This window comes from Saccostrea cucullata, unplaced genomic scaffold, assembly GCF_032062105.1.
Source record: "Saccostrea cucullata isolate Sc308-1 unplaced genomic scaffold, CSIRO_AGI_Scuc_v1 ctg903, whole genome shotgun sequence".
Lineage (NCBI taxonomy): Eukaryota > Metazoa > Mollusca > Bivalvia > Ostreida > Ostreidae > Saccostrea > Saccostrea cuccullata.
In genome coordinates this window covers 7,206-79,294 of record NW_026920891.1, presented here as the reverse complement: position 1 = coordinate 79,294, position 72,089 = coordinate 7,206, and the positions used below count along the sequence as shown (strand labels likewise).

Genomic DNA, 72,089 nt, shown 5'->3' with positions numbered 1-72,089 from the left:
CGTACATTTGCCGTAATCATATACATGATAAATTTCAATTAAAATGTCTTTCTAAAAAAAACCTTCACAATAGTGTTCCAAATATTGTGTACATTTTTACCAGAAAATAAATATTATAGATTGTTCAATCTATATTGTTCTAATATTTTTACATGCTTTCTCAGAAAATCTTCCAAGAAAGCAGGTAAAAAATATTGTTCTGTTGTAAAATTTATGGACCTACTTGGTTTGTCTCTTTTCAGTTATTGATTATTGGAAATCATGATGTGAACATTTTCATTTATTTCTTTCGATTAAATTCTCTTTAATAGCAATTTTTACACTTTTATCGTCGAAAAGTTTTATTTATTTAATTTCTTTGATTCTATGTTTTCATGGTAGTTAGAGCCTGTAAAGAATTAAATTTGCAAAACTGAAAACTACTTCATGATTATTCGGAATGATAAGTTGTTTCTAAAAAGAAGTCTTTTTGGAAAATATCTATAATATTTTATCATGCTCGAGAAAGGACAATGGTATGATTTCTTCTTCATTAAGTGGTGTAACATAGCTTAACATTCCGATTTAAATGAATTTCTTCCACTGAAACATATTTATATTTTTAAATAATAAATTTTATTTTACAGATTTTAAATGACCTTTTTCGTAAGTTAACGTGTGCGTGCTTAAAATGTTAAATTAGAATATGAAACTATCAGGAATTTTGTTGTTTTCCTCTGTCCTTAGGTGTACACGGTGTGACTTTATATCAAATATAAGTCCCGGGGCGTTTATTTGGGTTTCAATCTAGATCAATGTATCGTCCTATCAGATTAAGCTTATTAGAGCAGATCTCTTTGAAAAATTGTAAAAATGGCTTATGCATCATTTTTAATTACTGAAAATGATTATAAATTTTATTCTATTATGCATAAATTTGTGTTAAGACAGACTTTTGGGTTATGGATGGTATGCATGTACAATCTCAAAGACAAACAATTGAACTGGTACATGTTTTTTCATCTGTTAGGCCTAGCTAAGGAGATTCAGAGCACAATCTTTTCGGATCGGTTTTGGTTCAGAATGATTTTTATTTTGTTTGATTTAGCCTAAAACTCTAAATTTTCGCTTTATAGATGAAAATAGTAATCTTTGTTTTATGAATTCCGTGAAAGAATAAAAATCATAAGAAATATAAAAGTGTGGAGGGAAAAGGTGATGTGGATTAACTTAAGCACTAAATAAAATTGAAAAAAATCGATATTAAAATCACGAAAACAAACGCTTCCTTTCTTTTTTGTGGACGCCATTAATGTTCATACGTGGCATGTAAATGAATGACCAAACCGAATTCCAGATCACTTCTCTCTCTCTCTCTTATGCGACACATAAGTATGAGAAATCATTAAACTTTTACCCCATGCCCCATAGTTATTATACCCGCACTTTCTAAAGAAAGTTCGGGTATATTGTTGTTACTCATGTCCGTCCGTCCGTCCGTCCGTCTGTCACACTTTTCTTCCCTGAACTCCTCCAACATTTTACACAGTAGCTTAATCATCTTTTAAGAGATGGTTGGTGGTGTCATGTAGATGTGCAGTAAGGTTTCGGAATTTTGATTTTGCCCCGGGGGGGGGGGGTCAAATGGGGGTCGAAAAATGACGTTTTTTGTGCAAAAAGTCCCGTCTTCCCTGAACTCCTTCTACATTTTACTCAGCAGCCAAATCACCTTTTGGGGGATGATTGGTGGTGTCATGTAGATGTGCAGTAAGGTTTCGGAATTTTGATTTTGCCCCGGGGGGTCAAATGGGGGTCGAAAAATGACGTTTTTTATGCAAAAAGCCCCATCTTCCCTGAACTCCTATTACATTTTACTTAGCAGCCTGATCATCTTTTGTGGGATGATTAGTGGTGTCAGGTAGATGTGCAGTAAGGTTTCGAAATTTTGATTTTGCCCCGGGGGGTCAAATGGGGGTCGAAAAATGATGTTTTTTATGCTAAAAGACCTGTCTTCTCTGAACCCCTCTTTCATTTTACTCAGCAGCCTAATCACCTTTTGGGAGATGGTTGGTGGTGTCATGTACATGTGCAGTAAGGTTTCGGAATTTTGATTTTGCCCCAGGGGGTCAAATGGGGGTCGAAAAATAACGTTTTTTATGCAAAAAGCCCCGTCTTCCCTGAAGTCCTCGTATATTTTACTCAGCAGCCTAATCACCTTTTGGGAGATGGTTGGTGGTGTCATGTACATGTGCAGTAAGGTTTCGGAATTTTGATTTTGCCCCAGGGGGTCAAATGTGGGTCCATATATGATGTTATGCTAAAAGCCCCGTCTTCTCTGAACTCCTCTTTCATTTTACTCAGCAGCTTAATCACCTTTTGGGAGATGGTTGTTGGTGTCATGTACATGTGCACTAAGGTTTCGGAGTTTAGATTTTGCCCAAGGGGATCAAATACGGGTCGAAAAAAAACGTTTTTCATACAAAGAGCCCTGTTTTCCCTGAACTCCTCTTACTTTTTACTCAGCAACCTTATCATCTTTTGGGAGATGGTTGGTGGGGTCATGTAGATGTGCAGTAAGGTTTCGGAATTTAGATTTTGCCCCGGGGGGTCAAATGTGGGTCGAAAAATGACGTTTTTTGTGCAAAAAGCCCTGTATTCCTTGAAGTCTTCCTTTATGTTACTCAGAAGCCTAATCATCTTTAGGAGATTTAAATATTTTGAAAATTATGTAAAACATCAACGTCAAGGGGTAAAAAAAACATCGCATGCTGGGAAACACCTTGAATTCTTATGAGTAATTTATGTACATGTCAAATGTGAGAGTCATAACTCATCTCAATCAAAAGTTATAAGCAAATGCAACATTTTTGAAAAGTAGGTTAGGCTTGATCGCTTCAAGGTCAAGGTCACAGTGTAAAAGTCATGATTTATTTGGAAAGGTCTTATCACAGGTAATAATATACATGCATTATGATATGAATGCCCTAACTTTTCTCTTTCAAAATGATGAATTTATAACAATTTAATTTTTTTGCAAGTTGGTCAAACTTCTAGGTCACATGTAAAAAAAAAAACATGCCATTCTCACAGGTAAATACTAATACATAAGTTTAATATGAATGTCTCTTCTCATTCAGTAGATATGACCGTGATGACCAAGGTTAAATTTATTGAGACAGATGGACTGAGTCTGACATACAAATGTACATATTTCTATATGAATTGGGTAAAATTGGCCCAGTGGTTCTAGAGAAGTTAAAAATGTAAAAAAAGTTTTCAGACAAACAGATGGACAACACGTCACGACAGACATTATATGCTAAGGAAACCAAAAAAGCTCAAATGAGTGTTTTGAAAGGGTTACAATATGGTTGGAGTATTTGAAAAGCTGTTTTTTTCATGCAGAGATATGCATGACCAACATACAGTATTTATGTTTTATATTTTCTTTAGTAGTTTGTTTGTTTGTTGTGAATACATCTTCCCTCATATGGAGACACCACCAAAAAATAATGAAGATAAGATGTGTTTGTGAAACACTGATGTCCCAGTATGGAAGCCTATGGCGAAGGTTGAAGTTTCTCAAATATATGTCAAACTCAAAGGTCAAGGTCAAAGGGTTCAAACTGTTAGTATCAGAAGAAAGTTTTGTCACAAGGAATGCACATGTGAAATAAAGCAATCCCTAGTAATTCCTGTTCAAAAGTTAATTGCCAAGGTTAATTTTTTTGTTTAAGTGGTTCAAACTCTAGGGTCAAGGTCAAACATATTTATACCTGTTGACAGTTCACAATAAATACATATGTCATGATAAGTATGAAAGCCCTAGCACCTACTGATCAAAATTTAGGCAGAGTTTAAAGTTTTGTATTTTTCTTGTAAAAATTTGTATCCTATGTCAAGCGATCAGAGGTAAAAATTAATGGTACCCAAATAAAAGGTCTTATTAAATTGTCACAAGAAATAAACCTATAAAATTTGGAAGCTATTTGTATAGCCCATCCCACTTAAAACTTATGGGCAAGCTAGCTAGGATTTAATTTCTGCAGACTTATAGACAGACATAATATAAACACAAGAAACAAAATATGTATAATAATAAGTCAAATGGAAAAAAGTATATACTATTTAACTGGAATCACAAAATAGATTGTTATTTCAGGGACAGGAAGTGGGTAGGGAGATTGGAATCCCCCCATCCCCCCCCATCTGGCATTTGCTTTGTTATTTAAACAAGACTATATACTGTAGCTAGTAAAAAATGACTCTTGACATCCTCTCCCTATAAACTTTGACCTCACTATCATTGTTTTTTTATTTGTTTGTTTTCATTTTTTTTCTCCTGCTTGTCAGGAAATTCTGGGCTGGAATTTTTTGACTGAGATGTGAACCCCCCTCCCTACTCCCGAAAAAAATTCTGGATCCGCACCAGTATTGGCAGTAACTGAATGTCACATCGACAACGGGAGATAACTTCACAATATGAAATTCGTCTAGTGTGGCATGCGATGATCTTTGACCCTTTTTAAACTTTAACCTAATCGTTTGGGTGTATTTTACCCCCCCCCCCCCCACTATACTTAAACTTCTACTTACCGACTCCCTGTGTCTCGTCAACTTCATGAAATATAAATCCAATTATAACACAAAATGAATTAATCCAATGCACACCAGACTGCAGCCATGTGCCATTTTGGCGAACCTCCGTCGATTCCGTCACCTTATCAGATGAAGTGGGAATCGGCCGAGGTGTGCCAAATGGTGTTTAATCTATAAATATGATAATGGGTGACGCAACGTGATGTGATGTAGAAATTTACATGTTCACATGTATAGAACAAGAACAAATTTTAAATTAATTCATAACAAACTATATTAAATTTAAACAAACCTTTTCCATCTAGCCTATTCCAAAAAGTATGTGCTGTGTAATTGTGGTGTCGAGGGGGGGGGGGTGTTAGTAAATTTAAGAAGGTCCTATTATGAGCAAAACATATATATCAAAATCTAATTTCAGGCGCGGATCCAGAAGTTTTTTCCAGGGGGGGGGGGGGTTCCACCTCAGTCAAAAAAAAAAATCCTATCCCAGAAATTGACAATCAAAAAAAAAAAAAACTTAAAGTAAAACTCACCCAAACGTCAAAAACCTTTATCATGGGGTGGGGTGGGGGTAGTGGTGACTTCTATTGCCGCAAATGTTTAACTTTTCATACCTATTTTACACATATTTGTGTTTACCCTGGGGGGGATCTGCATTTTCCAAGGGGGGTCCATTGTAACTTTTTACTTGTTTTAATATATACATTTTTTAACCTAGGCTTGTAAATTCCAGGGGGGGGCATGAATTTACATCATTAATAAAATTCAGACTGGTATATAATGAATTAAGCATGTATAAAATAAATATAAGAGGTTCTGAGTTATAGGTCACAGGGTCTGAGAATTTCATACTCAATTTGATGAATACATGTAAATTATAGAATTATTTTGACTATTTCCTTGGAAAGCCGCCCAATATGTAGGAGCGTGTATTTAGAGGCAAACACCTTAGTGCGGGTATTACTGTCTCATGACAGCATCTAGTTATTTAAATGTGTTCTTTTGATGAAATCTCTTTTGACAATATCGCCTTATCATTGTTCTCCGTAATTATATACTCTTTACCAAATTTAAAATTTTTTAAAAAGTTTATTAATTCCCTATGTTTTGTTAGGATAAGCGATGAAAATTTTGCATCTTTTCCTCTTACAACACATCTTTGATAGAAAATCTTAGCGACTGATTCTTTTGATGAGTCTTTGTAAACCGAAATCCCGAGTCGCAGTGCTGGCGAGAAAGAGATCTGTCACTCAAATATACAATCAATCAACAATAAAGCAGAAAAAATGGGCAAGTGCCAAGTTACATCCATTTGGTATTAATCATTTTTTATTAATTATTACACATTCGAAACTAAAAACAATTTCCTCTTCAGAGTTTTGCGCTTCCAACCAAATTTTTTTGACAGAATTGCACCATTTTATGAATGAAAAATAGTTGGAATTTCACAGAAATTTTATCTTCCTATAAATAAATCATTCCAAGGAGTTGACGTTTCTGAAATGAATTATGGAGACTATCAAGCTCAAAACTTCAAATTGGAGGCGGAGCAACATCAAAGATATGATCAGACGCAAATCGATATTAAAAGATATTTAACAGACAGGTGATTTTTTTCTTCTGAAAATACCAATAAACATACAAAGTTTTATACCTGGGCATGGTTGCGAGTTGCAGGCCTCTGTTTGCACTGGATGACCTGGGCAGGGGAGGCCACCATGAGATGGCGGTGGATTGTTACATTGTCGGAGTTTGATATGTATTCCTCCACCACATGACATGTCACATGGACGGAAATGACCCCATTGACCCCACATTCCATCAACTGTATTATGAAAAGTAATGTAAAAAAAATTACGCCGAGTGAATGTTCTAATTTCTAAAAATATATTAAATGGCATGCATGAAAAGCATAAATAAGTAGTTAGAGCATATACCGGTATTTAAAGTTCTGAACCGGGAAACTGAACTTTGTTTAGCTCCGTCTATAATACTCAATGTGTTAATATACCTGGACATTCTGTCAGACTGCAAGGTCTGCTGTCAGTTGATATCCCATGACAACCATGACCCCCGTACTGAGGAGCTGGATCGGAACAGGTGCGCGTTCTGTTCTGAACACCTTTTCCACAACTAGTGCTACACTGACCAAACGCTGGCCACGCTGACCAATTTCCATCAACTGGGGAAAAAGTCAATAAAATATTTTTATTCACGATGAAAGTCATATGTTTGGTTCTTTTGTGAAATGTAAACCGTCAAATCTTACAAGTTGATAATATTTTTAGCGTTCCTTATTTACTTATGTAAATTTAAATACACCAGATATTTTTACACCAATTCTTACAACAAACCAGTTGTAGCTTCAATAATTACATTTTTGGTACCTTATTCGCCAGTCTGATAAAGTCTGATAAGATAATCCTCATAACGATTGGCAGATCTTTATTTCTCATGGGGTTGGACAGTATCAAGGACACGTATGTCCCGATTCCAACTCCACAAATGTAAACAAAAATTTGTATTTTTTCAGGTAAGATTGATAATTTTTTTGAGTAACATCAGTCGGAGTTCCTCGGATGGCTCGTACCACGCACATTCGGAGTTCCTCAGATGGCTCGTACCACGCACATTCGGAGTTCCTCAAATGGCTCGTACCACGCACATGACCTCGGACGTCAAAGGTGTTCTACCATCTTGCTGATTTAGTAACGTGATCTTTTTTTAATTTCTTTCAAATGTCATACATTTGAAATCGGCGTTATTTTGTGGCACACTCAACAGTTTTTGCTTTCAAAACCTACTTAAATGAAGTTGTAATCAAAACCTATTTACGATTTTAAAAAATTGCACAAATTAAGAAACATTTTCGAAGAACGTTATGCAGAGCGAAATATGAAATGAGTGATAAAGGCAGTTTCCGGCGGAGAAATGTAAGGATCTTATGCATATTCCTCCACTAATCACATCCGAGGTTTTAATGGAGCGTAGCGGAGTCAGCCGAGGATTGTCGATTTGACTAAAATAAGACATGAGTTATTTGATTTACAAGCAGAGCTAAAGATTATGAATTTAAATAAACAATAATGAAATTATTAAATTAATCAATGCACAGACCATCTGGACATACATGTATCACTCATGGCTCAAAAAGATAATTAAACATTTCAAAATAGATAAATCTGACAGATTGAAGCAATTATGACAACTCATTAAATTAATCAAATATGTAGATTTTTTTTTTGAAAATATCTTAAGTAATTATATATCAAAAGGTCCTATGATACATTTTCGTCTGTGGCAGTGTTGTTTTTGAGATCGTTGACTGTTCAAAAGACTAGTTTAACTCAGAGAATAGAATAAGCGCATTTAGGCTATGAGAGTTAGATCTCGGTGTTTTGCGCAAAATAAAATTCAAAAATTCATAAAATTTATTTTTTATGGATATTAAACAATTTCTTAAAAGCAGGTTTTGGTATATTAAATAATGCTGAGCGACACTAGCTTTTGAGACGGGTTTAACAGTTTTGTCACATTTCTATTGTGATTCAAATGCATACTAGTTTTTAAGGACATTGTTTACATTAAGTCGCAACTTGGCCATTGGTCTTATTTGCACGGAATGTGTATTCTAATATAAAGGACAATCCCTAAACATAATAGTCATTAATTAATTGTGCGCCATAAAAACAACACAATCTCACAGGCGCGGATCCAGATTTTTTTTCCAAGGCGGGGGGGGGGGGGGGGTTCAACCCAGTCCCCCAAAAATCGAACTTAGAAATTTCTTGACAAGCAAAATAAATAAACTCGCCAAAACCTCAAAAAAATCTAGGGGGGGGGGGGGGGGGCTGTAAATGACTTTTAATGCTTCAAACTTTTGACTTTTCATACCAATTTCACACAAATTTGTGTTTACCGGGAAGGGGGGGGGGTGCATATTCCGAGGGGGTCCAAGGTAACTTTTTACTTGCTTTACTATATAAATTTAATAACTTGCAAATTCCAGAGGGGGAACGCCCCCCCCCTTCTAAATATGCGCATGATCTCTCTCTCTCTCTTCTCCATTCAAATTCCGTAGTCTGGAAAAAAAATCATATTTGCTAATGTTTACATTCCACATCCATGCGATTTAAATGTCTCAACCTATTTGCAGATAAGTGGCCCTGTATATATTTCCGGAGTTTAAGGCTTTTACATATTCTTTTCAATTATATTGTCTATAATTATAGAAATATGTATGACAAAAATTAATAGAAAAAATATCAAAAGCAGATGCTAAATAATCATATTACATTAATCTAGCGATATATTGTACTGTCAAACTTAAAATGGGTAGTCGATAAGGTTTCAAATGACGTTACCTGGACAATGAAATGTATTACATCCTCTCGGTTCTACAGAATCACCGATGCAAGGAATTCCACCGTGTGCTTGGGCGGGAGAATTACATTTCCTGAATCGTAGTTTCCAACCGCCACCACAGGATTTGTCACAAGAACTGTACTCTCCCCAGGCACTCCAGGATCCATTTACTAGAAACATGAGAAGAAAAAAAATATGGATTAGTCCAGTTTTAATAAGAGTTTATTTTATTGGAAGATAGTTTTTGAGGTCGAGAACTATCAGTTTTCAAAGTTGATAAATGGAACCCTTGGGCCCTTCTCGTTGAAAATCATAAATGTGTGGACAATAAATTAATTTAACCGAATCTAATCTCTGCCTTTTTATAAGTCCCCTTCTGGTGATATAGGTTTCCTATGCGTCTGTCCACATGTCTGTCTGCGAGTCTGTCCTACTTGGTTTTCCGCCCTTTTTTTAATGTTGCAGATATTGAGCTGAATTTCGGTATGTGATTGTATCTTGATGAGTTACAGATCAAGTTTAAATATCGTTTCTTCATTGATTTTTGACGGAAATATCGCATTTTAATTGTTCATAATGTTTTAAGATCGGAAGATCGGGTGCGTGCTGCGCTCAATTCCAAAGGTCAACATGGTAAAAAAGACGATTCAAAATTCGTTGAATTTTCGTCTCTGTGTGGATTATTTTTCCTCAAAATGTGAACATAAGCAGTGTTAAGGGGAACGCGGTATGGGAAATGCTTAAGCAAACTTTCAGAATGCTTGTTATATATATTTCATATCATTTTAAAGAATGTCTAACCTTTATTGGTTTGTTAAACGTTATATTCGAGTACTTTCTTTTCATATAAAGATGCTTTAACTTGCTAATTGCCGATGAAGAGTGACAAAATCAGACATATACCCGGCATTCTCGGTATGATACTTATCCCCCGCTGAAAGTAGGGCTATTAATGACGATGTGTCTGTCCGTCTAGTTCTGTCTCTCTGTAAGGCTTTCAGTTCCACGCAATATCTCTAAAAGCATTTGAGCTAAAATTTTACACAATAACTCCTATGACCCCTCCCGTCCTTTATAAAGTACCCAATCTCCCAAGGACAGCGCATTCTCTTTTTGTACCTTCAGCAGGGGACAAAGATTTTCTGAATTACCTTGTTCTTAATCAAAGATTATAGAAGTGTATAAAATATGTAAATAAAAAATCAGAGCTGTTTATATTAAACATATTTGTAATAATAAACTTGAACTGGTATTTTTGCACCTATTATGACACAGATACACCTGATAGCAATTGCTGAGATTCCAATTCCTTTTACTCTTCGAATTAGCCTTACTCTACCCGGACAAAGCTGCATGCCACAAGTACGAGAATTTGACAAAACAGCATTTGAACAGCATCCTTCACAGCGTCTTTGTCTTCTTTGAATGCCATGACCACCACAACTGAGACTGCAACATGTCCATTCACTCCAAGGCGAAAGGGTTTGGCCGTCGGGTTTAACCCCAGCTGCTTAAAATTATACAGAGGTCGGTTATATATATAAATTATCTAATTTTCTACACGTTTTTGTCTTTGATATGAGGGCGATAATACAAACTTTTAAGCTAAAGAACATGACATTTTTATCATTATAATTGGGAATCATATTGACACAAACATAAACTACTAGTAATTGTTGCTTTAGCGTGGTTTCTGAGTCAACAAACTAAAATGCCTGATCTGTTATAAATACATCTGCTTCCCTTTTCAGGATTCCTGGATCGGACACAGAATTCCCAAGTTTTAATTCAATTTCCATTGTAATAATTATTATGCATTTTTTGTTAAACTTTTAGACACCATTTATCAATTTTATGTGCAATGTTAAATTCTTTATTTTTTTTAATTCTTCAGAAACGAAAGATTACTTCAAAGTTTTACAGTAAATTTATCATCCTAAAATACACTTTTCACAAAAATAGTCACTTTGATTTATGTCATAAAATGATAATGTTTTGTTTTGTTTTAAGTACGAGAAATAATGTGAATATAAAAACAAATATTTTACACACACCCCCCACCCCTTTCGAAAAATGGAGGGCATATTGCTTTGCTACTGATCGGTCCACTTAGTTTATGTTAATTTTTTTGACAATCCCTGCACATACAGAAATTAAAATATTTAGTTTACAGCTATGTCAGATGGATATATAGGTCAAGTTCTGTTTTGTGTACGATCGCGTCATTTTTTGACAAAGTTATGTCCCTTGGACTTTTGTCCGGACCTGAATAATGAGTTCAGCAATTATTTTTTATTATGAAGGACCTTATTTTGTTATATCAATATTTAAAGAACCAACTGCTTACACAAGGAAGTTAAATTTATCCAAACGTATATAGGCTTTAAACACATAGCAATTCAAGTAGAAGAATTTGTTTAGTTACAGTGTATAACCAGGTCAATTTGCTATATATAATAGTATACATTTATTGCATGATAGTGAGTGAAATATGAAGACTTATTCAGCCAAGGAAAATCATATTCCCCGAGTGCTTCGCCCTAGGGGAATATGATATTTCTTGGCTGAAAAATTCTTCATGTATCGCGAACATTCATGTAATGAATTGTTTATTATACCGAAACAAGCAAAACCTTTGAAATAAACATAAATTTTCAAATTCGGCACCTCTCTCAAATTCATTTTCATTCATTATGTAAAGTATCATCAGTTTTGTGACGTACACCAGGCTATTGTGACGTTTACTTCTCTCGGGAGTTTTCGTTAAACGAACAGGAACTATATTGCGGGAAAATACACTAGGTGTTCCGAAGAGGTGGAATATGATGAAAAGCCTGCCAACGTCTTTTTTTTTTTTTTACGACCGGGAAATATGAAGTGTTACGGCCCGCTCACGTGATAATTTAGAACCAATTAGATAACGCGTTGTGTTGAATATTTATAATGAGGTATAATAATACAGTTTATTATACCCCTGTGAGTTTTGTTATATATAAGAATGAAAAATAAACCTGATTTTGTTTTTCAAACAGCCCTACCGTTGAAAAGATTTTGTATTGTTTGCCCATGGTGAGAAAGTCATAAAACTAATCACCAGCAACATTCCGTTCCCCCGCCTTTCATCTCGGAATTCTGGTTTTAACCGAATTGTGACGTCGTCTTCAGTGTTATAAAACATCTACATTGTATTTACAGATTATTCGGCCAATAGCAAATTTATCGTCCCCCAAACATACCAAAGCAGCAACTATTTCCTATTTATGTGCCTCTGTCTTGGAGGACGTTAAACCTCCTTATGTCCTCATAGCTAGTAAGAAGATAAATATGATATCAATAAAAGATACTTACGACAATAACAAAAAATAGTTTCATCGTAATCTCTTTGACAAGAACATCCCACATTACAACATGGCGGTGGACAGGTTATAATCCCTGTTATCCCTGTTATCACTGAACAACAAATATGACATTTAATATAAAAAAAAATGTACGTTTATATCTGAATAAGTTGCTTATAGTGTTTTCTGAGATTGTTAATGACAAAAATATGCTTTGCATTAATACGAGGGTTGATCCGAAAAATCATGGAATTTCTTCATATTTTATTTATTTATAAGTGAAATTAGTTGAAATTACAAATGAGAATATAGACACTTGCTGAATACTTAACATAAAAACGCATTTCGAATATTCATGATAGTAACTCTACGCACAGGAGTCTGAATTTTTTATGCTCCCCCAAAAAAAAGAGAAAAATCCAGAAAAAAAATATTCCTACTCTCAGCTACAAAAAACACATTTTTAGTTGAGGGTAAGAAATTTTTTCCGTATTTTTGGAAACGGATGTTTGGAAATGTGGGGGAAACTTTAAAATATCGCAAGTCAAAAGGCACAACTGCATACTCACTTGTTAAAAATAATAATAATCCAAAACGAAAACGTATCATATCAAATGCAAGTAAAACAAATTTAAATGAGCAGTACAAGGCTAGAATTTTCTAGATAACAGTGTAATTGTCGTACGTTGATAAGAACTTGCGTTCGGCGTTTACCGTTTTTAACAATCCTGTACTATATAATTCCCTTAATAGATGAAGTTGCTTTACACCACTTGATTATTTAAAAAAAAACAAAACATGAATTTGTCTTAGCGTCAGTGCTACATTTTACATGTATTTAAGTCGATATTTATAGGTTTGATCATGAAACATTCAACTACATTCTGCCCTTGCTAAAAGTGACACTGAACTTGATGGCCTCATACCAGTGCACTACTATAAAATATGGAATTGCAACAATATATTCGATAAGTGGTGTAAATTAGATGTGGATTCTTCTAGGATTTTACCAAAATCAACAGCTTTAAAACTTTTCAATTTTATACACAACCATACAAGACGATAAATTAAAGTCCATGATTCTTGGTATCATTGACAGCTGCTTTTTTTATGTAAATGGAACTCGTAAATAAACTTACCTTTTTATTGGTCATTTGCAGATTCTTTTTATAAGAACACTCTGATTGCACACACAAGTACTCTGAAGTTGACATCAAACAGATTTGTGTTTCTGATTAAAAATATCTGATATGTGGTTTTTGGAGACCAGGTCTTCCAACGATCTCTTGGAATTCTCATGGGTACAATTGCGCCCCTATATTAGCAGACCTACTTTTGTATTCATTTAAAGCAGCCTTTGTCCAAAATATTTTATATGAAAAGAAGAAAACACTTGCTGAGGCCTTGAACTCGGCATTTCGATATATCGACGACGCATTGTCAATTAACAATGGCTATTTTCATTCTTATTTCTGTTCGATATATCCCGGTAAGCTAGAAATAAAAGATTCCACAGAGTCTGATACAGCTGTTACATTTTTGGATATTTATAAACTTGAATAAGACGATATTTTAAATATATAACGTAAATATATTAAATTTAAAATTCTTTATAATAAATTCATGGTTGATTGATTGATTGTATATTCGTCCCACTCCAGAATCTTTCACTCATATTGTGGAGACGTCACTGTATGCCGGTGAAGGGCTTCAAATTTTGACCTTTACTCGGCACTCAGGGTTATTGAGCAGTGAGGGATCTTTATCGTGCCAACGCCTGCCGCTGACCTCGGTTTTTAAGGTCTCATCCGAAAGACCCGCAACTTTCACTTCAAGGTTCCGAGCGCATGGCGAAGAAACAGTTGCTACCCAGTTTATCGACTTAGGTCAGTCGCGACCCAGATACGAACTCGATCACGACCTCCCCATCATAGAGCTAGCGCCCTACCGACTGAACTACCGTGAACGGTAATCCATGTTTGAATGATCATTGATGTTCGTGTTAGCTGTTCCTATCCTGTAACATGGATACTTTTCAAGTTATGAAGTTTGATTTCTATATACGTACAATCATATGCCTTCGTATGGTTTCATATGCTGAGGAAATCTAGGAAAGTAATCTAATAATATTTTTAGATCTGTTTTCATTCAAAAGTTTATTAAAATTGAAACTATTGTGTTGAATTCATGTTTGTTGCAACATTATCATTAAAGACGGGGAAATGATTTCGTCAAATCTGGCTGTGGTTTTCCATACTAATTGTTAATCCATTATTTATACACCGAATTCAGGACGGATTTTTCCCGATCATGACAAGAAGCACACGGCGGGTGTGGCCGGTTGGCAGGGGATGCTCACTCCTTCATAGCACATGATCCCACCTCTGATGTTTTGGAGGTGTACAGCGGTACATGTACATGAAAGTATCAAACTATAGTCGGTCTTCAATGATTGTTATTTCAAAATCGATTTTCAGAAGAAAAGTCGATCAGATTAAACATGACATCCGACCAGATTCATACACATTGGAAAGCGTGTATGATTAACAGATTAACAGTGTACAGTATATCGACTGGTCAGACAATAGACCTTAATTAGGTGTTCACCAGGCCCCGGTTAACTAACAGGAAACTTTACATACACAACGTACACTGACAGATTTTGATGATCAATTATTTTTACAAAACTTAAATTTATAGGAAGCATAATTATAACAAATTAAAAATTATGATTCATTGTAAAAGGACAATTATCGACTGCGTAATGGTGGCTTAATGGTAGCTTAATGAAGTTAGAACGTTAAGCGCCTATAAGTTTGGGTTAATGGTAGATTAATTGTGACTTAATGGTGGTCTAAAAGTTACCATTAAGGACCTGTAAGCCACCATTAAGCCAACATTAAGCTACATTTAAGCACCCATTAAGGACTTTGAGATGGCTTAATGGTAACTTAATGGTGGTGTAAATGTTACTTAAAGGTTCTTAATGGTGACTTAAAGACGACCATTAAACCATCATAAGGACCTATAAGCCACCATTAAACCAGGCTTAAAGGCTGTGTTTCATCTTGTGATATTGAAAACTGTTCGTTTTCCCCACATCTTTATTTAAAAAGTAATTAAGTTCGAATTTGTGATGAAGTAATTTCAAGTAATCTCTGTACAAAAGTAGTTCAATTTAAAATTATAAGAGAGGCTCAATATAAGATCCAGTTTTTAAGTACGAAATAAACAATTCAAATGTAGAACTGCAAGCCATTGAAAATATAGTGTTTTTGCCTGCTGATCATGTTGTTTTTTTATCTCAACATCGGGTTCTTCTTCAGAAGATATAGCTTCTATATTTCATCAACAGCCTTGGTATAATATGAAAGTTCTTCGTACGTGTTTGGTTTCTCAATGGTCTCTAGGTCTGTATAACCCGATCCTTCCCTAGTACGGTATAAAACAAATGAAATTTGAAGCGATGGATTAAACAAATATTTTAAAAATGTTTGTTTACATTACCCAGTCAAAAAACATTCAAGGATATTACGTACGTACCCTTCACCCGTTGCTGATTTTGCTGGAAGAAAAATCATGAAGTCAATAAATTAGTAAAACGGTGTTGTTGTTACATATGCCTTTTGAAAAAGTAGAATTAAACATTCATTGCTGAAGAAATTCTAAGATAACAAAGTTATTTTGAAAAGTTATTTATATGACAGCCATGATGAAAAGACAAACTATTTTGCTTAAAAAATAAATTTGACATTTAGAGATCATGGCTCTTGAAATAGTTTATCGGACCCTCACTTCCAAGTGCATCTAAGTTCTTCATCTTTGTCTTAGGCGCGTTTGACTATAATACAGAAAAATATCAAACATCATGAATAATAAATAAACTGTGTGAAAAATACGAAAAAAATGTTCTAATAATTGTTAAAAATAAGAGATACATCAGACTCACCTTTATATTTCCACCTAAAAAATATTTTTTATCTTCTTCTTATTTGAATTATACAGTTAAACAAATATATAAATTTATATTCCCTGATTTGTTTCTTAAAAATTACTTAAAAATTATGTTTCATTTGACATTGTTTTACAAACTATACTGCGCAAGATGTGCTTTTCGATTTACCTACCTAATGAAATAAAACGATTTGACCGAGTTTAGCTTGTGCAAACTTTTTATTTAATTCTGAAGATAACCTATGTAAATTTCACTAACAATACAAAAGTGGGTTAAATGATAAATGTTACCGTTCATTCAGGAGTCTTTATAGCCAAATATGCTTTATTACCAACGACTTATATGCTCACCATGTTTCCTCTTCCATATGACTAAATTTGCAATACTTCCAGAAAGGACAACGAATACAGAGATCACAATACTTATAATGATACTAGTGTCGCAATTCTCACTCTCTGCTCTCTTTAAAATGATTCCTGTAAATAAAAATCTTGGAATTTTGTTAAATAAAGAAATGACGCCTATTTCATAAAGTTTGAAATAATTGTAGTACAACACGATATATATAAAATGCATGGAATTAAACATTATCATGGCAAACGTTTTTAAGTGTTAAAAACATGTTTTTCTGAAACATAATTTATACTAATTTATAATAATATTTCTGTCATTAAATTAAGGAAACACCTTCATTACAAAGAGGTCCTTGTAGCCCCTTTATACAACCCTCGTCACAAACACCGGTGATGACGTCACATGTTTTGTTTCCGCCACAATAAGCCTTACAGTTTTCCTGGCAGTTTATACCAAAGTATCCGGCAGAGCATTCTGGAATCGTAAAAAATTTTTGAAATGGCGCTGTCACAATTGAAAGGTGATAATTTACATTAAGATAAAAAAGAGAACAAATACCTGTCGTACATAACGCGCCATGAAATCCGGCAGAACACCCTTCGCCACATGTTCCATTTACGTGGTGACAATGTGATCCATATAAACAGTGACCACAGTTCTGACGGCAGTCTACGCCATACGTACCACCCTCACATTCTTAAAGATAATCAGTTTTTTTATTATTGTCTTCTTATAGCGGGGAAATTGAGTTAATAGTTAAATTAATACACAGATAAGATATTTATGGACAGCATGGCCATCTTTAAAAATATGTTTGGTTGTCCTCTCTTAAATATAGTCTAACACAAGTCAAGCTCAAAGACCATAAATTGAGAACATACTAAAGGTATGTCACTCGTGAGCATTTTTTAAACAATCAGACAGAACCTAATACTTCATAACTATTTATTATTTAATTTTAATGAAAAATTAAAATAAACAATGTAAATTGATCAATGAAAAAACAGCTAAATAATTCACAAAGGCAATTATGTGGAACTATTTCTTGTAGGGGAAGGATATTTCGCAGAAATGACAAAGGTTAAACTGATCAATAAAAGAGTTAAACTTTAAGTGCAAACAGCTCATTTTAGTTGTAGCGTAGCAATGTAAGTTGCACACTGACTAATTTCTCCGCGATTTTAAGTCATACTATATGAGTACCTCTTCAAAAATACTTATCGAAAAGTGTCTGATATAACAAATTTCACGAGTGGAATGCCTGAAGTCAAAATTTTGAGTTTCAATATCTTAAATTTTATACAATGTTTTAGCTTAAAAATTTGTTATTATTACACATCATTTCAAACATAGTATGAAAATTCTATTTCATTATCAAATCTTTTTTAAAAATCATATCGATTCCATGTTGCTGGGGCCAGGAATATATTTATCAATGTATTTGTCGTTACAACTTCCCTTTACTCACTCTGTGTACATCTGGGTGTCTCCCAGCCTGGCTTACATTTCTCCTTACACTCCCCTGTAAACCGGTCACATCTATTTGTGACAAGGCAATTTTCACTGCATCTCTGACCGCAATTCTTCCCATAAAACCCCGCAGAACATTCTATGCAGAATAAAGAGGTATAATTGTAAGCCTATTAAACCGTTCCCACATAATCAAATTTCACATCTTAAATAGTTCAATAAGTTAAATTCCCGTCTAGTTGTATATTTTCTGACTGAAATGTTTACTTTAATTTGGATAGAATTATACATATTTAATGTATCTAGACATTTTGTGACAACTATGCTTGTAACATTGATATACAAGGCAAGATTTTAAATGAATCGTATAAAATTAAAAACGGTTTTATTTTTTTCAGTTTACTGGGTTCAAAAAATAAGGCCTATCAAGAACTTCAATCAATTTGTATGAAATGAAAATGTTTACTGCTTGAGATGATTTCATTCTCCAGTTTTATTTTTGAAATTATTAAATAATGTACATGTAATTCTTTGTATATTTGCGTATGTTATACACTTTTAATTAAGGTATCGTCATACCAGTCTGGCATTTTTCCCCTGTCACCCCCTCGCTACACCCGCTTAGACATTCCCTGTTGATGTGATGACAGGTACTTCCTTCACTGCAGTTGCCGCATAATATAGCGCATTCCGGTCCATACCATACTCATCACACACTTAAAAAAAATAGGAATGGTACACTAAAATTATGATAAAGTTTAAATTTCATATAAACATGTACAATATGGAATTGTCTTTCACAGATGTAGGAACAAAGTAATAAATCATGTTAGGATAAACCCTCATCAAAAATATATTTAGTTTAGTAGATACAATGTAAGACAATTTAATTGGGAAGCAAGAAGAATCTGCACAATGAAAGTGCCGAAAAACAAAGGTTGTATTCCTCGTTTCGTTGTTTTCGTGTATGTCGGTGTCAGGCACCTTGTAATTTCAGCTTAAACTTTCAAACAACATTAATTGGAGAAAACAAAGATGAGGGATATGTCCTTTTATCCTGTTTTGAAAAATGTATAGAAATTCTTGATCTACGATATTCATTCTTTTCTGCGCACACGTACAAAGAAAGGCAGAAGTTAAGTAATATGTTTGTGTTGCAGCAAACGCAAAATAGACTTTTTCTTATATTTCTCACCACAACAGTTTTTTTTAGGTTTTATTACCTGTAATTTACTGAAAGCTAATGTTTTCGGGAATCGAACGAACTTTGAACGGGCCATTCAACATTTCTACCTTTGTCAATTTACCTGTCTGTGTGTCAAGGTGTCTTTTACTTATGAGATCACATACACAAATTAAGTTTTGATTTGGATTTTTTTTTACAATAAAACACATTCGCCGGTGTTTTTCTTTCGTTTCCTTCTATCATAATGTACTGAAAGAAAAAGAAACGCATAGTAAAGTATTTTTTCCAGATTTGTTTTCAAACATTTTGATCCATCTTTAAGCAACATAATACCAAAATATTGTGTGACTTTGACCGATAATTTATGAGATACTGAAATTGATATGTCAATACCCCCCCCCCCCCAAATTCTCATCATCTCCTGTGCATCAATAATCACAGCCTTGATTCTCCTGTTTATTGAGTTCCCCAGATTATTTATCTTTCTCGTAGGATTTTTATTCAAACTTCTGCTGATAGTCTTAATGCTTGAGTGTAGCCGTAACATTCTAAAGCTTACAAATCACCCCGCCCGATGAATCCTATTAATTTTCGATTAGGGTAGAATTTACAGAATCCAGCAGGTTTTGTACGCGTTAATGTTTGTAAGAAAGTATCTTCAAACACTAGCTACATTTTCCCATAATATGAACATGCAATTAACATAATGTATACGTCGCGTAAGTGCGCATGTGAGAGTAAAATTGACGTAAAGTTGTCAAGCTCGCGGTCCGAATGAAAGCAGAGAGTTCCTGTCAGTATTACGGTGAAAATTATGAGTATGATTGTCTGTTGTATAAATATCTGTTTCAGTTATAATGCTTTGACAATAACTAAGGTGGCATGATGAAAAGCCCTATCTTGATGTGACATTGTTACGCGCCAACGTCACCGTCATGGTTGGTTGGAAACCTTTCATGTGACTCTCTGACAACCAAAAAACTTTTTTGGTTGAAAAGTTAAAAACAAACTGCACATCAACATGTTGTTACTTTTTTATACACGAATGCAATTCAATTACTAGACCTAATGTAACTTCCGTCGGCCCAACCATCAATGCAAAAAATGTATATACACTGTACTAACTGTAAAGAACGATGTCTATGACTGTAATGCATCTTTGGGACACAAAATTGTGATCTTTAAATTGCCATCATCAATATGCACCTGTTTTTGGTATATTTTTTTTTATCACTTTCCCAAAATGATGCCATACATTTCGTGGTTGAGTATTTTTGAACAGGGATTTTAGTTCAAAGTAACCAAAATACACATCTGAAAAAAATTCATAATTTTTGGCCACATAGATAAATTTCTTTTGCATATTATGCTCTCATACGTTTTTTTTCCTTTCAGTATATTTTGGCTATTATTTGTTTTCAAAAATGGTGTATCTTTATCTACATCTGCTTTGAAGTAAAATACACGGAGATAAAAAACTTATCAAGCTCTTAAATCCTTGTAACATTACAGAATTTGAGCAGGGCGAACACGGGCCTCCAAAACATAAAACAAGATGCCCAGTGGCAACACCGCTCACACAGCTGGGGAAAAAGCACAAATCTTTTTAGTATTAAAAACCTGAAATGTATAAGGTAACCCTACCAACCCCTAAGAGGGGCTTGATTTGAGCAAACATTAATCTAAACTATCTGAGGATGCTTTCCAAATAAATAATATGACCATCCAATGACTTGGCTATTCTTGAGAAGATATTTCATTATTCACTCTTATATTAAACTTTGATACTCTAATGTGACCTTTAAATACCGCCTTTGGTCATGATTTGGACAAATATGAATCTAAAACACATGAAGATGCTTTTACTAAAAGCAACCACAGCTTTGTTGTTCTTGAGTAGACGATTTTTTCCTGTATACGTCTTTGTAAGACCTTGATCGTCTATTGTGGCCCAACCCTACCCCTAGGGGTCAGAATTTGAAGAAAAAAATGAATCTACACTACCTGCAAATGATTCCACATTTCATCATCAGTTTTATTTTTCAAGGCCCATTCAATTTGGTTCTTCAAAGTAAGATTTATGAATGATCCAACTATATATTTTGTAATTACCCCCACTTTGAGCAGAGTTGACCCTTCATTTGTACAAACTTAAATCTCCTTCATCCAAGGGCACTCTGTGCCAACTTTTGTTGGAAATGCCCCCGTAGCTCTGGAGAAGAACATGAAAATACAACATGCAATGAACAAATTTTGACCAGAAAAGCTCACTTGATTCTTTCGCATATGGAAGCTAAAATACCACAAGAACGTACCTTGACTGCAGCGAGCTCCTTGATAGCCCGGTATACAACCCAGACAATGGCCGCTGTTGATAGTACACCTCCGATCTTGACATTTATCTGGACATGATTGGTTACAATCTTCTCCATAGACCCCGTCCTTAAAGCACCCTAATTTATATCATTAAAACAACTTTATTTGTCGATAGAAATTTTATATACTCTTGAAGAGGCAATCAATACTTCAAATATTCATATAAGGGATTTATATGGAGACAAACATTGGTCAATTACTTTGAAATGTAATGCATTGAAATACAATTACTTGGAATTATGCCATTACAATTACCATTACTCTCATTCAGAATAAATAATTAAGGATTACATTTGCTCGGGTTTCAGGCGACCGAGAGCAAATATCATTATGTATAATATGTTAAATAAAAATTATCTAAATGAATTTAAAAAGAAATATTTTAACACAACATAAATTTAAAAATTCAACATTTTATCATTATACATGTACATTGAAATGAATATATGGTAATGCAGCCGAAATTCAGTTCATACTTTTTAATTTTTATTTTTTTCAAAAACTTTTGTCTTGAAATATCAATTTTAACATCATCTTGTAAATATTATACCGGTATGTCTAAAAGCTCATGAAATATTTCAAATAATTAAATAAAACGAAGAAACTCAAAAATATGAACAAAAACCGTTCCAGACAACATGTTTCAATTTTGATTATTGACCTCAAATACAATTGAAACCATTAGGTCAACAATAGTAAACTGATGCTATAAATAATTTACTGTTCTTATAATTCCGATATATATAACATTCCTTTAAAATTAAGAATAAAAAATAGCAAAATGACAGAGTAAATTCGTACTGTAATATTTGATAAAAGAAGAACCTCCATCGTTTTTTTTTTATATAAAGCCACCTTGTTTTGTTCTTATAGTATTTTATTATTATTTTATTCCTTGCTTGCAATATGTTGTGAGAATAGAAGACTAGTAATAATGTAAAAATTTTAGTTATTTTTCCTAGAAAAACTCCGAGACCACTAGATTTAAAAGTAGGTAATTGACCTAGTTTTTAAAATAAAATTGAACGCACAAATCCTAAGTGTACAATATTCAATAGGTGGTTTTCCGTTCTTATCAGAAAAATTTTTGTCATCTAGTTAGAGGTTAACCTAATTTTACAATTAATTGCTTTAAATAATGAATTAGTTTACTCATTTCATATTATAAGGGGAAAACAGAAATATAAAGATCATACAATGTAATTAAATTCTTTATGATTTACATTTATCACACTTTGTGCTTGGTGAATATGCTTTCTCCCAGGACTACACATGTACATGTATATTAGTGTGGTATATAGATTTTGGATTCATTTAGCATGTTCATGTACTTAAGCAATCTTTATAGATCACAAAGAAAGTAGATTGGTGTAGTTTTGTTCATTGTATTATGTTAATGCTTCCTTCTTTTCTTAAATAAATCATAAACATTTCATACTATATGTTTATGCAAAGTTATATCTAATTAACAGTTTGCTCTATAAATGTAAAGAGTAAAACAAATGTTTTTACTGGTAGCACTTTAAATTAGCTGAGCAGACATGATAAATGAAGCCTTAATATAAACACAACCAAAGGTAATAATCTGCAGTACCTAGACTTGGGATTTCAATCAAAAGCTACCCAAAATAAACGATGTATAATTTATCAAAATATGATTAGGCCCTATAGTTTCCTTACCGAGAATGGCTCTTAATAGTATCGTTAAATACGAGTATATGTAGAAAACGAACAGCTTAAAAGTCTTTTAAACAATACTAAAAAGGAGCAGAGCAAACACGAACCTCTAAAACATCAAAAGTGGGATCATGTGCCATGGATTAGTAAGCATTCCCTGTTGACCAGTCACACAGGCCATAAGCTCCTTGTCATGATCGGAAAATAATGACGAAGCCGTTCATAATTCAGTGTGTAAATAATGGCCTAAAAAATTAGAGCCATTCTCTTGAACAACTTAACTTTGTTGCCACGCATGGTCACCGAATTTGAAACATATATCAAAGAAATTTCCGTAGCTATGTGACTTCGTTGGAATGGTGACGTACGTAAAAGTTTGGAAAATTGAGATTTTCAAGTGCTTTAAATCTTTACTAAGCCTTAAACAAAAACTAGGAAAAGCAAACAAACCGTTCCCACAAAACCATAATACTTTGTTTCTATTTATACTGTAAAGAAACTGTCAAGAATATATCTCAAAGTAAGAGGTATCTGAGGGTACATTTTGAATACATTTGAAATACTGAAATTTGCTGAAAAAAGCTCGGTTTTCACTAATGGTAGGTGTTGCATGCTCAAATTCAATCAACAGCTTTAGGAAAACAATGAAAATGTTTGACCCTAAGTAATAGGTATAAGCAATATAATTCTTGTCCACAAATACAATTTATTATTGAGTCAAATGCTGACTGACGTTTTTCATACCAATTGCTAGTCCATTGTTTATACATTGAATTGATGACGGACTTTTCCGTTATTTCCTGATTTTGACAAGAAGCATTCGGCGAGTTTGACTGGTCAGCAGGGAATGCTCACTCCTCTATGGCACCTGATCTCAACTCTGATGTTTCGGAGGTCCGTGTTCGCTCTGCTCCTATTTTGTACTGTTTTATGGACTTTGAGATTGAATATTGTCCACATCCTTCCATACATAACTTTCTGAGTTGTCATGGTAAAACGGTGTAAACAAGTAAAATCAATAACAAAGTTTAGCTTAATGCTTCTGTCTTGAAAGACATGAAAATTCAAGACTAGTAAATATGCATTCTTGGGACCTTGCAACACCAACACCTTAAGAAAAATTTGGAATACCGGTAATTGATACTTTGCGGTGTTGCCAAGGAAACAATGTACCGGTTCTATAATGTGATTTTGTTTTTCTTGCTGCAATATGAATTTACTTGCCTTTCAATCAAGAAACATATTATATGACTCACCTTGAATAATACTTAGCTGGTACAACTAAAGTTGTATATCATATATTGATAAAATTAGATGAAGAACACAACACTGTTGTTACGGTGACCAACTCAAGAAGGAGAAATGTTCGATTTTGTAAACTTTAAATTATTTTTCAACCCTTTATTTCATCTTCTTGCATCTAATTAGATATTTGGTCATAGTCAAAATTGAAAGTAAGGTTAGCCATTAATAAATATCAATCATAAAAGTTTTGGGATCTTCATTAATTGGAACTTATCAAAGAAAACAATTATTCTTTTCCGATTTTTAAGCATTTTTCTAATTATTTCCATAGCAACGCTCTATTTAAAGAATCTGATTTTTTAGGAGAATTCGGACCACACCAAACCTTTAAAAATTGATAATTTATCAGGAAATGTGATTTTTTAAAAGATAGGGTAAGATTTAAAAATACACACAAAACTTGGTAACCATTGCGAACCAAAATAAAATATCATCATTTGTTTTTGATGTCTTTTCAGGGCAATTTTTCTATTATTTGGTCACATTTCATTCTATTATTGCTTTTATTTCTATGTGTATGACTTTATACAATTCAATGATTTTTTTTTTTTACTTTTGAATGCTTTGTTACCATAGTCCTGTACGTAATAGTTAATTTACCAAACATGTTAATCATACATTTAAAACACCAGGCATTCAGCTTTCGGAAACAGTCATTGCTAATTGTTTTCTTTGTCGCAATGTTAACTCTAGGGCTCTAAATATGTTAAAAAATGCAATTTCTCAAACTTTAAAATTTAATGCATAGCAACCAATTTTGCCCGAAATTAGTTTAGGGTATCAAAGACTTTTATCATAGAGAGTTAGGAGAAATTCTGAGACTATGCGTGCCGTAAATATATAAAATTTCAAGTCTTTACAGAGAATGGCTCTTGATATGAAAAACATCATTCATGCAAACCAAGACCATTTTCCCATAATGAACTGTGTAAAAGAAGAAAAAGGTGGGGGAAAGTGGTGTATTCTAATTAATTGGAAGTCTCCTTATCGATTTATTAGTTTCATACTTGTGGCTTTCGATTACTTTTATTATTTTGCTAGCTCTATTTAGTTAATAATATAACTGGCAAAAAGTTCTCAATTAAAACAATTATTTAAGTATGTCCATCAATCACCATTGAATAAATGTTTTTATATTTTTACATTGGTAGATTTGGGATTTTGATTTGAAATCTTCAGCATTATTAATAATAAATAAATAAAAGAACCTATCAGTTATCTTTACTTGTAGGCCTTTTGTGTCAGATTCAAAAATAAAAAGATATTAAAAACATAATGTAATTTAAAACTAATGGTCATAACTGATTTTATTGTAAAGTAATGCAGTACATTACAATTACCTGTAATGGACCATGAAAGATAGATCTATTACACATATATAACATCCGAATACTTTGAAAAAAATGTAATGATTACTATGCATTACCTTTACAGATCACCATAACTGTCTGTGGAGATAGCAAACAGTTTTCAAGCTCAAGACTCTTTGAAAAAAGGTCGATGATATTAGTTTTTTATGAAAAAAAAGTCGATAAATAACTTACCATAAACTTCCAATTCACATAAATCATTATACGCATATTGTGAATAGTAACTAGGATATGTAACACCCTGTCTTCCCCGTTCGTTGTAGTATATAACATATTGTCCATGTATAGCACAGTTTATTGTCTGGTTCTCTGTCGGTGTACTGTTCACTTGTTGTAACTCATGGAAACAAAGTTGGCCGTCCTGCCTTCTTGTATTATTAGAAACGTACACAAAAAATCCAGCAAAGCGATTGTAGAAAGCACCAGGACCTTGAAATAAGATAAGTAGCTGTGATTCAGAGGTAAAAAAATTGCAAAGGCACAAGGTCATGAAACAGTCTAAAAAAATCTAAGGAATAAGAAGTTGAACTTCTCAGGGTCAACAGAATTACATGTAATTAAGGTCTTTTTTTTTCAAGCAACTTAGCTAAACTGTGCAAAACAACGATTTGGTTAGGAAAGGTTAAAAAAAAATACTACATCGTACCTACTACGTAGCTATGTTAAAGAATCACAAACCAAAAATCCTTTTCTTCTACTTACTCGGAAAATTATCTGTCCTGTAGAAGATGTTGATGTGGCTGATGCTGACCACGCTCTGTAGATCTACTCTCCACTCCGCTGTTATCTGTCTGGGACCTGATATTGTACACTGACCTCCTGCAGCTCCACGGTTTGTATATTGTCCGTCTACCGCCTTCGCTGCTCCCCAGGCTACTGGTATGTCAGGCCAAGGAGTCTGTTGCCATGCTGGTTTATTCAAAGCTAAATTTTCTATCGTAAAAAGCCATTTTAATTACAATGTAGTATTACACACATCATTGTAAAACAACATTACTAACACTTATAAAACTGGTGTTTAACTATATAAATATTTTATATGCAGTATGTCACAACAATTTTCATAGACATATTTCTTTCAATTGCAAGAAGGCAATGCTATCATCCGCGATGTTTACAATGAGACCTTGATTTTAAAACCTGGAAGTTCAAATGAAACTTAACATCCAAACTAGCCGCGTTTTGTTTTCATTGATACGGATGATACAATTTTGTAGGAAAAAAAAATACCATTTTAGGGGATGCAAAAACCAAATAAGCTGAAAGATATGAATATCATATCAAACGAATTAAAAAGCAATCACATTTCAATGAAATTTATGTTATAAAGCCATAAAACATATCACTAAAAGTTTCTCAAAAACTGCAATATTTGTCATATTGTTTAGTTTAGAAAAAATCATTTAAATGAACAAAAAAGCTTATATACTTTATCTAGAATATTTCTATAATAACTTCAATCATCCAGTGTCATTTATTAAATCAGACTGAACTTGATTCGATACTTAAATACATTCGAAACAAGAAAAATATGAGTGTTGTTTTTGATAGTCCTGTATTTATACATTCATATTTTGGGAATTTGAAATATTTTTTATATAATGTTTACTTGACAGATAATATACCGATCTTTCGGATCTCCATTTAAGATTCCTATCAAAATCTTCAAGGACAAAACAAAACAAAATAAATCAAACTGCATAAACTAAAACGGAAATGTACGCGAGGGAAAGCGATTTTAACTCAAAAGGATCATTACAAAGTTATCAAACTAAAAAAATATTTCAAGAGTGGCATACCTTTCGATCTGAAAAAGCAAAGACGAATATTTTTGTTCGTTATTTCATGCTTTCAATTTGTTTTCTTTGGAGTACCTAAATAAGCGTATTAAAATAGAATATTTGAAGAAACGTCCAATAAACTCAGGAAAAGTTATGGGGGCAGGATCGGAGGAGAGGCCATAGTTACCTGTGAAAAAGGTAACCTAACATGTCCATAATATTTTGAAATCTTACCATAAGATTTCGTACAATTCACTAGCAGAAATATCAGGACAATGCCAATGACCATGTCGATCTGCCTCTTTTCTGCGAAAAAAAATTAAATATCTATAAATCCATATTTTACATGTTTTATGTCTTTTTTTGTCTTTTACAGTAATTCTTTGCTTTAAAAGAACTTATGCGATTGTTAGCTGCCTATTTAACAGTATGAAACAATATTCCCATCCTTTATTCCCCAATATCTATGGGTTACCCGCATTATAGAGAAAATTGGTTAGAGCGTTTGCTCTTGAGTCGCGAAGTAAGGAGATCCTTACCCAGCTGGTTCAAATCAAAGTTTCAGAAGAGAAGACCGGTCCTTCGGATGAGACCGTGTAACCCGAGGTCCCATGTCGCAGTAGGTGCTGGCACGAAAAAGAACCTTCACTGCTCAATGGCCATAAGTTCTAGATAAAGGACAAAATTTAAAGCTCTTATCGACAAAAGGTGTTGTCTCCATATGAGTGAGATATTCTCGAGACGGATGTTAAACAACATACAATTAATCAATTTTCTTGCCTGGTTCGATTTCTTTGAACAGAATATTGTACATAAGTACACATCAAAAAGTTAAATGTTGTTCTCCAATTTTATTAAAAACCTGCATAAACATGCCACTTTAGAGGGCTGGATGGTTGTGGCCATTTTTAGACTATATCGACGGCCTTAGAAGAAGAGCTTTATATAAAGATATACAAAAATGGTCAATTTTTAAAACTAAAATTTATGAAATTTTTCTTTGCAAAATGATATTTGATTGCTTAAGATATATCTTTACTTTAGAAAAATAAAGTTATATCTGGTTGCAAATTTATTGACCCCCTAGACACCTCAAAAGCGCCTCCATCTTCAAAACTTGAATGTTGTTTGGAAAGTTAAGTATTTTTATTTTGTTTGTTAGGGAAACATTGAAATGATAAATAAATAGAGAAACATCTTAAGTATAGGTAAAGATCGAATAGACATGAACAACAAAATTAATATCAAATTAAATTAGATTCATGAAACTTTTTAATTGAAAAGTTTCAATACACCTTCCAATCATTTGGTGAATCCAGTTATGACCAATTTGTCTAGAAAAATAATTTATATTAAATACTCATAGTAAGTAACTTCAATAAAATATAAAAGGCCCTTGTACCTTAAAGGTCACCTGAGTATCACTTTCCAACAATTGAATTTGGTTCATGTTTTAAACCAGAGGCCATTAAATTTACGATTTTGAAAGGGGCGCATTGCTTAAAATGACTACACATTTAGCGTACTAGAGGTAAATCAGAGTTACAAAGAGAAAATGCATTTCCACTTTATAACCAGTTATGCACCCCACCCCACAGTAATCACTGACACAGGGGACACAGATTTTAAAATCTAGGAAATTTCATCATAATTTTTTTATAGTATATAGCTGATTAATACCAAAGAGCAGATTTCAAAGCAAATCAAAAGAAATCAAAGCATTAATTTATTTTCAACCTTCCTCATAACTATGTACACTGGTTTAATATTCTTGAGAAGAGAAGATTTTCATTGAATTTATTCATTTTCACCATATAATAAATTTAGCCCCACCCTTACTCCACAACTCCTTACCCTGGGGCCGTAAAATTCACAATTTGGAAAAAGGAATTGTTAGTCAACATAACTTTGAAATGATTAGTATATATAATACCAAGAAGCAGAGAAGAATATTTTTAAAGTTTTTTTTTTTATTTTCACTATACATGTATATTTAAAAGAGCCACGCCCTATCACCAGAAGCCAAGAATCAGGGGCCATAAAATTCACAATTTTGGAAGATGAGCAAAGAACTAGATTTTCAAAGAATTCACGCATTTCACTATAAAATCAATAGAGTCCTGCCCTAACCCGCTCTAACACCAGAATCCCCGACCCAGGGGCCATTAAATTCACGATTTTAGAAGAGGCTTTCTTGCTCATAACTATGTACTTGGATAGTTTAGTTAATGCCCTGGACCAGAGAAGATTTTCAAAGGAACAATGAATCTTCACTATAAAATCTATTTAGCCCCGCTCTAGCATTAGAACCCCTGATCCTGGGGCCATGAATTTACAATTTTGGTAGAGGAATCAATGCTGATTCGATCATGCCAACAGTTTGACTGCTTGATGTTCAGGCCTCAGGGTCACCAAACAAAAATAGACTTAAGTCAAATCTTCAATCGCCTGTAAATATTTATTTATTATAGTATTTATTTCCAAATTTGCAAATAAGAACACCTCTGTGCTTTGATATTGAAAAATACTTTAATTTTGGTCTGCTTGACGTCTACAGCATTTAATTATTAAATAAAGATTTCTCTGTAATCTTAATGTCTTTTGATCCTGAGGCCGGGAGTAAAGAAGAAGATTTTAGAAGATTGCATAAATTTTACTGGTTTTGTCACCACCCCTCAGGTCCCAGGGAGCAGGGAACATGAAATTTACAATTTTTGTTTCCCTTCACCAATATATGATTTATGTCAAAATTGGTTGCAAAGAAGAAGCTGAAAATGTTCAAATGATAAGACAAACGACGAACAAAAACGGAAAGCAATAGACGAATTTCACATTCCTAAGAGTTATCTCCTATTGTCGGGGTAACGCTCATTTTTCCCACTTTGTCTTTCGTAAGTTACCTGTAAATATTTTTAAAGTTCAAACGTTATCGAGCAATTTCTATCTGTACCTGTATTGCCAGAGTATGGGGAACATGAAAAAGATAATGAATAATTATCTTTATACAGATTTTATTTCTAGGTTGGTAAGGGATAGAGGGGAAAATGTGCCTTACGCCGTTTACCCCAGATTGATCCTGCAAAAGGGAATATCTGTTGTAAATGTGAAAGTCATCTATAGGTCACTTGAGTTTACTCAGTTGTCCTAATAAAAAAATAGACTGACAGTACTAGTTTACCGTATATAAAACAAGGAAAAAGATATCAATCAAGATATGTGAATGGGAAGTGGATTCCTCAAATTAAATTAAAATTGAAAAATGCATTGATTGAAAATATTAAAACATATACTAAGTGGTAAATTGATTGGACAGCTAGAATAGCCTATACGAGCCCGCTCCGCAATGTGTCAAATATAATACATGATTTAAAAACAAAACATACGCATAGGAGAAGTTTTACTGCGCTTATAAAACCTCAACGCTTCAGTAAGTTTTTTTAAGTTACAATCAAAGTACTGAGAGAAATGAAAGCTGGGTTTTAACTGCTCGAGTACATTCTTTAATGCGATATAAATCATATACATGTAATATTATTATATATGATATAAACATGCCTGTATTTATAAGAGAAGAATCGTAATTTCTGGTCCTCTAGAAAACCACTGTTAAAATGAATTTCGCAACGTGTCTTTATCGTATTTTCGAAAATAAAGTCGGTCGTGTTTCGCGGACAAAGGTTTGATGATTTGCAGGAACTGAGACAGAAAGTGTTAATATTATTTTACATATTAAATCTGAACAATCTGTAAACATTTTTGATGACTGTTTAAAGCGACATCAAAAATGCATTGATTTAAACGGTGACTGTGTTACATGTACTACTAAGCTTATGTCGTCAAGGAATTTCGTTTTGTGTGTGTTTATGTCTGTTTTGTTCTGCTAAATTACTACTATTTGGGCTTCGCTTTTGTTTAAAATTTGTATATGTATAAAATGAAACATTTATTTATGAAAATGTTTGTTTCATTTATGAAAATTTTTTTCTTAACTTTGTTTTTTAGTCACTAAATCTAAGTTATAATGTTTACAACATAAGAATTCTATGCATTTTTGTATGCCATATATTTTAAAAATTTTACTGTATACTATGTAAGTAGTTTATGATATTCAATGTTTACATTGATTGATAAAAGTAATTTTCTGTTTAAACATGAGTTTAAGATTACTCTTAACTTTGTTTTTAGTATCTGAATTTATGTTATAACATTTAAAATATGAGAATTCTATGCATTTTGTATGCCATATATTTTTTTTTTAATTTTACTGAATACTCTTGATTTGTTTATGATATTGAATCTTTTCATTCTTTGATAAAGGAATGATTTTTTTAAAATTGATTTTAAGTTTTCTCTTAACTTTGTTTTTTAGTCTTTGAATTTGTTTGATAAGTAGATCAAATTGTCAACATTTTCATGATGGTAAATCAACGTTTTCATAGTGATTACTATAGTTAATCCAAGTGTCAATGCTATGACAATAATCAATCAAAATTTTCAAAAAGTTTTCAAAATGTTCACCAAGTTTCACCAAAATTTTCAAAGTGTCAAAGTTTTCGCCAAATGTTTTTTAAAGATCAAAGTTTTCGCCAAAGTTTATCAAAGTATCAAAGTTTTCGCCAAAGTTTTTTCAAAGTGTCAAAGTTTTTAAAAAGTTTGTCAAAGTGGTCACTATAGTAAACCAAAATTTTCAATGCATAAAAGTTTTAACTATAGTAAACTATAGTACACTCTAATTTACTAAAGTTTTTTGATAGGGGAGTTTATGGATATCACGTTATAACTAGTGTATTCATACAGGTTAAGTAAGAACTCTTGTGTAATCGTTTTGGAGTTAATTTATTTGCGAATTTTTTTAATTTATAAGTATAGCTATATTAGGGTCGCCCGCATGGCGCATTGGTTAAAGCGTCTGCTCTAGAGTTGCGAAGTAGGGTGTTATCCTCGGGTTCGAATCCCAGTTCTAGAAATGAAGACTGGTCTTTTGGATGAGACCGTATAGCAAAAGATCCCGTGTCGCAGTAGGTCCTGGCACGAAAAAGAAATCTCACTGCTCAAGGGTCATAAGTTCTGAGTAAAGGAAAAAAAAACTTACAGCTCTCAGTATGAGTGAAAAATTATCGAGAGGGGCGTTAATTAAACAAGATACAATTTATCAACCTTTTTACCTGGTTCGATTTCTCTAAACAGAATATTGTACATAAGTACACATCAAAAAGGTTAAATGTTGTTCTCCAATTTTATTAAAAACCTGCATAAACATGCCACTCAAGAGGGCAGGGTGGTTGTGGCCATTTTAAGACTATATCGACCCCCTTAGAAGAAGAGCTTTATATAAAGATATACAAAAATGGTCAATTTTTAAAACTAAAATTTATGAAATTTGTTTTTGGCAATTGATATTTGACAGCTAAAGATATATTTTTACTTTAGAAAAATGAAGTTATATCTGGCTGCAAATTTGTTGACCCCCTAGACACCTTAAAAGGGCCTCCATCCTCAAAACTTGAATGTTTATGTTTGGAAAGTTAAGTATTTTAATTTTGTTTGTTAGGGAAACATTGAAATTATAAATAAATATAGAAACATGAATATAGAAACAACTTAAGTATACGTAAAGATCGAATAGACATGAATGGACATGAACAACAAAATCAATATTAAATTAAATTAGATTCATGAAACTTTTTAATTGAAAAGTTTCAATACACGTTCCAATCATTTGGTGAATCCAGTTATGATCAATTTGTCTAGAAAAATAATTTATATTAAATACTCATAGTAAGTAATTTCAATAAAGTATAGGAGGCCCACGTACCTTAAAGGTCACCCGAGTATCACTTTCCAGCAATTGAATTTGGTTAATGTTTGAGGCCATGAAATTTACAATGTTGAAAGGGGTGCCATTGCTTATAATTATTACACATTTAGCGTACTAGAGGTAAATCAGAGTTACAAAGAGAAAATACATTTCCTCTTTATAACCAGTTATGCACCCCACCCCACAGAAATCACTGACACTGGGGACAAAGATATCAAAATTTTGGAAATTTCATCATATTATAATAGTTGATTATTACCAAAGAGCAGATTTCAAAGCATTTATTTATTTTCAGACTATGCCCCCCTCCTTTTACCCCTGACCTGGGGCCCTAAAACTAACCCTTTTTGATAAAGAACATTTCTTCGTCATAAATATGTACAATGTACCTAGATCGTTGGCAAAATACCCAGGAGAAAAAGAAAAGATTTTCAAAGAAATCACGCATTTTCAATACATAATCATTACAGTCCCGCCATACACCAGAACCCCTGACCCAGGGTCCAAGAAATTCACAAATTTTGAAGAGGCATCCTTCCTCATTACTTTGTACATAAGTCATTTGTACAATACCCATGAGCAGAGAAGATTTTCATTGAATTTATTCATTTTCACCATTTAATAAATTTAGTCCCACCCTTACTCCACAACCCCTTACCCTGGGGCCGTGAAGTTCACAATTTGGAAAAAGAAATTGTTATTCATCATAACTTTGTAATGATTAGTACATATAATACCAAGGAGCAGAGAAGAATATTTTTATTTTTATTTTATTTTCACTCTACATGTATATTCAAAAGAGCCATGCCTTATCACCGGAACCCAATAATCAGGGGCCATAAAATTCACAATTTTGGAAGATGAACAAAGAACTAAATTTTTGAAGAATTTATGGTTTCACTATGAAATCAATAGAGTCCTGCCCTAAAACCAGAACCCCCGATCAAGGGCCACTATGAAATTCCCAGTTTAGGAAGAGGCAGTCTCATCATTACTATGAACTTGGTTAGTTTGTTTAATACCCAGGAGCTGAAAAGAGGATTTTCAAAGAATTTATGTATTTTCACAATATAATCCATGAAGCCTTGCTCTAACACCAGAATCCCCGACCCAGGTAAATACCAACACCTCTGTGAACTAATATTGACTTCTACAGCATTTAATTACTAAATAAAGAAGGTTTTAGAAGATTGCATAAATTTTACTGGTTTTTTCCCCACCCCTCAGGTCTCAGGGGGCAAGGACCATGAAATTTACAATTCTTGTTTCCCTTCACCCATAGATGATTTATGTCAAAATTGGTTGAGCGGTTGCAGAGAAGAAGCTGAAAATGTTCAAATGATTAGAATGAAGACACACGACGAACGAAAACGGAAAGCAATAGACGAATTTCACATTCCTAAGGGTTATCTCCCTTAATTTGTCGGCGTATTGCTCATTTTCCCACTTTGTCCTTTGTAAGTTACCTGTAAGTATTTTTAATCTTCAAACGTTATCGAACAATATCGATCTGTACCTATATTGCCAGAGTATGGGGCAACATGAAAAACAAAATAAATAATTATCTTTATACAGATTTCATTTCTAGGTTGGTAAGGAATAGATGGGAAACTGTGTTTTACGCCGGTTTACCCCAGATTGACCCTGCAAAGGGGAATAACTGTTGTAAATGTAAAAGTCGTCTATAGGTCACTTGAGTTTGCTCAGGTGACTTAATAACAAAATAGACTGACAGTACTATTTTACCGTATATTAAACAAGGAAAAAGATATCAATCAAAACAAATACATGTTTATTCGATATGTGAATTGGAAGTGGATTCCTCAAATTAAATTAAAATCTAAGGTAATGTTAATTACTAACCTTATAAAAGCAAAACTTTTTGTTGGAGTCCTTACCATGTAAAAAAAACTCTTTTAAAAGTGTTTTGTCATTCCATAAAATTATATGTCTTCACATGGTACGAGCTTTTTAAATTTCCTTCTTGATTTATTTTCATGCATACGATTGTAGAGTTAAACAGCCCTTGTAATTTATGGGAAGTACTCTACGTAATTTACCTTTTACTTACACAAGGGTTGTAACAAGAATGAAAACTCCGATAAGAAAAATTTTAAACAAGTTTTCACCTCAATTTAATCAAATAAATAAATATTCGCTGGTGTGATATTTCAATAAAACCTTGTGTCGTTTGACTCTATCTAATCACCAATGACAAGACTTCTTTTTTGTGTGTTATTTCAAGGGGCGTATTATGTTAACAGGCTATAATAAATCAATAAATTTAAACAGCAATTTACTATTTTGACAGGTTTATTTTGCAAAGGTTCGTAAAAAAAAAAAAAACAAATGAAATGAAAACAATTTAAATAGTCGGAGATCATGACCTCAAGTGTCATTATAAGAACTTTAAGAGAATTTTAGTGTTATTGGGTTTAGAAACTTAAGGTTCATAAGCTCTCTGCTTAATCATAAAAATGTTGATTTAACTCTAATCACTAATTATTAATTACTATTCAACTATTATTTCGCTAAAAATAAAAACATTTAAAGAATAGTTTGCGGGGGGATTGCAATTATATAAAATACACATTTCAACTTGTTTAATTTTATTTGAAATAATTCACATTAATGTTATCAGTCTCATCACAGTATCGATGAACCTCAAAAAGATAATTCACGAACATTTTTTTTTGCCATTAAGAAGAAAATTATATCAGCCTAACCAGAGTAGAAAACAACTCCGGACGTCTAATCTGTAGCTGTTGTACGGCAGTGAAAATTTCCACCTCCCCGTCCGTGTACAACTGTTGTATTACGTTGTAAACAGCACAGAATACATCACACATGGCTGCACCATTGCTGTTAGGTAGAAGAAATTATTAGTTTTTTAGATCCATACAAACGTCTACATCAGTTAGCAGGCGCAGGAAATATATAGCGTCCCCTGGTGGAGGATAGTGCGTCACAATGAAGGTTTTGTTGTTTACATACATGTATGACTAAAAGGGAAGACAAAATTTCTTCTTTTTTGGCAGGTAGGAGACAATCGCTCCCCAGAGTTGTCGATCGCTTCGCTACAACACTTCTGTCAACGTCTAAACGCAAAGACTCTTGGCAAAACTTACTTTTATCTATTGTGTCATAAATTATGAATTTAAAACTTCTATATTCTTGCTTAACATTTTAAAAGGAAGTTTATTTATGAGAATTAGAATCAGATATCGCTTTTTCATTATATCTTATAAGGGATTATTTCTCGGCAGGATAGTACGAACGCAGAAAATTTAAAAAGCATTTCCGATAAATATCTACAAGGTTTAGTTTTTGATAGACAAACAATTTGCAGCATTGACACATATATAAACATGTAAAAATTGTTAATCTTCCTGTGGGCCACTTAAAACAACATTTGAAAAATAATCACGTTCCTCCGCTTCCGTACTACTTTTTAGATGTTGACAGAGGTATAAGTGGAACGATATCTCTGGGTAGAGATCGGGTAAGAGATAAGAATTGTTCACATTGATATTTTTTAGGGAAACAAAATAAAAATTGAAAAATGTTTTTCAATAGCAAATTTCATTGTGAAGTGTCCATTTTAACAACTAGATGACAAATTCAATTCTTTCGAATTTAATTATTCAGAAATTGTTTGATTTGAAAATATTAAAACATATACTAAGTGGTAAATTGATTGGACAGCTAGAATAGCCTATACGAGCCCGCTCCGCAATGTGTCAAATATAATACACGATTTAAAAACAAAACATACGTATAGGAGAAGTTTTACTGCGCTTATAAAACCTCAACGCTTCAGTAAGTTTTTTAAAGTTACAATCAAAATACTGAGAGAAATGAAAGCTGGGTTTTAACTGCTCGAGTACATTCTTTAATCCGATATAAATCATATACATGTAATATTATTATATATGATATAAACATGCCTGTATTTATAAGAGAAGAATCGTAATTTCTGGTCCTCTAGAAAACCACTGTTAAAATGAATTTCGCAACGTGTCTTTGTCGTATTTTCGAAAATAAAGTCGGTCGTGTTTCGCGGACAAAGGTTTGATGATTTGCAGGAACTGAGACAGAAAGTGTTAATATTATTTTACATATTAAATCTGAACAGTTTGTAAACATTTTTGATGACTGTTTAAAGCGACATCAAAAATGCATTAATTTAAACGGTGACTGTGTTACATGTACTACTAAGCTTATGTCGTCAAGGAATTTCGTTTTGTGTGTGTTTATGTCTGTTTTGTTCTGCTAAATTACAACTATTTGGGCTTCGCTTTTGTTTAAAATTTGTATATATATAAAATGAAACATTTATTTATGAAAATGTTTGTTTCATTTATGACAATTTTTTTTCTTAACTTTGTTTTTTAGTCTCTAAATCTATGTTATAATGTTTACAACATAAGAATTCTATGCATTTTTGTATGCCATATATTTTAAAAATTTTACTGTATACTATGTAAGTAGTTTATGATATTCAATGTTTACATTGATTGATAAAAGTAATTTTCTGTTTAAACATGAGTTTAAGATTACTCTTAACTTTGTTTTTAGTATCTGAATTTATGTTATAACATTTAAAATATGATTATTCTATGCATTTGTATGCCATATATTTTTTTTTTAATTTTACTGAATACTCTTGATTTGTTTATGATATTGAATCCTTTCATTCTTTGATAAAGGAATGATTTTTTTAAAATTGATTTTAAGTTTTCTCTTAACTTTGCTTTTTAGTCTTTGAATTTGTTTGATAAGTAGATCAAATTGTTAACATTTTCATAATGGTAAATCAACGTTTTCATAGTGATTACTATAGTTAATCCAAGTGTCAATGCTATGACAATAATCAATCAAAATTTTCAAAAAGTTTTCAAAATGTTCACCAAGTTTCACCAAAATTTTCAAAGTGTCAAAGTTTTCGCCAAATGTTTTTTAAAGATCAAAGTTTTCGCCAAAGTTTATCAAAGTATCAAAGTTTTCGCCAAAGTTTTTTCAAAGTGTCAAAGTTTTTAAAAAGTTTGTCAAAGTGGTCACTATAGTTAACCAAAATTTTCAATGCATAAAAGTTTTAACTATAGTAAACTATAGTACACTCTAATTTACTAAAGTTTTTTGATAGGGGAGTTTATGGATATCACGTTATAACTAGTGTATTCATACAGGTTAAGTAAGAACTCTTGTGTAATCGTTATGGAGTTAATTTATTAGCGAAATTTTTTAATTCATAAGTATAGCTATATTAGGGTCGCCCGCATGGCGCATTGGTTAAAGCGTCTGTTCTAGAGTTGCGAAGTAGGGTGTTATCCTCGGGTTCGAATCCCAGTTCTAGAAATGAAGACTGGTCTTTTGGATGAGACCGTATAGCAAAAGATCCCGTGTCGCAGTAGGTCCTGGCACGAAAAAGAAATCTCACTGCTCAAGGGTCATAAGTTCTGAGTAAAGGAAAAAAAAACTTACAGCTCTCAGTATGAGTGAAAAATTATCGAGAGGGGCGTTAATTAAACAAGATACAATTTATCAACCTTTTTACCTGGTTCGATTTCTCTAAACAGAATATTGTACATAAGTACACATCAAAAAGGTTAAATGTTGTTCTCCAATTTTATTAAAAACCTGCATAAACATGCCACTCAAGAGGGCAGGGTGGTTGTGGCCATTTTAAGACTATATCGACCCCCTTAGAAGAAGAGCTTTATATAAAGATATACAAAAATTGTCAATTTTTAAAACTTAAATTTATGAAATTTGTTTTTGGCAATTGATATTTGACAGCTAAAGATATATCTTTACTTTAGAAAAATGAAGTTATATCTGGCTGCAAATTTGTTGACCTCCTAGACACCTCAAAAGGGCCTCCATCCTCAAAACTTGAATGTTTATGTTTGGAAAGTTAAGAGAGAATGTCACGAATCATCAAGCTTCAGATGGAAACTTAAAATTTTAACCTCCTGTTTTCCTATATTGGTTGTAAAAAGTGTTCATTGTACACAACTTTCACATATATGAAAATGATGTTTGACTAACAAAACTATTATTTATCTACCTTCTTATGTGTTGCCATGGAAACCACCGTAAGTGAAGGAAAAAAGCTTAAATTTTAACTTTTTTGGAAGAATATTTTTTCAGAAAGAATACCGATATCACCAACAACAAACTTTATGCAAACTATTAAAGATATATAGTGTGCAAAAAAGTTTCAGAGCAAATCTAAATACAAATGCATCTGTTGCCATGGCAACACAAATACTATATAGCTTAACAATGTGAAAATTTAAATATTTACCTGTCAAGTTAAAACTAATATATATAAAATCTACAACAGGTTCAGCATTTAAATGAATTTTATTCTTGCACAATACATGTTGATCTTCAAGACTGACATATAAAATTGAGAAGCATTTTTACTACTTTTGTGGGAAAACTGTTCAATTTCATGTTTGAATTCTTTAAAGAATGCTTAAAATTCACTTCCAATATTTTAGGAAAACTTTCAATTTCTTCCAAATTGATACAATTGCATGTATAAAAGCTAGCATACTCTTGCATCATTAATAAATATAGTGAAATTATGGGATAAAAATCCTGTAATGTGCCCATAGCAACCAAATTTACTGCATAGCAACCAAGACATTTTCGAAACATAATGACAAAAAAATAAAGGAGAACATGTATTATAAGTATAAATAAGTTGAAAAATCTTTTTTTCTTAAAAAAAATATATATATACTGTAATTTATGCATTGATCATATTCTGTGCATAGCAACCAAATGAGGTCCATAGCAACAGAGCTGAATAGACATTTTATTATTCATGAATTATCAATAAAAACTATTGATGATACTCCAAAGGAATAGTTATGGGAATGCAAACGGATAAACTAATAGTGTGCATCCTTAGATGCAATACTTATGTAATTTTGGTCTGAGATTTTGATCTACCATAGTTATAAGTAAAATTAAGAAGCAAATTTAAGGACATTGTTCCACTAACTTTATGGAAAGGAGTATAAATGGTGAAAGGTGGTGTAACAAATTAGTGAAATCTCTTTCTAATATTTTGCTAAAATTTAATTATTAGGAGAGTGGTTATCTTTAAAATTGAAAGGTATCCAATAAAAAGAATTTGAAAACAAAAACAATACAGCATATACAAATTGAAAATGGTCTAGCAACCTTAATCAGATCATAGCAACAGTATAGTGTTAAGACAGAAATTGATCTATTTTTTCATTTAATAAACTTCATACTCATTTAAAAATTGTTTATACAAATTTTTAATAGATAATTTGATTACATTTTACACCAATTTAATATTTTTTAAAAAATTAATATTTTTCCTTAGCAACATATATCTGACCATAGCAACACTGAGTATTAATGAGGTAATTTCTACATTTAAATTGTTTTGTTCATATCAAAACTTAATTAAGTGTACATAAAAAGAATAAAGCAAAAATCTAAATTAGATCAATGTACGTACACACCAAAATCTACAAGAATTAAAAACATACCATAGCAACAATTTCCTAATGTAGTAACATAACATTAAAAGTCAGGAATTTATAATTATTAAATTTAAACAAAATAGTGTTTAAAAAGTTTGGAAATTTTCTTGCTGCTGTATATCTGTATTTGGTAAGAGTTGGAATTCGAATAAAGACAATCAACTGATTGTAAGTATAGGCATGAGCAAATAATGACAAAATTTGTCTCTGTGTTCCCCAGTCAGTAGATAGGTTATAGGCTTTTGAAAGAAATTGCAGAATGTTGGTGTCAGCAGAATCTGAAGCAGTTTTCAATAAAGCATCCAGCAGAAGAGAGCCTTGACCTGGTGCAAGGACATTCACAACCTCTTGAAAAATTGATTTAGCTGATGATATATAATCACATTTTGTACGGTCAGATGCTTCATTCCAATCTGTTCTGAGTTGCTTCTTTACTGGACTTAGGCCACAACTTTGCAGGAAAGTGTCTAGAGCTTTCCTCTTGTTATTCATGTTTTCTAGGTGATCACCTCCCTCCTCTTCTTCATATGTATCTTGACTGCTCGGTTACCAGAGGCTGCCTTGTGAATTAATGGACACTTGCATATTTGTCTACAAAGAAAATTTCTTTGTAAGACACCAACTTAACCAAAATTGAAAATTTTATACCCTCCTATCAATAGGACATGGTCCTCAAAATGGCACAAAGTTTGCTTGGATCGATACTCTACTTAAGGAATGACTAATTCTTGGCCAAATTATTCAATATTACCTGGTTTGGGTCAGTTTACACTTGGAGATTATAAAAAAAGTGTAAACTGACCCAAACCAGGTTATACCCGAATAATTTGGCCAAGAGTTAGAGTCATTTCTTATAATTTAATTTTAGAATAAACAACTGTGGATGTAAAATTGTGCTGCTTTTTATGAGTTCAAATTTGCCGCTCAATAATACAACCATAGTAACGAAAGTGATGGGAAACAAGGGGAGGTAATAACTGATACACAGAACTAGCAGCAATGATGTTTATTTACATGAGGTAAGATCGAGCTACTGTTTGAAGTTAAAGGTACATTTATTAAATCTGGAATTTCCCATGAATACCGAGGACTGAAAATGAGGGGATTGCATGGATACAGATGATTCAGCTGGTCGTCAAGGGGGTATGTCCCCATACCAAACCAGCTTATACAGATTAATTTGCGTTCCTTTTTGGAAATCAACCAATGAGAGGCAAGAATGCAAACAAAATTAAATTATTTTTGTATAGTGATAAAATACTGTGGAATAACTTCAGTACTTTTGGTAATAAGCTTGGACAGATATGTCATGTTATCTCACCTTGAATGATTATAAAATTCATTTTATTGTAAATGTGAAAAATTTGAATATACATGTATGTATATATAACATTTAAAAAAGGATATTTAAGTTGATAATTTTATAAGTAAAAATATCCTTGAAGAGACTTTTAACAAAAACAAATAAATCTTATATCTTAAATTGCTACTTACAATCTGATCAAAATCATCTGTATTTGTGCTTGAATTTACACCATCAGATGTTTGTGAATAACTGCTGGTAGGTATCCTATAAACTGTGAGTTCTTGATTTACAGATGAGCCTATATCTTCTTTAATTGTGTCTTGTACAACAGTGTTTTCTTTTCCTGATGTCTTGAAAAAAAAAGTTAGAATAAAAAATTAAATAAGTAAGAAATTTATGAAACTAGAAATACATCCATAGGACATGAATGTTCCAATTGCTTACATCAGTATGTATCAGCATATGAAGTTTGACACTGATTTAGGAAAAGTGAGGTCAAGGTCAAAGGAAAGGTCGAGGTCAGAAATGTTGAAGCAGTTGAATAGCTCTCTTCAGTATGTATCAGCACATGAAGTTTAATAACACTATCTTGAATGGTATCTTTAAAACTGGGCAAAGCCCTTTTTAATAAAAGTGAGGTTAAGGTCAAAGGAAAGGTCAAGGTCAAAAAATGTTGATGCAGTTGCATAGCTCTCATCAATATTTATCAGCATATGAAGTTTGATGAAAATATCTTGGATAGTTTCTTTGAAACTGAGCTTTGAACTGAGCTAAACACAAAGTGTGACAGAAGGACAGAAGGACGGAAAGAGGGAAGTGAGGAAGGACGGAAGACGGACACGACAAACACTATATGGCCCGGCCATATTCATAGAGGGGCCTAAAAATATAACCCCCCTCAATATTTAAAATTAGAAAGTGTCAAATTAAAGCAATAGGTCACTTAAAAGTCTAGGGTAAACAATTTATTAAAATTGATCAATGTCAGACCTCAATATTATTGAGCTTAATTTACTTCTTAGACAGTACCAGTATACTAGATTTGAAAGTTGTTCTCAATATAATGAGCTAACAATGGCTTCCAATATATCTAGGGTCCATGTTTTATGACCATTGATTTCTGATCTTTTTACTGCAAAATTGACAGGTGTCATCTAGTCCCTAAGGAGAATGAATGTACAAAGTTTGATGCTACAGAAAATTAATCTCAAAATATTGAGCAAACAAGATCATGAGTCTAGAGTAATTAAAAAGCTTTGACCTTGTGACCTCAAAATCAATAGAGGTAATCTGCCACTAAGTGCTAACTTTGATCACTGTTCAGAAAAGTATACTCAATATATTGAGTGGACAACATTTAGTTTACAAACAAACTGTCAGGTGCAAACCTTTTTTTTCAGGTGGGGGAGGGGGGCATATGTTACAATGTACATGTTTTAGAATTTTGTTACCCCCATCCTTTAAAAAGCAAGTTTTATTTATTGAGTTATAATCTTTACAATCTTGAAAACTTACCAGTAAATAATTGCTGGATGGTGAAGCACTGTGCGATAAACACAAAGGCCCATTTTCCTTCTTGACTGAATCCACAATTTTGCTTCTGCATCGTCGACATAGTCCTAAAAGGAAAAGACAGAAGTAATCATCTCCCATCAATATACGCCCTATCTATCTATCGATCTGGGTGCATAAAAATTCTTCTTATACGGTAATTCCCGATTGCAATCGGGAACACCCTAGGTACATTATTTGCGTTGGACTTTAAATTTCAAAACTGAATCAAATAATCCTTTACTGACCTTTTCAATTCCTAATAGCATTTTGTTTAAAATTGTTACACTACATTTGAAACTTTCCTACGTAAGATATGCAAAAAGTTTCAAAAATTTCAAGTAGTTCCTATTATCCCAACTAATAAGTATTTCTCTGTTTGAATCTTCTCAAAATTCATTATAAATGATCAATTTGTAGAGCATTCTCTACAATGAGACCTGAACATGTAATTTATATATGTACTATAAACAGGCACATAGCAACAGGGGGACCAGGGGGCCTGTCCCCTTTTTTTCTAAACATAATTTCAGCATTGAAAATGTTCATTGAAAGGCCAGTTGGGCCCCCTCCCCCCTCTTTTTGTTACAGTAAAGTGAAATAATTGTGTGAATAAAATTTGGTACTAAGAGAAGTTGACCTCTGCCCCCCCCCCCTTATTATCTTATTTAGACAATAAATATTTATAAAACAAAAAAAAACTATAAGAAACAGAAATATTTTGTTTGTTCAATTTTCATCTTTAAACAAAAATTAGAGGTTCTGCTTGAAATCAAGTTTCAAGTTTTTATATAAGACAAAGACCCCAAATAATACAAAATTTTAGCATATAAACAAGAAATCCAAAACTACTTAAAACAATGTATAGGGTGTCAAAATCCAAGGCACTGGGGTACCAGCACTGGAGGAGAATATATACATGTTACAGTACCGACCAGACCCAACCTGACACAAAGCAGTCCCAGAGCAGTCCCGGGGACTGCTTTCTGGGACTGCTAAAGCAGTGCCGCAGCTGTCCAAGAGCAGTCCCACAGCGGTCCCAGAGCAGTCCCACAGCAGTCCCAGAGCGGTCCCAGCAGTCCCAGCGGTCCCAGAAAGCAGTCCCAGCAGTCCCAATGGGCGGGGTTTATTAATTTAATGGGCGGGGCTAACTCAGAAATGAGATTTCCAATAAACAATGGAACTATAAAAGGCAGCTGAATTTTTTTTCTCAGCAGTATACCAGGAATCCTTACAATGCGAAGGTCATTTACATGTATGAGCAATACCCGCATAGATTTGAAACAATTTGAAATAATATTTATTGAAGGAAGAAAGCTTACACACCTACATAAATGAATTACACTGAACATATATATTTAATCACAATTATCTTGGGGTTTTTTTTTGTGATTGATACTGGCTCCCATATTTATTTTCTATACAGAAAATTAAAATTGAATTAATTATATTTCACCAGAATTAGTTTTAAATAGATCTAATCATTATAGATCATGGCCGATTTCCATACTATCGGGATACTCTAAAGGCATTTTTTAAAAAGTATTAGGGCTTTTGAAAAATTCGTTGCTAATTTTGCTAAGTAATATTTTTCAGTATTGATTATTCTTTACTGACATGTTAATTTAGAAATTATTGTTTTATTTGTAAATTGTATTAGTGACCAGTATAGAATCCTAAGATTATGTTCAACATTAATTAATCTTGAAAGAAATTTATACACATTTCATTTATCTTTTTTATGCATTACATTTTTTACATAGATTGAAATTAGGGTCATTGTTAATTGAGCAGCATGTTCAATGATGTGTAACACTGATACGTGTACCCAAATAACATGCATGATTGATTTTATGCCCAAAGGCGATTGAAACCACAGGTGTTTATACCATTTTATTCATACACATTATCGGCCAGGTAAACAAAAGCAAAACAAAAAAGAAATAAATCACAATTCCAGGTATTTTCAACTGTTTATTAATTTTTTTTTAATTTACTCTTTTAATAACTTATTTATAAATTAAAAACTAATTCATCTGTAAATTCCCGTATAATTGTTCACATTGCTTATGTTACGGAAGAATGGTGGCATAATTTTATTTCATGTCATAAAATAAATTGTTTTAGTTTTTTATTTGAGGGTTGTATGTAATACTCTTTTAGCGTGGTGCTTGTAAAACGTGTAGCCTTTTCAATTAAAATATCTTATATCTAAATGTAATGATTTTTTAAATAGTGCCAAATGAAAATTTTGAGTATTTAATTTTAGATTTAATAAGAAAAGAAATCTACATGTAGATATTTTTTCTCATGAGCCTGTAGTTTTATATACTTTAGAAATAAAAATCTCATCCTGACTTCCTTATTTAACAACTTTATTTTTAAAAATATTCCATATTACATTTGTGTAAATATACAGTCCCTAAAACTATAAATTATCTATAATGTAATCTCAAGTTATTAAAAGATTATAAGAAATCCTTGCTTATTAAATAGTTTAAACTCCTCTCTGCTGCAAGTAAACAAAACAATAGGGAGCCTGCAAATTCAGAATTCACAAGGGGGCGGAGCTATCATGTCACTCAGAACCTTTGTCACACATGAGTGAACAAAGCAGTCCCAGAAAGCAGTCCCAGGCGCAGATGGGACTGCTGGGACTGCTTTTCATAGCAGTCCCATAGCGGTCCCAGAGCAGTCCCACAGCGGTCCCAGAGCAGTCCCAGAGCAGTCCCACAGCGGTCCCAGAGCAGTCCCAAAGCAGTCCCGGGGACTGCTTTCTGGGACTGCTTTGGTGTCAGGTTGGGTCTGGTCGGTACTGTATGTAACATAGGGGGAAAAATGAAATGGACTTCTGCATGTAAAAAACAACTAAAAAGAGATTTCCTAAAAAATATCAAAGAGAAACTACAAGTATTTGAAGTATCAAATAATCCATATGCAACAAGCTTAGTAACACAAAATTCTGAGGAAATTCGGTCATTTCTTGATATGCTACAATGGATGTGCACAGGATATTATGTTGTGTTATATCCCATACATTTTTACCTAACAGGAGTCCATGTATTTTATTTAAAACTCATATTATCATTACCATGATTAGCCTGAGTATGGCATTAACGTTAGACTTTACCAAGTTTTTGGTCGGCTGCAGACAAATTAAGTTCCCTAAATTTTTAATTACTGCTTTTATTATATGAATTTAGATCTTATATCTGTATAATTATTTAAGTTCTACTTACATGACTAGTCTGCTTCCAAGTCAGCTCAAGCTCTGATCCACTGTAGCCCCGTTGTTATAGAACACAGAGCTCTGCAGCCAAGTTTGCCACCATATTGCATATTGTTTACACAAAAGAGTCAGCTAAGGGAAGTAACTCGTTGAATTTTTCAAGCGCTTTAAGTGCGGGTAAACGTTCCGAAAATTGCTCATAAAAATTATCTGCAACATATGCTTCTCATTTTTTTGCAGAATCTTTGTAGAAAAGGAAGTGTTTGTTTAATTTTTAATACCAGATTGAGATAATCTTGTTGTAGATTAAAGAATTTAATTCTTATTTTGGCTTAATTATTTAAGACAAAACTAGAATAAAGAAGCATAAAAATATTTTTTTTTACTTTCTAACCAGTGATGTTTAGTGGTAAAAATATTGGAATAAGTTTCTATACTTATGTGTTTTAACTTTGATTTAATAAGATGTGACACCTATGTATCTACAGTTAGAAATGTAGTAAATATACTTTCACCGATATGGTTGCACACTTGGGGATGTTTGGTCTTGGTTTCCATGGTAACGGTTCACAAAAGCCACATATTTTATAGCAAAATGTTATCAGCGCATCCCAAATATTTCACTATCAATGCCATTTAAAAAAGCAAATTTTTCAAGTTTCCATGATATATATAGAAGAAGCTTGACGGTTCGTGACATTCTCTCTTAAGTATTTTTATTTCATTTGTTAGAGAAACATTGAAATTAAAAATAAATATAGAAACATAAATATAGAAACAACTTAAGTATACGTAAAGATCGAATAGACATGAATAGACATGAACAACAAAATCAATATTAAATTAAATTAGATTCATGAAACTTTTTAATTGAAAAGTTTCAATACACGTTCCAATCATTTGGTGAATCCAGTTATGATCAATTTGTCTAGAAAAATAATTTATATTAAATACTCATAGTAAGTAATTTCAATAAAGTATAGGAGGCCCACGTACCTTAAAGGTCACCCGAGTATCACTTTCCAGCAATTGAATTTGGTTAATGTTTGAGGCCATGAAATTTACAATGTTGAAAGGGGTGCCATTGCTTATAATTATTACACATTTAGCGTACTAGAGGTAAATCAGAGTTACAAAGAGAAAATACATTTCCTCTTTATAACCAGTTATGCACCCCACCCCACAGAAATCACTGACACTGGGGACAAAGATATCAAAATTTTGGAAATTTCATCATATTATAATAGTTGATTATTACCAAAGAGCAGATTTCAAAGCATTAATTTATTTTCAGACTATGCCCCCCTCCTTTTACCCCTGACCTGGGGCCCTAAAACTAACCCTTTTTGATAAAGAACATTTCTTCGTCATAAATATGTACAATGTACCTAGATCATTGGCAAAATACCCAGGAGAAAAAGAAAAGATTTTCAAAGAAATGACGCATTTTCAATACATAATCATTACAGTCCCGCCTTACACCAGAACCCCTGACCCAGGGTCCAAGAAATTCACAAATTTTGAAGAGGCGTCCTTCCTCATTACTTTGTACATAAGTCATTTGTACAATACCCATGAGCAGAGAAGATTTTCATTGAATTTATTCATTTTCACCATTTAATAAATTTAGTCCCACCCTTACTCCACAACCCCTTACCCTGGGGCCGTGAAGTTCACAATTTGGAAAAAGAAATTGTTATTCATCATAACTTTGTTATGATTAGTACATATAATACCAAGGAGCAGAGAAGAATATTTTTATTTTTATTTTATTTTCACTCTACATGTATATTCAAAAGAGGCATGCCTTATCACCGGAACCCAATAATCAGGGGCCATAAAATTCACAATTTTGGAAGATGAACAAAGAACTAAATTTTTGAAGAATTTATGGTTTCACTATGAAATCAATAGAGCCCTGCCCTAAAACCAGAACCCCCGATCAAGGGACACTATGAAATTCCCAGTTTAAGAAGAGGCAGTCTCATCATTACTATGAACTTGGTTAGTTTGTTTAATACCCAGGAGCTGAAAAGAGGATTTTTAAAGAATTTATGTATTTTCACAATATATAAAGCCCCGCTCTAACACCAGAATTCCCGACCCAGGGGCCATTAAATTCACAATTTTGGAAGAGGCTTTCTTTCTCATAACTATGTACTTGGTTAGTTTAGTTAATGTCCAGGACCAGAGAAGACTTTCAAAGGAACAATTTATCTTCACTATTAAATCTATTTAGCCCCGCTCTAGCATTGGAACCCCTGATCACAATTTTGGTAGAGGAATCAATGCTGATTCGATCATGCCAATAGTTTGATTGCTTGATGTTCAGGCCTCAGGGTCACCAAACAAAATTAATAAAATAGACTTAAGACAAATCTTCAATCGCCTGTAAATATTTATTTATTATGGTATTTATTTCCAAATTTGCAAATAAGAACACCTCTGTAAATTGATATTGGAAAATACTTTAATTTTGGTTCTGCTTGACGTCTACAGCATTTAATTATAAAATAAAGATTTCTCTGTAATCTTAATGTCTTTTGATTCTGAGGCCGGGAGTAAAGAAGATTTTAGAAGATTGCATAAATTTTACTTGTTTTGTCCCCACCCCTCAGGTCCCAGGGAGCAGGGACCATGAAATTTACAATTTTTGCTTCCCTTCACCCATTTATGATTTATGTCAAAATTGGTTGAGCGGTTGCAAAGAGAAAGCTGAAAATGTTCAAATGATAAGACAAACGACGAACAAAGACGGAAAGCAATAGACGAATTTCACATTCCGAAGAGTTATCTCCTTTTGTCGGGGTAACGCTCAATTTCCCACTTTGTCCTTTGTAAGTTACCTGTAAATATTTTTAATCTTCAAACGTTATCGAACAATTTCGATCTGTACCTGTATTGCCAGAGTATGGGGCAACATGAAAAACATAATGAATAATTATTTCTATACAGATTTCATTTCTAGGTTGGTAAGGGATAATGGAGAATCTAGCTGTGCCTTACGCCGGTTTACCCCAGATTGACCCTGCAAAAGGGAATAACTGTTTTAAATGTGAAAGTCATCTATTGGTCACTTGAGTTTACCCAGGTAAACTAATAACAAAATAGACTGACAGTACTATTTTACCGTATATTAAACAAGGAAAAAGATATCAATCAAAACAAATACATGTTTACTCGGTATATGAATGGGAAATGGATTCCTCAAATTAAATTAAAATTGAAGTAATGTTATTTACTAACCTTATAAAAGCATAACTTTTTGTCGGTGTCCTTATCATGTAAAGAACTCTTTTAAAAGTGTATTGTCATCCCATAAAACTATATGTCTGTACATGGTACGAATTTTTTAAACTTCCTTCTTGGTGTATTTTTATGCATACATGTAAGATTGTAGAGTTAAACAGCCCTTGTAACTTTTTGAGAGGTACACTGCAGAATTTGCCTTTTACTTACACAGGGGTTGTAACAAGAATGAAAACTCCGATAAGAACATTTAAAACAAGTTTACCTCTCAGATTAATGAAATAAATAAATATTGGCCGGTGTAATTCAATAAAACCTTGTGTCGTTTGACTCTTCCTAATCACCAATGAAAAGACTTCTTTTTTGTGTGTTATTTCAAGGAGCATATTATGTAAACAGGCTAAAATAAAACAATAAATTCAAACGGCAATTTACTATTTTGACAGGTTTATTTTGCAAAGGTTCGTGAAAAAAACAAATGAAATGAAAACAATTTAAATAGTCGTCGATGATGACCTCAAGTGTCATTATAAGAACTTTAAGAGAACTTAAGTGTTACTGGGTTCAGAAACGTAAGGTTCATAAGCTCTCTGCTTAATCATAAAAATGTTGATTTAACTCTAATCACTAATTACTAATTACTATTCAACTATTATTTCGCTAAAAATAAAAACATTTAAGGAATAGTTGGCGGGGGGATTGGATAAAATATATACATTTCAACTTGTCAATTTTATTTGGAATAATACACATTAATGTTTTTATAAGTTATCAGTCTAATCATCTTATCGATGAACCTTTAAAAGATCGTTTACTTTTTTTTTTTTTTTTTTTTTTGCAATTAAGAAGAAAATTATATCAGCCTAACCAGAGTAGTAAACAACTCTGTAAGTCTAATCTGTAGCTGTTGTACGGCAGTGAAAATTTCCACCTCCCCGTCCGTGTACAACTGTTGTATTATATTGTAAACAGCACAGAATACACCACATAGGACTGCTCCATCACTGTTAGGTAGAAGAAAATATTAGATTTTTAGATCCATACAAACGTCTACATCTGATTCGTGGTCAGTAAGCAGGCGCAGGAAATATACAGCGTCCCCTGGTGGAGGATAGAGCGTCAAAATGAAGGTTTTGTTGTTCACAATACATGTATGAGTAAATGGGAAGACAAAATTCTTTCTTTTTTTTTGGGGGGGGGGGTGCAGGTCGGAGACAATCTCTCCTCAGAGTTGTCGTTCGCTTCGCTACATCACTTCTGTCAACGTCTGAATGCAAAGATTCTTGGCAAAACTTATTTTTATCTATTGCGTCATAAATTATGAATCTAAAACTTCTATATTCTTGCTTAACATTTTAAAAGGAAGTTTATTTATGAGAATTAGAATCAGATATCTTTTTTTCACCATATCTAATCTTATAAGGGATTATTTCTCGGCAGGATATTACGAACGCGGAAAATTTAAAACGCATTTCCGATAAATATCTACATGGTTTGGTTTTTATAGACAAACAACTTGCAGCATTGACACATATATAGAAATGTTTAAATTGTTAATCTTCCTGTGGGCCACTTAAAACAACATTTGAAAAATAATCACGTTCCTCCGCTTCCGTACTACTTTTTGGATGTTGACAGAGGTATAAATGGAACGATATTTCTGGGTAGAGATCGGGTAAGAGATAAGAATTGTTCACATTGATATTTTTAGGGAAATAAAGTAAAGATTGAAAAATTTTTATCAATAACAAATTTCCATGTGAAGTGTCCATTTTAACAACTAGATGACAAATTCAATTCTCTCGAATTTAATTAATTAGAAATTGTTTGATTTGAAAATACTAAAACATATACTAAGTGGTAAATTGATTGGACAGCTAGCATAACCTATACGAACCCGCTCCGTAATGAGTCAAATATTATACAAGATTTAAAAACACAACATACGTAGGGGAAGATTTACTGCGTTTATAAAACCTCCACGCTCAAGTAAGTTTTTTTTTAAGTTACAAAAAAGTACTGAGAGAAAATGAAAGCTGGGTTTTAACTGCTCGAGTACATTCTCTAATCCGATATTTATAAATCAAATACATGTAATATTAATTTATATGATATATACATGCCTATATTTATAAGAGAAGAATCGTAATTTCTGGTCCTCTAGAAAACCACTGTTAAAATGAATTTCGCAACGTGACTTTGTCGTATTTTCGAAAATAAAGTCGGTCGCATTTCGCGGACAAAGATTTGATGATTTGCAGGAACTGAGACAGAAAGTGTTAAATATTATTTTACATATTAAATCTGAACAGTTTGTAAACATTTTTGATGACTGTTTAAAGCGACATCAAAAATGCATTGAGTTAAACGGTGACTGTGTTACCTGTACTACTAAGCTTATGACGTCGGATAAAGTCAAGGATTTTCGTTTTTGTGCTCGGTGTATGAGTGTATGTCTGTTTTGTTCCGACAAAATACAACTACTTGTATTTGTGCTTCGCTTTTGTATAAAATTTGTACATGTATAAAATGAAACATTGAAATGATAGTTTCATAGAATTTATCAATCTTTGTTAGCAATTTTGAATGTTGTCCACGAATTTTACGGACAACCTTCGATCTTATAGCATGATTTATAGGTTAATGACTTAAAAAGAACTCCTTCAGGGACCAGATCTGACGAGTAGTTTGTTTGGAACATCTTTTGTATTCTCAGGAGATCGTTGATGTACAGGGAGACGTCGATGCTCTTTTCCATCAGGCCTTGTTCAAGAGGAGGATAGACACTCTCTCCTTTTTTCTGTGGTTGTACAATTTGAATATTGAATACAACACGGAATTATTCCGGATGAAGGTGCATATCCTTGGTAACTTCACGGCTCTGAAACATTTTGCTACCGCAAATATGCAGAACTACAAACCTTCTTAAGAGGGTTAAATTCAAAGTACCATGGTTGTGATTTATTGTCTAACGTCACTGAATACAAAGGCAGTAAGTACACTTGTTAGAGACTGAAGTTTAAAGATAAAAACCACATACACTGTATACTAAGCTGTAATCAGATAATTTTTATTATATCAACTTCAATGTACGTGTGTCAACAATAAGAATATTTTAACAAAGAAATGCAAAAAAAATACGTATGGAGATAACGAACAGTATTCGAGCAAAAAATCTTCATTAGTAAATATATGGAGATAATTTACAGTATTCAACAACAATATTTCAACAAAATAATACAAAGAAATATATGTAAATAAAGAAAATTATTCGAGCAAAAAGTGTTATCAGTAAATATATGGATATAATGAACAGAATTCCAGCTCAAAATCCGATAAAACAATACACAATTTGAGCAGAGTAAACATGGACCTCAAAAACATCAGAGGTGGGACAAGGTGCCACGGAGGAGTGAGCATCCGCTACTGGCTACTCACACTCCCCGTGTGGTCCTTGTCATGATGGGGAAATAACTTAAAGTAAATTGTACATATGTAATGCATGCTCTTGTCTATCGAAACAACTGAGATACATAACTTCCGTATGCAGGCGATGAAGGTATATTGCTGGATAAGTACAGTACCGACCAGACCCAACCTGACACCAAAGCAGTCCCAGAAAGCAGTCCCCGGGACTGCTTTGGGACCGTTCTGGGACTGCTGTGGGACCGCTGTGGGACTGCTCTGGGACTGCTCTGGGACCGCTGTGGGACTGCTATGGGACTGCTATGAAAAGCAGTCCCAGCAGTCCCAGCTGCGCCTGGGACTGCTTTCTGGGACTGCTTTGTTCACTCATGTGTGACAAAGGTTCTGAGTGACATGATAGCTCCGCCCCCTTGTGAATTCTGAATTTGCAGGCTCCCTATTGTTTTGTTTACTTGCAGCAGAGAGGAGTTTAAACTATTTAATAAGCAAGGATTTCTTATAATCTTTTAATAACTTGAGATTACATTATAGATAATTTATAGTTTTAGGGACTGTATATTTACACAAATGTAATATGGAATATTTTTAAAAATAAAGTTGTTAAATAAGGAAGTCAGGATGAGATTTTTATTTCTAAAGTATATAAAACTACAGGCTCATGAGAAAAAAATATCTACATGTAGATTTATTTTATTATTAAATCTAAAATTAAATACTCAAAATTTTCATTTGGCACTATTTAAAAAATCATTACATTTAGATATAAGATATTTTAATTGAAAAGGCTACACGTTTTACAAGCACCACGCTAAAAGAGTATTACATACAACCCTCAAATAAAAAACTAAAACAATTTATTTTATGACATGAAATAAAATTATGCCACCATTCTTCCGTAACATAAGCAATGTGAACAATTATACGGGAATTTACAGATGAATTAGTTTTTAATTTATAAATAAGTTATTAAAAGAGTAAATTAAAAAAAAATTAATAAACAGTTGAAAATACCTGGAATTGTGATTTATTTCTTTTTTGTTTTGCTTTTGTTTACCTGGCCGATAATGTGTATGAATAAAATGGTATAAACACCTGTGGTTTCAATCGCCTTTGGGCATAAAATCAATCATGCATGTTATTTGGGTACACGTATCAGTGTTACACATCATTGAACATGCTGCTCAATTAACAATGACCCTAATTTCAATCTATGTAAAAAATGTAATGCATAAAAAAGATAAATGAAATGTGTATAAATTTCTTTCAAGATTAATTAATGTTGAACATAATCTTAGGATTCTATACTGGTTACTAATACAATTTACAAATAAAACAATAATTTCTAAATTAACATGTCAGTAAAGAATAATCAATACTGAAAAATAGTACTTGGCAAAATTAACAACAAATTTTTCAAAAGCCCTAATACTTAAAAAAAAAAGCCTTTAGAGTATCCCGATAGTATGGAAATCGGCCATGTTCTATAATGATTAGATCTATTTAAAGCTAATTCTGGTGAAATATAATTAATTCAATTTTAATTTTCTGTATAGAAAATAAATATGGGAGCCAGTATCAATCACAAAAAAAAACCCCAAGATAATTGTGATTAAATATATATGTTCAGTGTAATTCATTTATGTAGGTGTGTAAGCTTTCTTCCTTCAATAAATATTATTTCAAATTGTTTCAAATCTATGCGGGTATTGCTCATACATGTAAATGACCTTCGCATTGTAAGGATTCCTGGTATACTGTTCAGAAAAAAATTCAGCTGCCTTTTATAGTTCCATTGTTTATTGGAAATCTCATTTCTGAGTTAGCCCCGCCCATTAAATTAATAAACCCCGCCCATTGGGACTGCTGGGACTGCTTTCTGGGACCGCTGGGACTGCTGGGACCGCTCTGGGACTGCTGTGGGACTGCTCTGGGACCGCTGTGGGACTGCTCTTGGACAGCTGCGGGACTGCTTTAGCAGTCCCAGAAAGCAGTCCCCGGGACTGCTCTGGGACTGCTTTGTGTCAGGTTGGGTCTGGTCGGTACTGTAAGGGAAGTTGAGGATTGATATTCATCATGTTTATTGTAGAGCTTGGTTGTTAGCTTACCATTAACGTCTTTTTCAAGTAAAATATCAAAATATGAAACAGATGTGTAAGCCTCTGATGTATCTTTTAACTCATTTTTACCGATATGTATCGATTTGACAAAAAAATCTAAATAACTTTTGTTAATTGACAATACGTCGTCGATATATCTGAATGTCAAGTTGAATGCCGCAGCTACTGTTTTCTTTTTACTAAACAAATTCTGCCGTATATGGATAAAAATACGTCAGCTTATAACGGGGCAAAATTGGTACCCATTGGATTTCCAATAAATTGTAGGAATACCTGGTCTCCTAGAACTGCATAGATATCGTCAGTCAGAAAGGCAAGCATCTTTTGATGTCAACCTCAGAGTACTTGGATGTACAATCAACCAATACAAATAAGGAACCGAGCAAACAGGGCCTCTTAAACATATAAACGGGTCCAGATGTCAAGGAGAAGTTACCATTCCTTACCGACTGATCACACCCGCAGTATGACAAATTATATGATAAGATAATTTTATTCAAAGAAAAACATTCAGATTTTTCTTGTCGACTACAAACATGCTTCTGATAAAGAAATTTGCTGGTCATTCATTCAAGCTTAATTTAGAATTATCTATGCTTAAGTCCTTTAATCAATTTAAAATTAAAAGAAAACTTCAGGATAAGCTCAACAGCTTAAAAAATGTGGAATATACAATTCAAATGCACGGTTGCAATTTGTGAAAACATAAGAGTCTTCTGATTATGTTGCTCGGTAGTAAACTTTTCACACCTCTACTTTGGAACATGTCCTTATATTTTGTCAACAGCCTCGGTGTCACGAGAAAGTTCTTCGTATGTATTTACTTTATCAAGCGCACATATGTCTGTATAATGGGATTCATCCCTAGTATGAAACAAAACATATGAATATGAAGCGAACTTTAAGAATATTGATAAAGATGTCAGATGCAATTTAAAAATCATATCAAGTCTGAAAGGATATTAAAAGGTTACCTACCCTTCACCAGTTGCTGATTTTCCTGAAAAAGAGGCAATTGTAAAAGAATTCGGATGTCAGCTAAATATGAAAACCTCAATTGTTATCCTTTTGTTAAAGTAGAATGATTCATACATTGTAACTTATTTCTGGGAAATACTTTAAAAGGATAAAAAAAACTAATGAAAAGTAAATATTTTTTAACATTACATTTTTTCAAGAAATATAATTCACTTGTTTAAAATTAAATGAATAATTGACATTTAGATGGCTCTAAAAACATTTTATCGGACCTATGATTCCGGGAGCATCCACGTTTCTTATCTTTGCCCTTGAAGCTTTTGGCTATAATGAGGATAAAGTCAATCTGCCTTATTAAATACATTCAAAAACTAAAAACCATAAATAAACACGCTTAACCAAATAATACCTGAATTACTTTTAAAAATTTTATTAGATATAAAACTTACCTTTTCAGTTCCACCTAAAGAAAAATAAAAGGATTTCATCTTGTTTTAGCTTAATAAAATATAATATTATTGATACATAATATAATTATAGATTTTTCGTATTTGATTTCATTATAATTATGTATTTTAACAATAACAACGTTTTTTGTTGCCTCTGTTTTTATATAATTTGTTAAGCTGCAAATCTGAGCTTTGAAATTGCCTATTTGATTACATGAAAATAGTACATTTAATTACGATAAGTCATAATTAAGAATGTGCAAAATCTATTTATTCTGAAGAAAAACTGAAGATGCTGAAATTCTGTTTACTTATAATTTGTCCAATGATTTTTACTTTTTATTGCATAAAAAGCGTTGATTCCAATAATTTATTTACATGTACTTACCATTTTTCCTCTTCCATATGATAAAGTTAAGAATACTTCCAGTCAGAACAAGGAATACAGAGATCACAATACTTATAATGATACTAGAAATGTTGGGTTCACAGGTGTCACACGCAGTTCTGCTAAGAATAGTGCCTGTCATTTGAAGATTTTTTTTAAACATTGTATGTATATCTATTTAACGTGCATTTTTTTTTTTTTATAAATTCTGATGTATAATGTTTTGATTACAAACATTGAAAAAAAAACGTTTTTCTCAAAAACCATAAACTTCTGTAATGCAAATTAATATGTTACACCTTTATTACAAAGAGGTCCTTGTAGCCCCTCTATACAACCCTCATCACAAACACCGGTGATGACGTCACATGTTTTGTTTCCGCCACAATAAGCCTTACAGTTTCCCTTGCAGTTTATACCAAAGTATCCGGCAGAGCATTCTGGTAAACAAAACGATTGATATGTCTATGATAAAATAGAGATAAGAAGAAAAATGGAGTTTCTTACACTAAGGTAGAATTAAATACCTGTCATACATGTCGCCCCATGAAATCCATGAGAACACCCCTCTCCACAAGTTCCGTTCACGTGGTGACAAACCGATCCATTGAGACAGTGACCACAGATCTGACGGCAGTCAACACCGTACGTACCACCCTCACATTCTTATAAATCATCAACAAGCATTATATCATTATCTAATTAAAGCAGGGAAACTTATAAAAATAAATAGTTTTATAATGGAAAAGCACTGTTTTTATGGAAGTATGGTCATCTTCAAAAATATGTTTGGTTATCTCGACCCACTGGCTTGAAATAGCCGACTCAATTTTTTTTTCGAATTTCAGGACACTGTATTTTTTCTTCTTTTTCCCTTTTATCCCGTAAACAAATGTGTTGAAATTTTCAAGGAAAAAAATTTCCCGCCTACCTACCGACCCATTAATTTTTACCATGAGCCCGAAAAGGGCAGGCAAGTTTTCTGAATTTTTCCGCCCATCTGCATAACCAAATTTGCTGTCCTAAGTTCGAAAAGGGAAACCATTTTTTATGGTAGTACAGAATATTTAAACATTTTCGGATTTTTCTTCTTCCTTTTTAGACAAGTTAAGAAGATGATAAAATTTTAAGAAATGTACATTTTTGACTATGTAAACAATTGAACTGCTCAATGAGTAAATGGTATTTAAGTAAGAACGTATTGGACAATGCTAAATATTTCAGGAAATATTCTTGCTATCAGAGAAAACATATGAAAAGTGCCTTTGGCAACGAGTTCTCTCTACTTTACATACATCAGGCCCGAAGACCATAAATTGAGAAGATACTTAAATCAAAATTATGAATTTCAATACATGTATCTCAATTTTCATTTACCGTTTTAACTTAAAAATTGTGCATAACATGTCTTTTAAAACAGATGATGCCAATTTTATTTTCATATCAACGTTTTTTTAGAGTTATATCGATTTTAAATTTGGTCTTGGGCCGGGAATATATTTATCAAAGTATTTATCCCTATAGTTTTCCTTTACTTACTCTGTGTACATCTGGGTGCCTTCCAACCTGGTTTACATTTCCCCATACACTCCCCTGTAAACCGGTCACATCTATTTGTAATAAAGCAATTCTCGCTGCATCTCTGACCGCAGTTCTTCCCATAAAACCCCGCAGAACATTCTAAGCAGAATCAAGAGGTAAAATTACAAAGTCTATGAAATCTGTTAACACTTCATAAGATTTAAGATCTAAAATAGTTCATGAAGTAAAATTCTCAGGTAGAAGTAAAATTATCTTCTGACTGATATGTTTAGTATACAATATATAATATAAAATATATCGTATAATATACATAAACATTAATATGCAAGGCAATATTTTTAAAGAAGACATTCTTCTTGAAAGTCATTAATTTTTGTACCTTTGCTGGGTGTAAAAAGCAACCTTATTCAAGAACTTACCTCATTTGTATGAACTGAGAATTTAACTCTTGAGAAGATTTTATTCTCATTTCATTATTTCTTGAGTTATATATTGAAGTAATACGTTGTGTGTATTGTTTGTGTGTATTATACATTTTATTTAAGGTAGAGGCAAACCTTATTTTACTTTGTACATTTGCGTGTTATACTTTTTTTTCAATGTAAAGGTAGAGTTTTACCAGTCTGACATTTCTCTCCTGTCACCCCCTCGCTACATCCACTGAGACATTCCCCGTTTACGTGATGACAGGGTTCTCCATCACTGCAGTTACCGCATAACAAAGCGCATCCAAGCCCATACCTATACGGATCACAGGCTAAAAATATAAGGAAAGATAAAATGGGTTTATGATAAACTAAAATTTTCATATTAGCATCTCCACTACAGAAATGTTCTTTTTTAAAAGATATGTTTCAATTTTGTTTAGTTATCATGTATTCAGTCATCTAAATCTTTAAATAACCACATGGCGCATGGTTTCTGAAAAACAAGATAAGAAAGGAAACATCCGTTATCTTATAAAAAAGCTCCGCTGAAATATGACTGAAATGTTGCAAACTCAGATATAAAAAAAACAACAACAAAATAATATTAATATAAAGAGAAGTACAACTGTACATTGTTTTGTTGATATTTTGAAATTAAACACCTTGGTTCACTGATGTCATACATTTATTTCTATGTAATATATTGGGGTAAATTAATTTTTTAGATGGTGCATCTTTATCATATTCCCTGAATAAATATATTTCAAGATACATGTAACAAACAGTATTCAAGCCCAAAATTTCATTAAATAATACAAAATTGGAAGAGTTCAATCAAGTCCCTCAAAAACCACAAATATGCTATATGCACAAAAACGTACCTTGACTGCAGCGAGCACCTTGATAGCCCGGTACACAGCCCAGACAATGGCCGGTGTTGATGTTACACCTCCCATCTTGACATTTGTCGGAACATGTTTGGTTACAATCCTCTCCATACACCCCATTGTTAAAGCACCCTAATTTATAGCAGTACATGAAGGACAATTTATTTGTCGATATATTTTTTATTATACTGTTGAATAGTAGTTAAATACTTGTAGTATTTAAGTTATATTTGTTTTTTAAAACTACTGAATTTTAAAAGATTTGATAATATTAGTAATTTTTGGGGGAAAAAATAAGAAGTATCTTACCATAAACTTCCAATTCACATAATTCATTGTAAGTATATTGTGAATAGTAACTGGAATACGTCACATTCGGATTCCTCTCGTTGTAGTATATGACGTAACGTCCATGTACAGGGCAGCTAATTGTCTGGTTCTCTGTCGGTGTACCGTTCACTTGTTGTAACTCATGGAAACAAAGATGGCCGTCCTGCCGTCTTGTGGTATTTGAAACATACACAAAAAATCCAGCAAAGCGATCGTAAAAAGCGTCGGGACCTAGAAATACAATAAAGAGCTGTAGCACAGAATAGAAGCAGAGACACCCACACACGAACCAATCTTGATAATTATACAGGTCTAAGGGATAAGGGACTGTGTTTCTCTGAATCAAGGATATTAACTAAATTCTTTTATTGAATTTAATAATTTAATAAGTTAAACTAGGATTTGGTTAGGAGGGTATTGCAAAAATTGTTGTATAAAAGAACTGTTTGCTGAGGTTGTTAGGCCGATGGTGGACAGTTTGGTTCGAGGGTCGGCAAAAAGCATTTTGTCAGAGAACACAGTCAATAAATGTTTTGTTATACCTTTTACTTTAATATATTGTGACACACATGTCTTCCGTGATGTAAACCTCAGGTCCGTAACTATTATACATCACGAAGGCAAATGAGATTAGGTTCCGTCTATTGCGTGACGTAAGCAATCCAACATCTCATCGACCGGTCCAACATCTCACTCAGCGGTCAAACATCAATTTTTTATGCACGCTCAGCAAAACATTAGAAAATTAAGGCTTCTTTCGTATAGAATAGTATATGAACAAATTTCTAAAGGTTTCACAATGATTTGTTTTACATACTAGGAAAATTAGCCGTCCTGTAGAAGATGTTGATGTAACTGATGCTGACCACACTCTCTAGATCTACTCTCCACTCAGCTGTTAACTGACTAGGACCAGATATTGTGCACTGTCCTCCTATAGCCCCCACTGCATGAAAAGTCGGGTTTACTTTTACCTTAAATGCAATTTAAATGCTGCGATTATTTAATGTTTAAATGGATAGTATAACATATTGTGGGATCGTAAACGTTAGAAAATAATTAGCATTTAATACGAGTTTAATGGAAAATTAAAAGAACAAATTTAATAAAGTTTGGAAAATTGTAAACTTACTAATACGTTCGGATTTAAGTCTCCCGTAAACAAATATTATACCTCGAGTACACAAAACGTATAATTATTATTAAACATGCCCATAAAATAAACGTTTTATGGTTATATTAAATTTGATCGTTTAATAAAATTTAATGTAGAACTTTACCTCATTATTTTTTGTTTAATTCACACTTTACTTTATAATACTTCCAAAAATTATGTTATATACGGAGAATTGTAAACTTACTAATACGTTCAAATTTTCATCTTTCATAAACTAATATTAAATCTCTTGTATATGTGATGAAATATATGGATTAAACCTTCCCGTATCATTAAGATTTATGGTTTTATTATATGAAATTAAATATAATTATATTATTGCATATTAATTTTTTTATTTAATACTTATTCCATCATTATTTGTATGGTATATAATTGTGTTTTTCGCAAGTATTTTACACTACACAAATCCGATTCTCGTTCAATTTTATTTTATGTTATTTGTGTACAAACAATGAGTTCTAACAAAGTATAAGATATTTCAAAATTAATGCCTAAATGTCAGCATTTAAAAATTTACAATCATGAATTTAGCTCAATTATAATGGAGTAAATTTTTGCATTATAGTAGTAGGTACTAAATAATACGTAAGTGAGTGAAATAATTTTGTATTTTACAAAACACTTAATATGGTATTAAAATTTTATTAATTTAAGATACCCTGACAACAATGGGTCATCATGTCCAAACAAATCAATAACAACATAATTATAAAAATAGAATTTTATGTAAAATTTAAATCTGCAATAAATCAGAACACAACAGGTAAAAAATACAGTCATTCTTGACTCCAAAAGACTGCAAAACCTATGACTGAAACTGCCCCTATTGAAACTGCTGCATGGGTTGTTAATGGTTTTTCAATTTCCCAAATCATATCATACTTTGCACAGAAGAATAAAAGTTGGCAATAAAAAATGCGCATTCTTTTTACATGTACATCTATTAAGACACACTAAGCCACTGACAGAGAAGCCTCACTCGCCCACAAGCAAGAGCAAAAGGATCGGTCAGAGACGCCACCTTTCTCTTACTTGGGTATCAAGATCTGCAACTTACTGCCAGCAAAGCTCTTTCAGACAACCCTTATATTGTTTCCCAAGTATTTCCACAACAGATGTCCACTAATTATCAACTTGTAAAAACATGGCAATAAATCAGAGATTAAAAGTGTATGTACATGTGTGTGACACAATAAGCCAGTCAATCTGGTATCAATAAAAATAAGACAGCTTTTAAATCTTTAACCGAGTACAGTAAATACTTTATGTTGACTGTGTAAAATACAACACCAAAAAAAAAATCTTTTATATCATTTGGTTATGTCAATTCAAATTAAAGAAACAGCATCTCAATTACACAAAATAGTAACAGCTGATAATTTGTCTCTAATACCCCATATTTGTTCCAACTGCTAGGTTTATTGCTTGATGATTATAACTTTAACATATCCTCATTTTACATTGGAATGCTAGACATTTTGATAGTGATATTTTTTTCAGTCATTAATCTTCTACACTTTGCCTCAAAATTTCAAGAATGAGCTCGGAAACATGTACATATAAAATGTCCTGTAAAAACATATACAAATATATTTATTAAAATCACCATTCACCCTTTTTTACTCAGAAATGTCTCTATCTCATCTGCTTAGTCTACTTTTTACATCTATGACACACTAAGCCACTGACAGAGAAGCCTCACTCGCCCACAAGCAAGAGCAAAAGGATCGGTCAGAGACACCACCTTTCTCTTACTTTGGTATCAAGATCTGCCACTTATTGCCAGCAAAGCTCTTTCAGACTACCCTTGATTGTCTTATTTTTTTCCACAATAAATGTCCATGCACTTATTATTTAAGTCAAACTTGTACATATATGTATTTCTTAAATCAAGATTAAAATGTATGTGATTGCATACTACACGATAAACCAATCAATGTTTAAACAATAAAAAATATAACAGTTTTAATCTGTAATGAAGTATCAGAAAAAACTTTAACTGTCAAAAATACAACACTAGGTATATTTTTCTTATCTAACATTGAATGTGTCAATTAAAGTTAAGTAAAAAAAAACATTACATTTGTGCAAAACAGTAATAACTTAGACATTTGATCTCTAATAGCCCATTTCTGTTCAATCGCTACATCATTAGGTTTGACTCTTTTAGATTCTTTATTTGTCCTAGTTCTTCTTATGCTCTGCCTTTTAGTGTGTTTTGATTTGAGAGTGGCACTTTTGGTGTCCTGTTCTTTAAGGACTTTTTCACATTCATCAGAACGCCACTTCAGTTTTCTAATTTCATAGATAGTACATTGTATCATCTTTCGAATCATTTTTTGTACTATGAAGACGTAATCAATATTTAAAACTTCCTCTTCTTGCTTTTTCTTCTCTTCATCCCAAGAAATTTTCAGCTCTGGAGAAGCACATGTAGCTCCTAATTTCTACAACAAACATACAAATAAATACCCATTTGCCTATATATACATATTATATGTGTGCTTCCGGATTTATGCATATATTAACTAGTACACAAAATCTAGGTTAATTGTAAACTTATCAATTGACCTAGAGGAAACACAGCTCAATTTTGATTAATTATTCACAACTGAAATATTTTTGAACCGATCTAGATTTTAAAAAAAAGTGCAAATGGCGGTCTTTTTAATAATACATGTATGGGGTGATGTGTTTACATTTGTGTGTGATTACATTGATTGCAATGTAGTTCTAAAAAGGAACAATTGTACAACACAGAAAGGGGTTTGTGAGTTCTGTTCCATATAATGTTTCTTTAGTCTAGGTGGTTCTCTTAACATCAGAACTTTGACATTTACAGAAGACCATAAAAGATGTGCCATTTTTTCAAGTCTGGGTAATAAAATATTTATCTATAATTTCAGACCAGCGAGCTACAAATTTTGAAGCTAGTGTTGATGTACATGTAAATTTGGGAGGGACTAATGACTTTTTCCCCATCCTTTTTTGGAGCATTTTACCACTATGTTTACCTGCTTGACCTTGAACATGTTGAGGATCCCTTTTCTCTGTTCCTCCACAAAAATTCTTTCATTTAGCAGCAAGATACTATGGATATGGTAAAAAGCTGTAAGAAACAAAATATGAAAAATTAATAACAGTTATGGCTCTCCATTGAAAGAATACACAAAAAAGGAGAAAAGATATACAAACAGGGTGTACTTATGACTAAAGCAAGTTGATAACATTTTACACAATGATAAAATTATCTGTGTCATCAAGTTAAGAGAATTACATAAAAAAAAACATATAATTATATGTATAGATCACATTTATAGACGATAAAATATGATACGAAACATACATAATGGTACCGTACTCCGAGCACATGGAATTTGAAGATTTACAAAATTTACAAAAATGCAAATAATAGCATTTACAGCATTTAACATATTAAGACATACGTTTCTATAGTTTCAGACCAGCAAGCTACAGATTTTGTAGATGTACATGTAAATTGGGGACTTGTAACTTTTTGCCATCTTTTTTTTAGCATTTTTCCACTGTGTTTACCTGCTTGACCTTGAACATGTTGAGGTGCGCAGCCCTTTTCTCTGTGTTCCTCCACAATATTTTATTTCATTTAGCAGAAAGATACTATGGATAAAAAAAAATATGAAAAATCAATAACAGGTATGGCATTTCATAGAAAAAATATACAAACAGATGTATTTATTATTAGAGCAGTTTGATAACATTCATACAATAATAAAATCCTTAAACTTGTGTGATCTAGTTCAGGGAATTATTTTAAAAACATAATATGTATAAGATCAAATTTAGAGACGAAAAGACATGATACGAAACGGATGTACATAATGGCACACCATACTCGGAACACATAGAATTTAAGAGTTTACGAAAATGCAAAGGTTAGCATCTACAGCATTTAACAAGCAAGTTATTGGGATAATGAGCAAGTGATTTAACATAAAATAAAATATATTAACAACTTACACTGTAGATAGCAGGGGTTTAAAGTGGACAGGAAATTCAAAGTTTCAGTAAATGGTGGCAATCTCATACACAATAAGTCGTACAACAAATGATTAGTTCGTATCTCAAACTGGGTAGCCAAATATATCTGGTCATGTCACTTTAAGAAGGAAGGCTCAGCAAGTTCGATGTTGTCAGATCATTCCCATAGATACTTCATACTTTTCTGGCACAATTTCTAAAAGAAAAGTTGAATCTTGAAGGGTTTTTTTTCAAATTAGGATTAATTCTGATGAATGTAAAAATTTGAAAAGTTTACAGATGACAGACGAATACCAGACACTGATCAGAAAACTCGCTTGGGTCTTAAAATAGCTCAGGAGAGCTTAAAAAATCTATTCATGTGATTTTATTGATCTTATCAGAAAATTTAAGAAATCTTACCTTTGTGTTAATTTTCATACTGGTTTTGTCCTTCTTGCGAGTATTCGGATTCCTGTAAATAATGCATGCATAATTGTGCATCAAAGAATATGATAGCTATCTTTAATAATTTATGCTTAAGTATTTAATGTAAAATAACTATGCATAGCTCGGTGCATTTTATAGTATGTTTAGATTACATATCAGAATCCATTGCTATTTAGTCAGCCCGCGGGCTGACTAGTTATGGTACGAAGAACTTCCAATGCGCTTGCGTGACCTGGAATTCTGGGAGTGGTTCTGCAGTAAATAACGCCTAATAATTTTATTTCAGTAAAATCAATATAGATTGTAAACTAACAAATCCCTATTAAACACCAAATTAAATCTGTAAATTTAACTCAAAAAGGAATTTCCCGATGCTTATTTTTGTATAGAAGGTTTCAAACAGTTAACTGGTTCGCAGTAATTTAACTGGTTCGCACATGATCATGTGTTCTACGCAGCGAAGCATACAGTTGCTACTGTTGGATGAATTTAGTGTTTGACGCGTAAATTGAAGCTCTTTCATAAAATATATTTAAAGTATTTTTACTTATGTATTGAAATCTACAGCACAAACATTGTTTATAACATATTTTTAGCTTTTCAGTTTTTACTGCTTTTACTTTCGTTTTCACTACAAATCATTTCGATCCCGATGCTAAATAGTGGACAGACTTGTTAAGTCATACAACAGATACTTCGGAAAGAAAACGCAACTGGCTAAGCTTGCTCGTTTGTTGCCTCCCGCTAAAATTAGAGAATATCAATTTCAGTCTGTCTGTCCGTGCATCTATAGTTCTGTCTGTCTGTAACACTCAGTTCCCGGCAATATTGCGTGAAGTCTTTGAGCTACTGCAGTGAAATTTAACATAACCGTTTACACCTTATATGGCCTTAGTAGACCCTCTTGATTTTGAGGCCAAAGGTCAATGTATTAAATTTAGAGATTCTGTCTGTTTAAACACTCGTTTTCGCGCGATATCTCTGTAAGCCATTGAGCTTTTGCAATGAAATATTATACCACAACTCCATATGGCCATATATATGGCGTAAGGAAAACCCCTGTGTATTTTGAGGTTCAAACGTCAGTGTCATAAATCCATACTTCTGTGTGACTCTGTGTAAAACTTTCATTTCCAGTCAATATCTCAAGGGGCTAGGTTTTGAGTTTTTTCAATTAAATGTCATAAACCATAACTCCCTATGGCCCCGCCCTGGAACTCCCCCCCCCCCCATTCTGCGCATACTTTTTTGGCTTGTTTTTCATAAACTACGACCTGATAATCTAGGTTGTGGCAATCATATTTATGAATTAATAGGTTTATTATATTATAAGAGGCCTGATAAATGAATTGGTAGGTCTTAGTAATGTTTGCTTTATTTCAATTCTACTTTTTATGAAACAATTTTAAGCCAAAATTCAGCTAGTTACATGTACTAGTAAGTCAAATGACGGTAGTTAATAAACTAAAAAAAATCTTCTAGGCTACACCGTCAAAGCTTACATGTTACCTGTTTGAATGAACAATAAAATGTACAAGAAAATGTACTAGGTATTTCAATAATCCTTAATTTGTATTCTCAAAAGAAGGTTCGGTATGGCTGTTTAAGTATCGCAGGGACAAGGGTGTTTCCATTTTCTTTACACATAGCCAAGAGTGATTCCACCGGCGGCATGATAAACTCTAACAAAGATGATAGTGAAGCTTATTGGGCTCCATTTTGTTAAAAATGGCATAATGTCCATGTATCCCCTTCCCCCTAAAATCTTATAGATCTGATAATGAATTTGTAAGTTTATAACTTCTTTGATTAATGTTACGTGAATTGGAACTTAAATGTTTATACACTGTACATATTTTCCGTTCTTTTGATTCTGAGACAAAAATGCAAGAATCTGCATGTACAAACGCTTCTGTTCCTATGCAGAAAAAATATTAAGACGATGTTTTAATTTTAGTGCCCAACACTGCTACTGATTAAAAATTTGTTGAAAGCATTTTTTCAGTTCTGTATGATTCTTTAAAACATTATCACAGAAAAGAAAAATCCACTGGCTGACTATCTAAGCTTTTTTTAAAAGCTAAACTTGTGTATTTTTAGGATAAGGAGATTAAGAATATAAACCTCATCTTGTTTACTTGGTAAATAATAGTTCAAGTTGTTGCAATATTTTTTATAGTCTTATGCTAAACTATACAAGTTTATAAAAAACAATGCTAGGTTATATGTGCTATATGAAAATTTGAGCTGCATGGTTCTCACCATTTTCACAAGCTGAGTATATACGCCGGCGCTGTGGGGAATCGTCTCAGGCACAGTCCACTGCAACTATTAAATAATCAAAATAAGTGCTGAATATGATCTTGAACATGCATTAAAAAATAAATATATCTTTTTTTACATTGTACAACATACTTTGTAAATGCTGAACAGAGGAACACTAAAATTCCTGAACCAATCCCAAACGAGGAAATTCTGGTTACAATCCATCTTTATGAGAGATGTTTAAAAGTGTTAAATAATTATTGCAAAATTTAAATAGCGCTTGCCAAAACGTTTTAACGGTCAGGCATTTTATGTGTAGTGCCCAGACTAAGGAACGGTAACATTGTCAGTTATTCATTCAAGGACACATGATAAAATTTTGTATACATTGTTCCTACCGAGTACAGGGTCGTAAAATGTCTTCATCTTCTGTCAAAACAGAACTTCCATACAAAGCTAATCATGCTTCTCCTTTTTGCGAACACTCTCTTTCGCACTTTCCTTCTCTACAACATCATGATCAAGTTCAACATGGCTGCGTGGAACCACCAAAAAATTGAATTTCGGCGCGGTGTGTTGTTAAAATTAATTGCTTTCCGAGCCCGAATTCGATCCCGATGTAATTGTACTACAGTATTAGTCGACAGTTTTAGTGAAAAATCTAAGTTATATTCCACAGTTTTGAAAAATCTACATAAGGGTTAAATAATTAAAAATGAATAAATAAAAATTAAAATAAATTAATATATTTTTATAAAAAAATGTTTCAACATAATTTTACGTAGCAACATTGACGGTTCATTAATGTCGGGCCAACACTACAACGTCGGAAGTTTTAATGTAAATGTTTTTTGTTATTTTGCAATAATAAAACTGTAAACAATCTTTTATTTTGATTAAAATAAAGAATTGATATTTATGACATATTTAAAATACCAAAAACATACTTAAACTTTAAGTTTAAGCATATTTACTTTTACATGTCGATATTCTTAAACGAAACGTATAATTTTCTCTATTAAACTATATTATTCTCGACGTATTTTGCATTAAATATAATTATACTTATTTGAAAACTGTAGTTAATTATATCACAATATATTTCATGTAAAATGTACCGTTATACATAAATTAAATTCAATACAAGAAATTTACTGGAGTAAACGAATTTATTAAATTATATTAAACGCGACTTTTCATGCAGTGCCCGTGGTCTGAATATTGTCCATCTACCGCTTTCGCAGCTCCCCATATTATAGACATGTTAGGCCAGTTACTTTGTTGCCAAGCTGGTTTATTAAAAGCTAAATTTTCCGTGATAAAATACATTTTATTTAGTATTACACATCATTGTAAAACAACATTACTTACACTGAAACTGGTGCTTTACTATCTTAATGTTCTATATACAGTGACAACAATTATCATAGACAAATATTTTCTTAACAGTCCAAAGTCTATGTTTCCCAGAAATGATTTCTCACATATTCTGAATAATTATTAATTACAGTCTTGTACCAGTACAAATATTTGCCAGCATCGAGTATGTTTTTATTTAAATATTCTAGAATAATGTGTATTGACACGTTTAAAAGATCTTTCTTGTTATATGCAATAAATGGATGGATGTCCTACACCTGGGTTGTATCTTAATAATATTTGCATGATTATTTTCCGTGGTGTTTACAATTTGAAAGAATGATCTAAACTTTAACACGTGGAAGATCACATGAAATTTTAACATCCAAAAACGTGTTATACAATTTCGAAGAACGAAAAATGCCAATTAACTGGATTCAAAAACAAGAAAAGCTCACAGAAATGAAAATACTATCAAAACAATTGAATATTAAAGATATTCTATAAAAATTATGTCTCATTGATGGTTGAACAATTGGTGCTTATTTATAACATTATTTAATAATGTATACTATAACAAAAATCGAAACATACACTTAAAACTATTAAAATTATTTTAGAAGACGGCTTGTTTGGTTTTAAGATGGCTAATGTATTCTTGACGGATAATAAATCGATTTTTGAAATTTTCATCTTAAATTTTCATCCAATCCAAAAAAAAAAAAGAAACTGCATACCCTAAACCGGAGATGTACTGGAAAACATTGTGAAACGATATTTCAGGTTATAATAAAATGAAAACATTTCTCAACCCAAAAGGATCGGTACAAAGTTATCAAACTATAAAAAGAAATCCAAAATCCAAATAGCATACCTTTCGATCTGATAAAGAAAAAAACGATTGTTTTTGTCTATATTTCGCGCTTTGAAGATTTTTCCAATGGAATGCATGAAAATCCGTATTGAAATATAAGTATATGGCACGCCAAATTCACAAAAATGAGATAAACCTAGTTTCACAATTGATAAATTAGATTTATCGACTGTAAACTGTCGTTTACAAACCGTAAACTATAGTTAACGATTCGTTAAGTATAGTTAACGATTCGTTAAGTATAGTTTTCATCTGTAAAACTATATTTAACGGTTGTTAACTATAGTTTACGAATGATAATCTAAGTTTATCTGTATGTAATAAAACGTTAACAATAGATTTTGTTGATAAACATAGATTCACGTTTGTAAACTATAATTTACGATCGTTAACTATAGTTAAGAGTTGTTAATCATAGTTTCACAAATCGAGAAACTATATTTATCAGATCGTTAACTATAGTTAACGGATAGTTAACGGTTTGTAAACTATAGTTTACAAATCGTGAAACTGTATTTATCAGATAATCTATGTTTTGCAATCGCAAATGATAGTTTTCGGTGTTAAGTATAGTTTACGGTTGTGAAACATAGATTATCGGGTTAACTATAGTTTACAGATGTAAAATATAGATTAACGTTGTTAACTATAGTTTACAGTCCGTAAACTATAGTTTACAACCGATAAACCTAGTTTATCGATTGAGAAACTACGATTATCTCATTTTTGTGAATTTGGCGTGCCATATAAGTTATATTTTAGAATATTTGAGAAAAACCTCCAATAAACAAGGGCGATATAATGAGGGCGAAGTCGACGCCATAGTTACCTTTGAAAAATGTAACATGTCCTAACAATGTAACTTTGTTAAGCCTTACCATGTGATTTCGTACAATTCACTAGCAGAAATGATAGGACAATACCAATGACCATGTCGATCTGCCTCTCTTTTCTATTGAAAATAAATTTTAAATATC

At 32.6% G+C, this 72,089-nt stretch overlaps 3 protein-coding genes, 1 long non-coding RNA gene and 1 pseudogene across 5 annotated transcripts in view; 1 reads left to right on the top strand and 4 right to left on the bottom strand.

Annotated features, from left to right (window-relative positions):
- Positions 1 to 331, top strand: part of LOC134258577 (multiple epidermal growth factor-like domains protein 10) — an 8,897-nt gene extending 8,566 nt beyond the window's left edge. For both annotated transcript variants that reach the window (XM_062741129.1, XM_062741128.1), the window contains exon 4: positions 1 to 331. This exon is cut by the window's left edge and continues 125 nt beyond it. The gene's annotated coding sequence lies outside the window, so the exon portion shown is untranslated.
- A 5,419-nt stretch (positions 332 to 5,750) lies between these two features.
- Positions 5,751 to 9,853, bottom strand: LOC134258582 (semaphorin-5A-like). Its single transcript, XM_062741133.1, has 5 exons — positions 9,847 to 9,853; positions 8,964 to 9,113; positions 6,590 to 6,760; positions 6,233 to 6,403; positions 5,751 to 5,827 (listed from the first exon to the last, which is right to left on the bottom strand). Exons 1-5 carry the CDS (start codon positions 9,851 to 9,853, stop codon positions 5,751 to 5,753), a joined length of 576 nt encoding a protein of 191 aa, XP_062597117.1.
- A 6,671-nt stretch (positions 9,854 to 16,524) lies between these two features.
- Positions 16,525 to 50,559, bottom strand: LOC134258585 (multiple epidermal growth factor-like domains protein 10; annotated as a pseudogene).
- On the bottom strand, positions 42,600 to 47,377 carry LOC134258576 (uncharacterized). Its single transcript, XR_009990181.1, has 3 exons — positions 47,202 to 47,377; positions 43,927 to 44,030; positions 42,600 to 42,761 (listed from the first exon to the last, which is right to left on the bottom strand). It is a non-coding gene; the product is annotated as an uncharacterized LOC134258576 (long non-coding RNA).
- A 5,373-nt stretch (positions 50,560 to 55,932) lies between the features above and the next one.
- LOC134258575 (uncharacterized) lies at positions 55,933 to 65,029 on the bottom strand. Its single transcript, XM_062741127.1, has 14 exons — positions 64,919 to 65,029; positions 64,247 to 64,612; positions 61,803 to 61,959; positions 60,965 to 61,216; positions 60,650 to 60,787; positions 59,960 to 60,097; positions 59,338 to 59,478; positions 58,326 to 58,463; positions 58,098 to 58,238; positions 57,799 to 57,933; positions 57,411 to 57,424; positions 57,234 to 57,285; positions 56,962 to 56,983; positions 55,933 to 56,847 (listed from the first exon to the last, which is right to left on the bottom strand). Exons 1-14 carry the CDS (start codon positions 65,027 to 65,029, stop codon positions 56,754 to 56,756), a joined length of 1,899 nt encoding a protein of 632 aa, XP_062597111.1. The 3' UTR covers positions 55,933 to 56,753.
- Positions 65,030 to 72,089: the final 7,060 nt, after the last annotated feature.

Bases quoted from the DNA above. Each gene is read 5' to 3' on its own strand.
- LOC134258582 (XM_062741133.1), bottom strand. The intron at 6,404-6,589 runs GTATATTAACAC...TTCATAATACAG, and splicing joins CAGTCTGACAGAATGTCCAG to TTGATGGAATGTGGGGTCAA. The intron at 5,828-6,232 runs GTATAAAACTTT...TGTATATTTGAG, and splicing joins CAACTCGCAACCATGCCCAG to TGACAGATCTCTTTCTCGCC.
- LOC134258575 (XM_062741127.1), bottom strand. From the start codon at position 65,029: ATGGCACATCTTTTATGGTCTTCTGTAAATGTCAAAGTTCTGATGTTA. The intron at 58,464-59,337 runs GTAAGTAAAGGA...ATGATTTATAAG, and splicing joins GGCACCCAGATGTACACAGA to AATGTGAGGGTGGTACGTAC. The intron at 56,848-56,961 runs GTAGGTAACCTT...GTTTCATACTAG, and splicing joins AAATCAGCAACTGGTGAAGG to GGATGAATCCCATTATACAG.